Genomic DNA, 60,948 nt, shown 5'->3' on the forward strand with positions numbered 1-60,948 from the left:
CTCCGGGTGTCCCCTCCAGTTGACCAGATGACCTCCTCGCTTGCTTCCTGCTTCGACCCCTAGGGGTATCTCTGCCCTTCCCTCCTTTGTCTGGTGTGAAGGTTATTTCCTTCTCTGTAAGCCTTAAAACCCACTTACCTCCCCGACATTAAATGAAGCCTTGACACAACCCAGACTGACTCTGAATTTGTTAGCGTGCTTGGCCTCCCTTTTCTCTCCCCCCCCCCATTTTTGACCCTCAGGTAGTGCCTCTTTCGAGACCCTGGAATAACTGGACCTGCTGGACGGGTCAAGAAAGCATGACAAAGAACTCTCTTTTATAACTGGATCACTCCAGATTAACCCACCAGTGAATGAATGAGTTTACTAATCCATTAATTAACTTGTCAGCTAAAGTGTGGACTAATCCACTCATAAAGCTGACCCTCATGACACACTCACTTCTTAAAGTGCCGCCCGATCTCAATACTTCACCATGGTGCTCAGATTTCAACTTGAAATGAGGGGTTTTGGTAGAGAGGGTGGCATTCAAACTATAGCAACTGGACTCTCTGAGAATGCACTATTTCTCCCCATAGGTATTTCTCCCCATAGGTATTTCTCTCCATAGCCATCAGATCAGCTTATGGAGATACATGTGTGAAATTGTCAAACCAGTTAATTAACTCAGTGACACTGGTGTTCCCTCACTGAAAGAGAAGGATCCCTTTGCATTTCCTATCCCCAAGAAGCCATTAATTATCCATGGAAAGCAATTGGTAAGGCCTTCCTTGATGATAGAAGCTTTGCTGCAAATGTGTTCGGAAGAGCTGACCACTGATCCCAGGCCTCCAGCTGGTTGGGTGTACTTTCCCTGCTCAATGGTGTGGTTGCCTCCTCTAGCACTTCTGCTCATAGCCTCTGCAATATCCATAGTCCTTGTATGTTTCACATACGATTCTGCATATATATCTCTTTTACATATCTTGAGTGATTCAATTTCTGATATCTCACTTAAATATTATTTGTGACAAAGAAATCTAACTTCTTCTATTGCAACCAAGAGGAACTGGTGATGTTATTTGCTTCTCTAGAGACATAGACAAACTCCATAGTCCAGCCTGCCAATGAACTCAAGACCATCCTCCTACCTCAGACTCCTGAGTGCTGACTTACTGATAGGAGCTACCAGGACTAGATTTAGAGTATCTTAGTTGTCTCCTTTAGTGTTCCTTTCCAAAGAGCCTCCTACTGCTTTCCCTGTTAGAGTCCAAAATGACTCCCCTTCATTGAATAACCACCCAAAGTCCTAATGTTCAATACTGTAGAACTAGAGACGGTGTTCAATGTTCCAAATGTTTTCCACATCACACAAAATCTCCCCTCCCTTTCCCCTCTCCCTCCATCCCCTCTTTCACCAACCCTGCCTCTGCCTCTTCTTCCAGGCTATATCTTTCCACTGCACACCATAGTTCCAGCAGATCACTAGAGCAGAAGGAGCATTCCAGAGCTTTCTCACTGAGATCCACCAAGCGTCTGGCCTGCAGATTCACTCTACCAAACAGTGACTCTGGCATGAACTTTGACTCTCCATGACCCAACTGTCCCAGATTAAAACAAAAACAAAAACAAAGCCTTTTCCCTGGGAAATGGCATTCCTACATATACTTAATAACCTCAATGTGTATATTTAAATCAAGCTGCTGTGTATAACAATGAAACAGAGCAGCAAAGAACAAAAGTTTGTAAATGAGAATGAATTGACAGTTAAAAAAGGTCAAAGCAGAGAGGCCTTGGTGATCTGTCTACCTCCTTGAAGATTAAATACTTCCAGGACTCAGACAATGATGGGGAAAGAAAACTCTATGGACTCCGCTGTCTGCCACAAGTTTCCTAGCATACTTCTGAAAATAAGTCAGTGGATCCAGGCCATAGATGAATAAGATTGGAATAAATTCCCCGAAATCAAAAACCCCAAAGGACCTAATGGTGCCAGAGCCCAACCAGTATGCTGGATGCTTACAAGTCAGCAGCCAGTTTGCCCCTCCCTGCTGCAGACACCCTTAGCTCTGTGACACAGCTTTCTGGTGACCATGCCACCAAACATGCAGCCCAACCCACTTGTTCTGAGCCCAAAAATGCCTCAAGAAAAACAAACCACCACCCTAGAAAGTAATCATAGAGCCTTGCACTCGGGTTAACTCGCGCTAGCCAAGACCACTCTAACGGACTCACAGACCATGTCACCAGAAAGCTTTTGTTCTTAAGGCCAGAGTCACATACCCCAACTCAGTAAAAGTGATGAAGAGTTTGTCTAGAAGAATCCCCTAGAAGGCCATGCCAAACCATCCTAACAGGCCTGTAAGAAGCATTTCTAGGAATGGCTTGCTAAATATTCCATGTTTTGCTTTTCCTGTGTCTTATCTATGAGTACCATGTTGGTGTGGAATTAAAGACTAGTTTAAACCTGTTCTTCCAGGTCTGTTAAGCTTTAAGGCCACACTGAAACACACCCAGAACCCGTTCATCCTACCCGGCTCTCAGCACCTAGACAGATCCACGCCCATTTTTACAACCCCCCCTCCCCATGTCCTTCTTTGCTTACGTTAAAAGGAGACAAATCTTTTCTAAGTCCATCCAGCTGTGGAAAACCACATTCAAGTCCAAAGCCCTGAGCAGAAGCTTCTCAGGACTTGGAGGTAACCAACAGGAGCAAAGAGCCCCGCCTACACTGTTCTATTGTTCCTTCTGCTGCCAACCTTACATACGAGCAGCATTGTATAAAGTGGGGGGTTTCACCTTATACAATGTATAAAATGTATACAATTGCTCCAAGGTGTGGTTGAGCAGTTTTTGTTGTAGATGTGAGGTTGAGCACAGCCAGAAGCATCTGGAAGAGTCCAGAGCAGGGAGAGAAAGTAGCAGGCTAAACATGGCCAGTACACCAAGCAGGACCAGGAGAGGAGAGAAAGGGGGAGATGAGGACCAAGAGAGAGAGGAGAGGGAGAGAGAGAGAGAGAGAGAGAGACAGAGAGAGACAGAGAGAGAGAGAGAGAGGAGATCAAGGGGACCTAGAGAGCACACAGGCTGAGATGGCAGGGCTGTATAAGAATCAGAAGGCGGTGGCGGTGAGATGGGAAGCTTTCAGAATGGAGGCATTGGAGGCTGGTCCTGAGTTCAATTCCCGGCAACCACATGGTGGCTCACAACCATCTGTAATGTGATCTGATGCCCTCTTCTGGTGTGTCTGAACACAGCGACAGTGTACTCATATAAATAAATCTGAAAGAAAGGCAGACAGACAGACAGACAGACAGACAGAAAGAAAGAAAGAAAGAAAGAAAGAAAGAAAGAAAGAAAGAAAGAAAGAAAGAAAGAAAGAAAGAAAAGAAAGAAAGAAAGAAAAGAAAGATAGAAAGAAAGACAGACAGACAGAAAGAAAGAAAAAAGAAAGAAAAGAAAGACAGACAGAAAGAAAGAAAAAAGAAAGAAAAGAAAGACAGACAGAAAGAAAGACAGAAAGACAGACAGAAAGAAAAAAGAAAGAAAGAAAGAAAGAAAGAAAGAAAGAAAGAAAGAAAGAAAAGAAAGACAGAAAGAAAGACAGACAGACAGAAAGAAAGAAAAAAGAAAGAAAGAAAGGGAAGGAAGGAAGGAAGGAAGGAAGGAAGGAAGGAAGGAAGGAAGGAAGGAAGGAAGGAAGTGGAAATATTAAGGGTAAGGGTAGGGATGCGAGTTGACAGGGCCACTGGTGCAGTGGGAGCCGGAAGGCCAGCAGGTGTTTTGATATGTTAATTGGCACCACTGTTAGCCTCTTGTCTCCCATTTCTGTCAAGCCTCGCTGTGCTGGTTACTTTCCTGTCAATCTGACACAGCGTGAGCCATCTGAGAAGTAACAGAACTGAAGGAAAAAAATACCTCCATTAAGATTCCCTGTAGAATATATTTCTTAGTTAATTAAGGGGTTAATTCTTAATTAATTAATTCTTAATTAGCATGCGTGTGGGGATGCTCAGCTCACCGTGGATGAAGCCAGCCCTGAACAGATAGTCCTAGGTGGTGTAAGACTGCAAGCGGAGCAAACCAGGAGGCAGCTTACTCCATGGCTTCCCTCTCAGTCCCTGCCACGAGTTTCTGCCCTGACTTCACTTCAGGATGGACTGTATGATGAAACAAACCCTTTCCTCCCCAAGTTCTTTTTGGTCACGGTGTTTACCGCAGCAATAGAAGGTGAACCAGGACCCTCCCCTTACGCCCTTGCGCCCTTGTGCTATCATAATTTCCAGGAAGAACTTTTGCTGGTCTCTTCATTAGGAAAAGCTTGGGGACATCAATCCCTGCAGACAGATTAAAATCAAGGTTTCTAAAACTAGCAATGTGGTGTTTATTACGAGCACAAATGCTAACCTCAGTGAAATGTTGCTAGGCAGCAAGAACTGTGTGCAGGCTGACCAGTTGTCTGCAGGGGCCTGGGCCAGAGTCATCTGTTGATAGGTTCTTGTTAGAAGGTCAGTGAATCACAGAGAGGACTTTCTAAGAACAATGGCATGCCCAGGACCTCTTAATGGAAAATGCATCACTTCTCTGGGCCTGGTCCCCCCAGACTTCCCTCTTGCCACGCCTATAAAATGAGAGCATTTCTCAGCTGAAGGGAGCTCAGGCTGTTTAGCACTACATGAAAGAGAGACCGGGCTAGCTAGCCACAGTGAAGGAACTTGATATTGATGAACCTAGGAAGAGCCACAGGACCATAAAACAGATATTGTCTCCTCAAATGAAGGAAACGTCATCAGGAACCGCTATTTTGGGGAATAAGTGTGAATATTAAAAAAAAAAAGCATAAAATTGAGCACCACATCTGGGGTAGTGTGGAGGGAGGGAAGCAGAGGCTCGGGTGATCCCACCTGCTCAGATTGGCAACTGGTCCTCTTCTCCCCCCGTTCGGTCCTCTCCTGGTCCTGCTTGGTGTACTGGCCATGTTTAGCCTGCTACTTTCTCTCCCTGCTCTGGACTCTTCCAGATGCTTCTGGCTGTGCTCAACCTCACATCTACAACAGAAACTGCTCAACCACACCTTGGAGCAATTGTATACATTTTATACATTGTATAAGGTTAAACCCCCCACTTTATACAATGCTGCTAGTATGTAAGGTTGGCAGCAGAGGGAACAATGGAACAGTGTAGGCGGGGCTCTTTGCTCCTGTTGGTTACCTCCAAGTCCTGAGAAGCTTCTGCTCAGGGCTTTGGACTTGAATGTGGTTTTCCACAGCTGGATGGACTTAGAAAAGATTTGTCTTTTTAACGTAGGCAAAGAAGAACATGGAGGGGGGTGGGGGCTGTAAAAATGGGCGTGGATCTGTCTAGGCGCTGAGAGCCAGATAGGATGAACGGGTTCTGTGTGTGTTTCAGTGTGGCCTTAAAGCTCAACAGACCTGAAAGAACAGGTTTAAACTAGTCTTTAATTCCATGCCTTCACACAATGCCTTGTCCAGGGCTACACAAGAACCCCAAGGTCATTCAGGGTCATTCAGGAAAGGGTGAGCCCTTGTCCCACTGACAGGATTTGAGAGTAACAACCAACTCTTCTGCAGAGCTCATGAACAGTGCCCAGAGCTCATACTATCAACTTTCCTTTGGCTCTTTGCTTTATAAATGGTTTTTATTCTGCCTCTTCCTACCCCCTGGCTATGTCGCCTTTGTCAGGTGAGCATTCAGTGCACACTGTAGTAAAAAATTTTAAGTCCAAGTCCCCACATCTCTACCCACTGATTCACAACCTGTTGTTTGATGCTGCAACACTTTGGGAAAGGGAACGGGGACCACAGCACACTTTTTAGTCTTCCATCGTCCTCACCATTGCTGACGCAGACCCCTGGGCTCCTAAATCTCTCCAGCTGTGGGGCTTTTCAGTCTTCTTTCTTCTTGGCCACTGCTTCCCTGCACTGTCTTCTCCGGTTCCCCTGATTTATCTATGCTGCTCTGAGTCATTCTGTTCTGTGACCTCACGTCACACTGGTCTCTAACTTAAAATTTGTGCTCTCCTAGACCAAAGGCATCACCACAGTACCCACCACTCAGGGGAAGGAAGGAAGCTGTGCAGCCACACCTCTTTCTGTTCCTCCCTGTGGGGAAACCTTGCTAATTAAGGTTGCAGTCTTCCCTAACTGGTTAGTCCCTCTGAGCTCCACAGAAAATGGAGGCCTCCCTTGACCAGAGGGGCTTCCCCTTTTCTAACTTGTCTGTGGATCCAACTTCCCACACCCTTTACCAGGGGAAGGTTGAGTAGCCCTTGGCAGACCTACAAACTTCCTCTTTTTCCTCATAAGAACCGTCCCAGCAAGTACCTGGGATTCCTGGAATGCCTCTCCATACAAAAGAGGCTTTCAGAGAACTTTAAACTCTAGCCAATGGCTTTCAGTTACCCTGAAAATTCCTTCCCATTCTCCAAGATCCATATCTACCCCTGGTTCACCCCAAATAAAGTGTATGCAAACAAGCCCACCCCAAATAAACATAAGCGAGATGTTTCACAGAAGACTATCAGAGAAGGCCTTCATCTTTAGAGAAGCACCCCTCCTCCCAGCAGGACAGGAAGCCCACAGAACCCCACCCTTACCAGACTGTGCTTCATCCTTCAAGCCAGTGTGCAGGGGGCATCTGGACCCCCTAGAGACAGGAAACAGGATGAGGAAATCCAGCTGGACTGCCAAAAGGCATACCTTACCGTACTCCCCATATTCAGTTTACAACAGTTTACAAATTCGGCCTTCTTTAGTCCACCTCCTTTCTTACCTCTCCCTTTTTGGTATTTACACTATAGCACCTAGCTAGGAGGCATTAGAGTCTGCAGCCAGGTGAGCCAGTCCTTGTCCTTTTCAGCCATACCATGCTGGGGACTGGGTCCAAGCCCTCCCACACACCCCACACACCCCCACACCCACACACACACACACACACACACACACACCACCCCCGGAAGCTGGGACCTGTTAATGACCTTAACCCATGTTACCACCGAGGATCTTGGGGAAGTCCATGTCTGTATTGCAGCCTGAACCCATGTGGTTGTCTACAGGCCATACTGTCACCTGAACCCATGTTGACACCCGTGGTCCAGGAAGCTTCCAAGGGCTTGTCTGGGTCTGTGGTCCTACTGCAGCAGAGGACCATGTTCCAGGTCCGTGCTTTCAGAGTCTCCAGAAACTCTGAAAACCATTTAATCAGTTGGTCCATGCTCCAACTGATTAAAGAGCAAGGAGGCAGCGTTTGCTGTCATATCTGTGACTGCACATGCACAGTTGAGGGGGGACACGGAAGGCTCCTGTGACAACTCCTACTCCCCCTTAATGATGCCCCAGGAAACCCCAACAACAGCAACAAAAAGTAACTGCCTAGGTAGTAAACCATTGAAAACAACCCTTTAAAAGTATGACAGAGAGGCTGAAAAGATGGCTCAGCAGTTAAGAGCACTGACTGCTCTTCCTGAGGTCCTCAGTTCAATTCCCAGCAACCACATGGTGTGACTCACAACCATCTGTAATGAGATCTGATGCCCTCTTCTGGCGTGTCTGAAGAGAGTGACATTGTACTCTTTAAAATTTTAAATCTTTAAAAGAAAAAAAGATGACAGGGACGCTGGAGAATGGTCCCGGGACAGGAAGGACTCGCACTGTCTAAGGGGCAGGTCACTGAGAGTCCGACCATGCTTCAGTGAGTACGTAGATAGCACAAAGTGGGTTTGGCGTTCCTTCTTTCTTTTCTTCTTTCTTCCTTTCTTTCTTTTTCTTATTTTTATTGTTTACTTCTTTTGAGAGGAAGAGCACAATAGGGACAGACATGGAAAGATTGAGAAAAGATAATAATTGGGATACATGATGGGAAACTCCCAGAGAATGGATAAAAACATTATTGTGGGGGGGTGGGGGGCACCTAGCTGGTCTTCCTGATAATACAGAGAAAGAGCTTTATAAAAGCCCAGTGTCAGGTGTGGTAGCTCATGCCTATAATCCTGACACCGAGGAAGCTGAGGCAGGAGAAGTGCTGTGAATTCAAGATCAGCCTGGACTACAAAGTGAATTCTAAGCTATTGAATAGTGAGCTCTAGATCTTGTCTCTAAAACACCAAAAATAAAATAAAAGTACAAGCATTGTCACATTAAGATGAAAGTAAAACACTTAAGCCATCCAGGGAAGGTGGCTCCAGGGTTCCTCCTAGAACCAAGAACATCCTCTAGTGCTCAAATTTCTTACATACAATAACAACCTTACATAACCTATGTCCTCCTGTATTCTTCAAATTGTGTCTAGATTACTGTGATAATTAATAGGAGCATCAAGTCAACAGAATCTTGAGTTGTTGAGGAGACAAGCCTCTGGTCAAGTCAAGGAGAGAGGTTCTAGATTAAGTTAATTGAAGTGGGAAGACACACCCTGCAGGGGCCCGGCACTACTCCACAGCCTGCTGCCCATGATGGCCTGTCCCCTCCAACTGAGACAAAATAAACCCCTTCACTTTGCTTTTGTCACATTTTATCACAGCAACAGACAAGTAACAGTAACCGTTTACACTTGTTTACACTAATACAACAGACAAGTAACAGTAACTGTTTACACTAATACAACAGGCAAGTAACAGTAACTGTTTACAGTAATACAACAGACAAGTAACTGTAACTGTTTACACTAATACAACAGACAAGTAACTGTAACTGTTTACACTAATACAACAGACAAGTAACTGTAACTGTTTACAGTAATACAACAGAGAAGTAACTGTAACTGTTTACACTAATATAACAGACAAGTAACTGTAACTGTTTACAGTAATACAACAGACAAGTAACTGTAACTGTTTACACTAATACAACAGACAAGTAACTGTAACTGCTTTACTAATACAACAGACAAGTAACAGTAACTGTTTATAGTAATACAACAGACAAGTAACTGTAACTGTTTACACTAATACAACAGACAAGTAACAGTAACTGTTTACACTAATACAACAGACAAATAACTATAACTGTTTACACTAATACATTGTGGGAGTAGTTGTTAAACTACACCACTTAGAGAAAATGACAAGAACAGGTCTACATGTAGAGATGCAAGCCTGGCAGTGCTGTAAGCCCACAGCACTGTTTGCTATCCATTGCGCTGATGCACACTGCACAACCACAGGTATGGTATGCCAACTACAACCCCAAACGACTGTGAATACAAGCCTGGACTTCTCCGGTTAGACTCAGACCTCATTGGAAAGGAAATTTGCTGCTTGCCACATCTAGGGCCACCTTGTCCATGCAATGACCTAGCACCCACCTCTCCCCGAGTCTCTGCTGGTTCCTGAGAGTCATACACTTGCATAGTCTCTAGCCAAGTGTCTTCCTACCACCACCACCTTCCTCCCTGATCAATCACTGTTCTTATGTTGGAACGTCAGAGGCTGACATGTGTGCACATGTGTGTGGAGTCCAGAAGACAACCTTGATGCTTGCCACTTCATTTTTTTAATTAGGTATATTCTTTATTTACATTTCAAATGTTGTCCCCTTTCGTGGTTTCCCCCTCCCCCGAAATCCCATAAGCCATCTCCCCTTTCCCAATCAACCTCCAGTAGATCCAGCACCATTTGTTAAAAATGCTGTCTTTTTTCCACTGGATGTTTTTAGCTCCTTTATCAAATAATCAAGTGACTGTACGTGTGTGGGTTCTTTTCTGGGTCTTCAATGCTAGTCCATTGATCTTCCTGCCTGTCTCCATACCAATGCCAAACAATTTTTATTACTATTGCTCTGTAGTAAAGCTTGAGGTCAGGGATGGTGATTCCCCCAGGAGATCTTTTGTTGTGGAGAATAGTTTTTGCTATCCTGGGTTTTTTGTTATTCCAGATGAATTTGAGAATTGCTCTTTCTAGATCTATGAAAAATTGATTTGGGATTTTGATGGGGATTGCATTGAATCTGTGGATTGCTTTCGGCAAGATGGCCATTTTTACTATAGTAATCCTTCCAATCCATGAGCGTGGGAGATCTTTCCATCTTCTGAGATCTTCTTCGATTTCTTTCTTCAGAGGCTTGAAGTTCTTATCATACAGATCTTTCACTTGCTTCATTAGAGTCACACCTAGGAATGAAATATTATGGGGGACTATTGTGAAGGGTGTCATTTCCCTAAATTCTTTCTCAGCTTGTTTATCCTTTAAGTATAGGAAGGCTACTGATTTGAGTTAATTTTATATCTATCCACTTTGCTGATCCTACATCTGATAGAGGGCTGATATCCATGTATACAAAGAACTCAAGAAGTTAGACCCCAGAGAGTCAAATAACCCTATTAAAAAATGGGGTACAGAGCTAAACAGGGAATTCTCAACTGAGGAAACTCGAATGGATCTAAAGCACCTAAAGAAATGTTCAGCATCCTTAGTTATCAAGGAAATGCAAATCAAAACAAGCCTAAGATTCCACCTCACAGCAGCAAAATAACTAAGATGAAAAACTCAGGGGACAGCAGATGCTGAGAGGATGTAGGGAAAGAGGAACACTTCTCCACTGTTGATGGGATTGCAACCTGGTAAAACCACTCTGGAAATCAGTTTGGTGGTTCCTCAGAAAATTAGATATAGTACTGCCTGTGACCCAGCTATACCACTCCTGGGCATATACCCAGAAGGTGCTCCTACATGTAATAAGGACACATGCTCCACTGTGTTCATAGCTGCCTTATTTATAATAGCCAGAAGCTGGAAAGAACCCAGATGTCCCTCAACAGAGGAATGGATACAGAAATTGTGGAATATATACACAACGGAGTACTATTCAGCTATTAAAAACAATGAATTAATGAAATTCATAGGCAAATGGATGGAGCTAGAAAGTGTCATACTGAGTGAGGCAACCCAATCACAAAAGAACACACATGGTATGCACTCACTAATACTCAGATGTTAGCCCAAAAGCTCAAAATAAACAAGTTACAATTCACAGACCAAGGAAACCTCAAGAAGAAGGACTGAAGAGAGGGTGCTTTGGTTCCTCTGAGAAAGGGAACAAAATACTCACAGTAGCAATAAAGGAGACAAGGTGTGGGGCAGAGACTGAAGTAAAGGCCTCCCAGAGATTGTCCTACCTGGGAATTCATCCTATAAACAGTCACCAAACCCCGACACTACTATGGATGACAAGAAGTACATACTGAAGGGAGCATGCCATGGTTGTCTCTGGAGGCCCTGCCAGAGCCTTACAAATACAGAGGCAGATGCTAGCATTCAACCATTGGTCTGGGTGTGGGGTCCCCAATGGAGGAGTTGGAGGGTGGTCTGGAGGAGCTAAAGGGATTTACAACCCCACCGGAAAGAACAGTGATGTTGGCCACCCAGATGCCCCAGGACTCCCAGGGACTAAACCATCAACCAAGGGGTGCACATGATTTCAGTCAAAAATGTGGCATCAGTGGGGGGCGGCATATACTTGGAGGCAGGGGTTGGGAGTTTTCTGGGAGGGAGAAACCGGGAGAGGTTTTACCATTTGAAATGTAATGAAGATTATATTCAAATAAATAAATAAATAAATAAATAAATGAATAAATGAATAAATGAATAAATAAATAAATAAATAAATAAATAAATAAATAAATAAATAAATAAATAAATAAATAAATAAATAATAGGATCTGGGAAAAACACTGGCTGGTGGTCAGCTGCCTTGGGTATCCGGAGAAGTTACAGCAAGCAAACCACAGCGCCTGAGGCGACCTGCATGCTCTAAACTGAAAGGTGCCCGATGAGTGAGCAAAACAAGGCCACTTCATGAATTTCCCGCAGGCCTTTTGTCAAGTAACAGTTTCACAGGGCTGGTGGATTGGGATGTGTGAAGAGAGAAGCTAAAAATCCCTCAAAGTGAGAAAGCTTTTTCCAAGAAGTAGATTCAACCGTGTGGTGAGGGCGCCACCTGGTGGAGTTACACAGAATGAACAAAGATTGTCTGCCCAACGCTGAGTTCAGGCCTACTCTAAGATCAAGAATTGACAAATGGGACCTCATAAAATTACAAAGTTTCTGTAAGGCAAAGGACACCATCAAGAGGACAAATGGCAACCAACAAATTTGGAAAAGATCTTCACCAACCCTACATCTGACAGAGGGCTAATATCCAATATGTACAAAGAACTCAAGAAGTTAGACCCCAGAAAACCAAATAACCCTATTAAAAAATGGGGTACAGAGCTAAACAAAGAATTTTCACCTGAAGAACTTTGGATGGATGCGAAGCATCTTAAAAAATGTTCAAAATCATTAGTCATTAGGGAAATGCAAATCAAAACGACCCTGAGATACCACCTTACAACAGTCAGAATGGCTAAGATCAAAAACTCAGGAGAAAACAGGTTTTGGCAAGGATGTGGAGAAAGAGGAACACTCCTCCACTGCTGGTGGGGTTGCAAATTGGTACAACCACTCTGGAAATAAGTCTGGTGGTTCCTCAGAAAACTGGGCACCTCACTTCCGGAGGATCCTGCCATACCACTCCTGGGCATATACCCAGAGGATTCCCCAACATATAATAAGGATACGTGTTCCACTATGTTCATAGCAGCCCTATTTATAATAGCCAGAAGCTGGAAAGAACCCAGGTGTCTCTCAACGGAGGAATGGATACAAAATATGTGGTATATATACGCAATGGAGTATTATTCAGCCCTTAGAAACAATGAATTCATGAAATTCTTAGATAAATGGATGGAGCTGGAGAACATCATACTAAGTGAGGTAACCCAGTCTCAAAAGATCAGTCATGGTATGCACTCACTGATGAGCGGATGTTAGCCTAGAAACTTGGTGTCGGAGACCAAACTGTGGAAAAACAGACCCTCAACAGCTCTTGCCTTGAGATTCCACTGACCTTTAGGTTTACAGCTGAACCACCCCCTTCTTCACACAAAGCTGATCAACTGGTTCTCATCCTGGCCGAATACCTGGGGTTGTCTAGGCGGAACCAGCATTCCAGAAACTCTGCTGGATGCCACAGCCAGCATCTGTCCCGGATGACCTTTCCTCCTTCTGTGCTTTTAGCATCCCCCTCAGCCCTTCCCTACTTCCTCTTACGGTGGGTTCAAAACCAGGTGTTTTGCATTTCATTAAAGAGGCTTTGACAAGACCCCCCTTTTGCTTGGCCTCGCTCATCTTTCCCACCTGTTTCTCTCTTTCAGGCTTGGGTTCCCCTCGGCTCCCTGAATAACTAGGTCCCACGGATTGGGACAACTTGGAATACCCAAGACATAATCCATACATCAAATGATGTCCAAGAAGAATGGAGGAGTGGCCCCTGGTTCTGGAAAGGCTTAGTGCAGCAGTGTAGGGCAATACCAGAACAGGGAAGTGGGAAGGGGTAGATGGGGGAACAGGGGGAGGGAAGAGAGTTTATGGGACTTATGGGAGTGGGGAGCCAGGAAAGGGGAAATCATTTGAAATGTAAATAAAGAATATATCGAATAAAAAAAAAGAAGAACCCAATGTAGCTAAAACAAACTTGAATAACAAAAGAGCTGATGGGGATTTTACTATCCCCAGGTTCAAGTTGTACTTCAAAGCTTTAGTCATAAAAACAGCATGGTGTGGACACAGAAACAGACATGCCGATGCATGGAATCAAATCAAATCGTGGAATCAGATACAAATCCACGCCCCTCTGGACATTCATTTTCCTACTTTAAAAAAAGAGGGGCTTCTGGAAACACACATGGAGAAAAAACACAGCGTCTTCTACAAAGAGGGCTCATCCAGCTGGATTTCTGCATGTAGAAGCCTGCCAATAGATCAATACTTACCATCCTGCACAAAACTCAACTCCAAATGAATCAAAAACCTCAACAGAAAACCAGAACCGGGCAGTAGTGGTGCACACCTGTAATCCCAGCACTCTGGGAGGCAGAGGCAGGCGGATTTCTGAGTTCGAGGGCAGCCTGGTCTACAGAGTGAGCGCCAGGACAGCCAGGGCTACACAGAGAAACCCTGTCTTGAAAAACTCAAATTCAAAAAGCCAAACAAACAAACAAAAAAAAAAAAAACCAGATACACTGGACCTGATAGTATAAGACCCCCCAAAACCAAGGGTGCCCCAGCACCCCATGCCTTGGAAGGCAACACCCAAATCACTCTCGAGAAACAGTCTCGATGCAATAGCAAGAGGATTTTTTTATTCCAGAATTCTGGGTTCCACAGCCATACACCGCGCAGGGGTAGAAGACTGTGGACCCTGAGTGCAGAATTGTGACAGCTTTTATAAGTTTACAACAAAGCCCGTGAATCATAAACCAATTATTCCTTAGCATCGAGAGCCCGCGTAGTGTGAACCAATCGATTTGTACCACTCTATAGTTTTTTAAGCCGATCAGTTTAAATTATCAGAGCCCGCTCTCTGTGAACCAATTAGTTTCCTATTTTCTTGGAGGTCTATAGCTGCGTGAACTCCTGGATGTGGGTAATGGTGTAAGCAGTTTACAGAAGCAAGATAAGCAAATAATTAGCTCATTTCCAGTTACCTTATGGGGCCAGGATCACCTATTTAAGGCCTTTTTGCCTAGCTCTTAACGGGTGGGCTCTGGACCTTTTACCCAGTTTCTAACAAAGAGCACAAAGAGTGGGCTCTGAAATGTGAAGTGTTTGGGGCTCCTTAGAAGGCTGGAGTTAGAGCTTCTTTGGAGCAAGATAGCATTTTAAACTTCTGACTTCTTGGGGTCATTAGAGTTAGGCTGTATTATTTTCTATCCTTTCAATAGAAGAGAAAATGGGGAATAGCTTTGAACTCATTGGCACAAGAAAAAAACTCTTTAAACAGAAGACAACTAGCACAGAAACTAAGGTCAACAACGAATACATGGGACCTCGTGAAACTGAGAAGCCTCTGCGTTGCAAAGCACATCGGCATTCAGACAAGGTGTCAGCCTATAGAATGTAAAAAGATTCTGCCACCAACTATACATCTAACAGAGGATTAATATCCAAAATATATAAAGAACTTTAAAAAAAAACTAAGTATCAAGAAAACAAACCAATTTTAAAATGGGGCATCTAAACAGAGAATTCTCAAGAGAAAATTCAAAATGCCTGACAAACACTTAAATGTTCACCATTCCTTAGCCACTAGGAAATGCAAATCAAATTACTCTGAGATTTCAACATACACTTGTCAGAATGGTTAAGATCAATAAAAGCAGTGGCAGCTCATGCTGGCAAAGATGTGGAGGAAGGGGAACACTTATCCACTGCTGGTGGGAGTGAAAACTTGTACACTCACTGTGGAAATCAGTGTGGCAGTTCCTCCGAAAGACGGGAGTAGATCTACGTTAGCCATGTTCAGGCGTCACTGTTACTCTATTGATCGTTGCCAGCAATTTGGAACGGGGTTTTGGGGGGAGCTAGATATCCCTCAACAAGAATGGATAAAGAAACTGTGGTACATTTACACAATGGCGTATTACTTAGCTCTTAAAACAAAGACAACATTTGTAGGTAAGTTGATGGAACTAGAATAAATCATGTCAAGTGAGGTAACCTAGACCCAGAGAGACAAGTATTGTATGTATTCACTTATATGTGGATATCAGTTATTAAGTCAGTGATAACCAAGCTATGGGCTGAAGAGCAGCGGGTAGGTGTAAGGTAAGGAAAGAGAAAGAATGTATAGTTATGAGTGAATGAATGAACTGGAATGGGAGAATAAAGAGAAGAGGAAGATGAGGGAGGGAATAGAACGAGAGGCAGATAAATAAAGGCATTTGAGAGGTAATATGGAAAACCAATGCAATAGAAACTTCCTAAACTATATGCATATATGAAGGGGATCTAGATAAGATCACCAAGCTATGGGGAGACAGTCTCGACTGACTATCTCTTATCACCAAATGAATCTTCCAATACTAGGATTGGGTTACATCTAATTGAGTTGTTGGCCAAGAAGTTTCATGGGAACCCCAAAAACAACCCAGGCTATTACTGAAACTACAGGTTGTTCTCTACAAAACTGAAGGCAAGGCCCCATTGCTGAAGGCAATACCTATACAACTCGTTGCCTATGGAGAAGTTGAGGAGGTGCCCACAAGGAGCCTTCACTCCTGCATCCTAGCATCTTTGGTATTCTAGCAGAAGAGAAACATAGGCACCAAGCCAGCCACAAACCTTTGATCTACAATCGTGTCTTACCCGCAACATATGTAGGGCAACGGTGGCACAAGGTTTATGGGAGTAACCAACCAATGTATGATTTGACTTAAGACATACACTGTGACATGGGACCCATACCCAACACTGCTTGGATGCAACAATCAGAGACTAGATTGCGTAGAGACCTAGGTTAAAATCAAATGCTATTATTAAGGGGGAAATGGAACAATGAAATTACTCCTAATGACATTCTGCTATATTGATAGATTTGTGTCCTGCTCAGTTATCATCAGAGAAAGTTCCTCCTGCAGCAGATAGTGAGCAAGACGGGACAGAGACCCACAACCAGACAATATGAGAGTAACCTTGGCATGCTAGCCCTAAGTGAGATAGATGTCTCTATCATATCTTCCCCTTGGGGCTCAGTAAACTCTCAGAGGAAGAAGCAGAAAGATGTAAGAGCCAGAAGGGACAGAGGACACTGAGAACACAATCTGAATCAACAGGGCCTTTACCCATGAACTCACAGACACTGAAGCAACAGCCACAGTATACACCAGATGGGATCCTAGAGCCGAAAGGATAAAGACCCGGGCCCCATCTGAAACCCAGCAGCCCTCTCTAATTGATACCCACTTCGCAAATAAAAATGAAAATCGTTTCCTCGGAGGGAGTCTCACTGGGGAAACAAACCTCTCTTAAGGGTAGGCCACGTGGCCAGCAGTAGACAGCCGATACAAAACAACTCCAAAGCATCTTGGGAAGATCCTTGTCTCATAATGTCCTGTTTAGGGCTTTTCCTCTTTTTTTTTTTTTTTTTTATTTTATGTTGTTTTGTTTTGTTTTTTGTTTTGTTTTTAATTTTTGTCTTCCCTCACTCAGGTCCTTTGCATATATACTATGGTTTCCCGTTTATTGTTTTTGGGTTTTTTTCTTATTGTTTTTGGTTTTTTTGAGGCAGTGTTTCTGTGTAGCCCTGGTTGTCCTGCAACTCATGTAGACTAGCTGGCTTTGAACTCGGAGATCTGCTTTACTCTGCCTCCTGTGCTAGGATTAAAAGTTGTGCCACCACACCTGGCCAGTTTAGTGACTTTATGACATTCTGAGCATGCGGACAAGGGCATCTACGTCTTTCTTACGCTTTTTTTTTTTCTTGTGGAGAGCTCTTTTCCTCCTGTCTTGTGTTTTGTCCTATTCTGATGTTAGTTTTTGTTTTATCTTATTATATTTTATTACTATCCCTTAAAGGTCTCTCTCTCTTTTTTTTCTAATGAACAACAGAAAAGGATTAGATCCAGCTGGGAAGGGGAGTGGGGAGGGCTTAGGACAGGGAGAAGAAGAGAAAACCTATTTTTCTATTGCGACTACAGCAAATTCTACAAATTTAGTGGCTTAAAACAACACATTTTTTAAAAGTCCTATTGTTCTGTAGAATAGAAATTCAAAATAAATGGCGCTGGGCTAAAATCCAAGAGATGGCAGGAGGTGTTGGTTCTTCTGCAGGATAAGGGTTCCGAAGAATCTTTCCAGTTACTTGAGACCTCCATGTTCCACAGCTCACAGCCCTCCCACCTTCAGAATCCTTCTGGCCATTCTCTGGCCACACTTCAGACTCTCACGTCAGCTTGGATAGGTTCTCTTCCCTTAAGGATTCCATTGCTTAGATACGGTCCATCTCCCCAAACCCAGAAGAATAATCCCACCTAAAGACTTATAGTCATACCTGCAAATCTCCTTTACCACAAAAACATATTATATTCTCAGATTCCAGAGATTTCCATGTTGTCGAGGCTCAGGCAAAGATACGATGCCCTGAGATGGCGCTTGGATCCACTATCAGGCCTGAGAAGTTGCTCGGGATCCAAGTTACTTGGACCTTGTCTGGTTTCTCTCCGGAGCAACAGGGAGAGGCTGTGGAATTCACTTATCTGACCAAGGGAAGAAGTGAAATTGTCTTAAGAACCTCTCCCTAAGCATCTCATCAAATAACCAGGGAAGATTAACTACCAGGGGCAGAGACTAGCCAGCTGCACACCTCCTGCCCAGACAGCTTTTCCAGTCTTTCCTCTCTAGCAGGCGGGTGAACGCCACCACAGAGCTGTACCTCCAGCCTCCCTTCCTGTCCTCTCCTCTTCGGAGGACAATTCCTGGCGATTGCTTAAGAGCTTTTATCTACCCACCAGGCCAACCTTTGTTCCTCCTGCGCATTCCTTTCCCTACCTCTCCCACAGCTTGCTGACAACACCCGCCAGAGGATTCCAAGCCTCTCCCTAGCCAAGTCTCCTTTCTTCTCTATAGCTGGGGAATTGTGAAAGACAAGACCATCAGATCCTTTCGAGGAGACTAATCCTTTGTTCTGGTTTTGCCCAGTCATACCCTCTCTTGTCTGTCCCTTGCAGCAACTCGGGACAGCCATAGTGGGTTTGGTTACTAAGACACTTAAAGGCATCTGCTCAGGCTCTTCCACAGCAGACACCATCCAGATTAAGTCTGGATTCCAGGCCTCGTTATCTCCGAAAAGGAATGCGCCAGAAACAATCCCTGTGTTACCTACTGATACCACCTAGCCAAATCTGTAACCCCACCCTGTAACCTTTCAGAACAGGATTTCTAACAACAAATCTTTTTTTTTTTAAAAGATTTATTTATTTATTATATGTAAGTACACTGTAGCTGCCCTCAGATGCACCAGGAGAGGGCATCAGATCTTGTTACGGATGTTTGTAAGCCACCATGCCGTTGCTGGGATGTGATCTTAGAACTTCCCAAGGACCAGTCAGTGCTCTTAACCGCTGAGCCATCTCACCAGCCCAGAAAAGGATTTCTGAAAGCCCAAACGTAGGTTAACCCCAAACACATAAATCCAAGATGGTTGTCAGAGTGGCCGCCAAACAACCTATGGCGTCATTATATGATTTTCATACTTTGTGACAGGCAGTGGACATCTGTATGAAAAGTGCCATTGTAGAAACTGTTCGCTGTTATTATTTCCTGCCTAACTGTGCTTCCTTAAAACTGCTTAGACATGTCAGGGCAGCGGCAGTGCACAGCTTTAACGTGTCAGCAGGCAGATCTCTGCCTTACAGGCCAGCCTGGTCTACAGAACATGCTTCAGGACAGCCAGGGCTACAGAGAGACCCATCTGAGCAGCACTGAGTGGGTGAAAGCAACACTTGCTGCTGTGACATGAGGAGCCAGCTGTCACACAGAACTCTGGTTGTCAAAGACTCAATCAGCAACTTTTGAGAACTGTCCTAGAGAGAAAAACAAAATTCCCACTCATTTGCTTTGAGAGCTAAGAGGAGGGAAGGGCAGGGGCTGCTGACCTGGCTTCAGCGGAAAGATCTAGACAAAGCAGGGGCAAAGAATGCTAATAGAACACTCTGCTCCAAAGCCAGGACCCGGCTTCTGCCTGTAGCCCCAGCATTCAAGGACAGAAGTAGGAAGTCTGAGATGTTGAGGCCATCCTGGGCTAAATAGTGGACTCCAGTATTCAAAATATTACCAGCCTCAAAATACCACCCTGCCCTCCCCAAAATGCTCTTTACTCAAAACTTGTGTTAAATAATTTACCATGTGTGCAGTGGCTATTCCTGATTGTCAACGTGGCTATATCTGGAATGTACTCTGACCTGGATCTTGACTTGGAGATCTTAAGGCATAGTGGCTATGAATCCCACTATGCCTTAAAGATTAAAGAAGATTAAAACAGGGATATCTCGGGCTAGAGAGAGTTAAGAGCACTAACTGCTCTTCCAAAAGTCCTGAGTTCAAATCCCAGCAACCACATGGTGGCTCACAACCATCCATAATGAGATCTGATGCCCTCTTCTGGGGTGTCTGAAGATAGCTACAGTGTACTTAGATATAATAAATAAATAAATCTTTAAAAAAAAAAAAGACAGTATCTCTGAGTTCAAGATCATCTGGGACAAAGCAAGTCCCAGATCCAGGCATGGTGGCACATACTTTTAATCTGGGACACACCTTCTGCTGGACACTTACTTAATGACATTGGAAGGAGGTAGATTCACTCTCCTTCGCCTGCTTGCCTTGTGGGACTGAGCAACTGCTAGATCCTTGGACTTCCATTCACAGCTGCTGCTGACCATTGTTGGGGAGTTGGACTATAGACCGTAAGTCATCAACAAATTCCCTTACTATATAGAGACTGCCCATACATCCTGTGACTCTAGAGAACCCTGACTAATACAATGTGTAAACTCCAAAATAGTAAATAGTAACCGTTCAGTAAATGAATTGGAGCAAGTTGATCAGAGGGATTTGTTTGGCTTCCCTGATGGATGCCCACTTTAGTGTGGACTCTACTGTCCTCTCCTGGAGAAAACAACAATTAAGCCTTACTTGTGGTTGTGCACATGGACATCTAAGGCCAGTTTCCCTGTGAGAGCGAGCTAGAATGGGCAGGTGGCTCCGGAGGGAGGAGAAGCAAAATGGAAACAGAAAGGTTGCAGTGCATATTTCTTAAAACAGGAAGAACAACTTCTATGGCCCATTTAAACTTGAATAATAATTCCTCCAAAACATCAAACTCGGTCTATAAAGCACTAGATGTGAACGCATAAGGATCTGAGTTGAGATGTCCAGAATCCACACAAAAGCTGGTGTGGCTGTATGCTCTAATCACTGTGCTGGACAGGCACAGATGGCGCTGGGGCTTGCTGGCTGGACAGTCTACCGAATCTGTGTGCACCTAAATGTGAACTTCTGGCCTCCACATACGTGTGCACACACAGGAACATGCAACTCTACACGTATACTAGGAAGAATGTCTACCAAGCATTATTCATGAGCAGACAAGGAAAGGGCAGGTGCTCAGACTTGGGAGCCAAGCTGGTCTGAGTTCCGTAAGGCTCTGCTATTTGTTGTATGAGACGTGACTATGTGAAATCAAGCTGGTCATTTAACATCTCGGTCTCCGTTTTTCATCTGCAAAATGCATCTGCATCGTGCCAAACCCAGTGGGAAGAAGTGAGAGACACTTTAAGAGTACCACAGATCATGACGCTCCTGTTGAGGAAGGTAGTTAAGGAAAATTATGAAAATGAAGAGGAATCTTAGTTAAGAAATGGTTGAAAGTCAGCACAATAATGGGGATAGAATTTAGATGTTTGTAGGAGTGGATAGGTAAATGGGAAGAAACGTGAGGAAACTGTTGTCATTGAATGTTTACAAGTGTGTGTGTGTGTGTGTGTGTGTGTGTGTGTGTGTGTGTGTGTGTGTATGCTCAAATTTATCAGTACACACTCAAAACTTACACACTCCAATTATAAAAAAAAGAAGGTAAAGAAGAGAGAAGGGAAGGAGACAGTGAAAGGAAAACACTTGGGAAGCTAAGTGGGTGGGGAAATCTTAGCTCCCGAGTCAGGACAATGACCTCAGCTCTCTAACTGCCCCACCACACCCTTCTAAGTGTCCTTGCGCCATCTGTGGGTTCTGGAACCTAAGGAAGAGAGAGCCTCGTGCAGGCTCTCTCTATGACAACCTTTCTGCTGGCACAGCTATGAGCAGCCAGAGGAAAGCAGGTGAACCCGTGACTCAGGGAAGGGGAAATCAATGGAGAGAGAAGAGAGCCCCTTAATAAAACAGAGATTCCTAGCTGGGCCGTGGTGGCGCATGCCTTTAATGCTAGCACTTGGGAGGCAGAGACAGGTGGATCTCTGAGTTCGAGGCCAGCCTGGTCTACAGAGTGAGTTCCAGGACAGCCAGGGCTACACAGAGAAACCCTGTCTCGAAAAAACAACAACAAAAAAAAAATCAGAGATTCCTGAAATGTTCTTGAGAAACAAAATCTGGTAGAGAGAATGAAATCAGATTCCATGCCTCCAGTTCAGCAATGAGCAATAATCCTGCAGGTAAGTACCATTACTTTAGAAAGTCATAAAAAAAAAAGTATATTTGGAAGTTGAAGAGCAGAGAAGGGGCCAGCAAAGATACTCAATGTCTATGTACCATTAAAGAAAAACAGAGTACATAAAATTGTTGTCAAGAAAAAAACTGGGCAATCGCTAAAACACAATAACTTTTCTGTAATGTAATAATAGTAGCAGATAAGAATGTGTAAACAGAGGATGGGATGCGTAAGCCAGAAAGAGTGGCTCAAAAACTTGCAAACTTAAAGGCATTTTTACTTATATACATGCGTGTGCATTTTTATATATTATAGGTATGCATGCAGGTGCCCATGGAGGTCAGAAGCAGGTGCTTGATCCCTTGGAACTGAACTTATAGGTTGTTGTGAGTTGTGAGCTGCCCAGGGTAGGTAGGTACTGGGAACTGAACTTGGGTCCTTGGGAAGAACAGCAAGCACTCATTAAATGCTGACTGATTTCTCCAGCCCCAAACTGTTCAAGTTTAATATGTGCCCGTTGGTAGAATAGCGACACACTCCTGTTATAGGGGTAACTAACTGCTCTCTGGTTGGATGTTAGGCCTGCTCCTCAAGACAGGATTTCATATATGCTATCCATACATAGTCATACGTGTTATCCATGCAGCCCAGTCAAAAACCCACGACTGAAGAGGTCTCAGACCCTACGTGAGAACCTACTACTACTGCATAGTTAAATTGATTTAATCAGAGGAAACTTCTTTTTGTAGTAAGTGGAGGTGAATATCAAGTTCATAAGATGCTAAGAATAATAGGCTGTTGAGTTCTCAGCCCTAAACAATGCATCTACACCACGTTCTTAAGACTCAGAATCGTCTTGGAAGAGAGGCGGAAAGAGTGTAAGATCTGCAACAGGGAGAAGAGTTGGGGCATATTCTCTTCTAAGCATGACGTGAGCGTAGCAGTCATGACTCACAGCAACTGTATTTACTGGCACGAGGCCTACACAAGACTGCCCCGGCCAACAGTCAACTCTCTATAGCGGAGGGTCTCTTGGGGCTCTATCACTTACTGTTAAACTACTGGCAGCTAACAGATTCTAGAGGGGGAGGCATACTATCTAATTGCATACTGAATGGTGAGCCCACCAGCATTCAAACCCATGTTCACACAGATAGCCCTCATTGAACTCAGTCAGAAACAAAACAAAACAAATATAAAGCAATGAGATTTATAAGAAACTGGGACTTGCAGGGCTGGCAGTGATATAGAGTGGTAGAAAGTAATCAGCGTGTCCTATATAAATATATGAAATTGTCAAGAAACAAAAGCTATTAATAAAAAACTGTTATAGCTTTCATGTATTAGATATTGTTTTAACTATAGTCATGCATTATTCAATAATTACAGTCTATCAATCTATTATGAAGAAAGAACCATTTGCTATTTCCTGGTTGTATAAACATGAACTCAGATAGAGCCTAGCCTGGTGGTGCAGGTCTATTGTCCTAGCTTCATGGGAAGGAGGCAGAAGGATCCTAAGTTCAAGTGGTGTGTGGGATATAGAAAAAACTCAAGATCAACCTGGGCAACTGAAACAAAACAAAAAGTAAAAAGCCAGGGCTGGAGGTGCAGCTAAGTCCAAGAACACTGCCAGGCACATAAATCCCAGAGGTGTGACCCAACAGACACCTAGGCTACACTGCAAAGTCTTCTTTGTTCCCAAGCCACCAATGTGCAGAGCTCATTTCTGTAGCTGAATACTAGAGGCAATTATAGAACAATTCAAGTAACTCCAAAGTAAGTGGTCAAGCACTTGAGTAAATATATCCAAATAAAGAAACTATGCAACAGCAGGATAGTATGAAACCGCAGTGGCACCCCAGGCGGGACACGCCCCTTGATGGAACCTGCAGGACCAGCAGCTGCTCTGGGAGTCAGGGACTGGGTGGGGGAGGGAATAGAAAAGATTTTACCATCAGCTGCTGCAGACTTGACAAGCACCGTACACATGGGCTGTGCTACATTTATTTTTTAATTATGTTTAATAATGAACACATTTAGGTCACTCTAACATCTTTTAAAAGCTTCAAATTTTTCTAGTTGTTTGTCTGTTTTTACTATTTTATAAAAGAATACTTGACTTAAACCCAAATGCACTGTATAACTCTAAAAAAATATTTTTTTCTAGTTGACCATAGTCATGCACAACTGTGAACATAGCACTCAGAAGGCTGAGACAGGAAAAATTGCTGAGATCAGGTAAGCCTAGGATACTTAGAAAAATCACTTATAACATGCCTCAAAAATAAACCCACTAAAATATTTTGTCTTTATGCATTATTTAAACTTGTTGCTACTTTTAAATTTAAATTTTTATTTTTAAACTTTATAAAATTAAAAATGACACAAATATACACATTAGCCAGATCTGTACAAGGCCTGGATTGCTGTCTTCTACCCTTTTCTCTGGAAGTTTTCTAGAGGTAAAAGCTTGTATGGTAAAAGCTGTGGTCGCCCCTACAGTAACAATGCCTGGGTTCCTCTGAATTCATCCTAAAGGACCTACCTGGAGCTGTTTTCAATCTATCAAATAAGGGCTGCAGATGTGTCTAAACTGTTTGAGTGCCTGCCTAGAATGCACAAAACTAGGGGTCCCACCCCAGCACCAACATAAAGAGAGTGTCCAAACATGCCTGTATTCCCAGCCTTCACTCTGGAGGTGAAGGAAGGAGGGTCAGAAAGTCAAGATCACCCTCTATTATATAGTGGGTTCAAAGCCAGCGTGTCTTAAATGTGTATGCGTGTGCACACGTGTGTGTGTGTGTGTGTGTGTGTGTGTGTCCACACACACACAAGGAAGCATGATAAAAAGTATATGTGGGGCTGGAGAGATAGCTCAGTGTTTAAAAGCACTGGCTGCTCTTCCAGAGAACCTGACTTCTATTTCCAGCAACAAGAAAATGGTTTGCAACCTTCTATAGCTCCAGTTTCAGGGAACCTGGTGTTCTCTGACCTCCAAGGGCATCAAACACACATGTAGTGCACAGATGTACAAGAAGGCAAAATATTCACACACAAAAAAACGAAACAAATAAATCTTAAAAAGGTCAATGTGGTAAGTACAAAAGCCCATTAACACGGTTGTTCACATAACTCTGCTCACTTTGATTATGACTGGCATAGCAGGTTTATATACAGCAGTGTCTCCACAGACAAGTGAGGGTGGTGTGTGATTGGAACTAAGACAGATCAGGATCTCTGGGAGACAGGAATATCTGAGATTCATTATAATCTCATGGGATCACTCAACCCATCATTGACTAAAACATCTTTATGCAGGAGACTCTATAGTGACTCAAGCTGGAGGTTAAGTCTGAACAGACCTTGATCATTCTCCTGCCTCTGCTAACTCTGTGTTCTTCATTCTCAGGAACAGGAATAAAAGGAGGAGGAAAAGGGAGGGAGCCAGAGGAGACAAAGGTGAAGGAGGGCAGGGAAGAGGAAAGGGAGGGAGCAAGGAGGGGAGGAAGGAAGAGTTAGAAAAAGGCAGGGACAGGAAAGTCACAGCTGTGTCCCTGAGGTGGTGGTGCAGGGCTTGCCTGTCTTCACCAAAGGCTCTTCAGTGAGGCCCCTTCCCTGACTCTCTGAAAGCTATCCCAAAACGTTACACAAGCAGAATGTTAGGTTTCAGACCCTGGACAGGTGGCTGAGCTGCCTAACTTCAGCCCAGGGTGTCTCTCTCTCTCTCTCTCTCTCTCTCTCTCTCTCTCTCTCTCTCTCTCTCTCTCTCTCTCTTTCTCTCTCTCTCTCCTTCCTGCCTGTCTCCTTCTCCTTTCTCCCTCTCTGCATTTCTGTCTCCCTGCATGTGTCATCATTGTCCTGTGTGTGTGCATGTGTGTGTGTGTGTGTGTGTGTGTGTGTGTGTCCATTTCCCTGTCTGCATGGGGATTTCTCTGGCCCCATTCCTTGGGACCAGTGAACCAGTAGCCGAGAACTACCCCCTTTTCTACTCTCAATTCAGCTTGAATCGGCTTATTTTGTTGGCAAAGGAAACCTGTTACAGAGGAGCTTCAGAAAGCCAGGCCTGCCCCAGCTGACGCTGTGCCACAGAGATGTGAAAGGACACGTCCAGGTCGCATAGACCGGCAGGTCAGGTAGGACAGGAAGCTGTGCGAATCAGTGAGCTTTCTTACTGCTGTGACTCACACCTTCAAGGACAGCTGAAGGCTCCTGGCGTTAGAGGGTTCCAGCCCACAGCTAATGGCCCTACATAGCTGGACAGAATGTTAGGATGGCCCGTGGTAGAGGTCCTATTCACCTAATGGTGGACATGAAGCAGTGGAACAAGTAAAAGTCACTACTTGACATCCCCCTAAAAGACGCCCACCCTGTGACAAACTTCTTCCAACGAGGCCAAACTTTACAGTTTTCAGAGCCTTCTAAAAACAGCACCACCAACTAGGGACCAAGCATTCCGTCAAAGCCTTTGGGGGTGGGGGCGTCTCACTCATCTTCCAACCTCACACTTTGTTTACTCCTACGCGAGTTACTTAACAGCAGTTTCTCTCCTAATCCTCCAGCATAACTGGACAGCTGTCTGGTGGAGCTCCTCCCACAGTCTAGAGAGTGTTCCTCTGATATACAATGTCTTAGTTTGGGTTTTATTGCTGTGAAGAGACACCATGACCAAGGCAACTCTTATAAAGGCAAACGTTTAATGGGGGCTGGCTTACAGTTTCAGAGGTTCAGTCCATCATCATGGTGAGAAGCGTGGCAGGATGCAGGCAGACATGACACTGGCGGACCTAAGAGTTCTATATCTTGACTTGAAGGTAGCCAGGAGGAGACTCTGGATCACACTGGGTAGAGCTTGATTGAGCACAAGACCTCAAATCCCACCTCTACAGCCACACGCTTCCTCCAACCAGGCCACACCTACTCCAACAAGGCTATACCTCCTAATATCGTCACTTCCCATGGGCTGAGCATATTCAAACTGCACACACAAGGTGGTAGGGTGAACACAGGAGGCCTGGGTTTGTATAATCTACAAAGGTCCTGGAGATGGTCCATGAAGCTCTGCCTACACAGGTACAACTAACAAATTCTAAGATCCTTAACATTTCCTGTGTGCGCCGTCCACGGCCACGGTCATACTGGCCCTTCTTTGTGTCACTGTAAGAGGACCTGCACATGAGAGTGCCAAGGTGCAGTCTTTCTCTGATAGTCACTCTTCAGCTCAGGCCTTATTGGGGGAATGTATCCCATAAGACGACACACAGGGAGAGAATAGTCTTCAATCACCCCCGTCTCAGCTCGCTGATGTAATGGACTGCTCTACCGTGGCAGCATGCTGGGGCTCGGAGGCCACCGTAACAAGACCTTTTAGAAGGCATACGCCATGTTAATCCTCCCTTCTTGGTCTTGGGTTCCTCCCCCTAGGAATTTCCCTGTCTCTTCCATTCCACTCTCCCTACCGTCATCCCCCATGTTGTGTTTTGAATAGAAATAGCCTCCATATTCCTGTGTTTGAATGTTTGGCCCACAGGGCATGCACTATTAGGAGGGGTGGCCTTGTAGGAGGAGGTGTGGCCTTGTTGGAGGAACTGTGTCACAGTCTCCTGTTTCCTGTGGATCAAGAAGAACTCTCAGCTCCTCCAGCACCATGTCTGCCTGCACACTGTCATGCTTCCTGTTGTAATGAAAATGGACTGAACCTCTGAAACTGTAAGTGAGCCCCAATTAAATGTTGTCCTTTATAAGAGTTGCCATGGTCATGGGGTCTCTTCACAGCAATAAAAGCCTAACTTAGACAGTATTTCTCTCACTTCTCCTGTACCGTCTGCCTCTCAATGAGATGGGAAAGTGCCACACTTTAGTACTGGGCACTAAAGCCTTTTGGTTGGTCTCCATGGAGACTGTCCAACACTCCTGTAGTACTTTGAAGTTCCCCTAGCTTCTCTGTTTGACTGTCCTTGGGCGTTCTCCATGTCGCCTCCTTTCAGGAGGAGAAAACTACCTCTCAGATCACGTGCTGCTTGGAACAGCTGCTGCTATTACAGAAAAGTCCTTGAGTCTCACGTTCACTGGATTGTCATGGTCATTTTTTGAATATCATCATGACCTGCCAATGTTTGATGCGTACCTTACAGTCTTTTCATGTTCCTTACAGGGCTGCTGCTAAAGACTAAGTTTATCCTTGATAACTTCTAGTGAATTCTCCCTTTGTTTTGAAACACACATTAACAGTTTCTTTAACAAGTTCAACTTCTTTTTAAATTTTGTTTTACTCTTTGTTCCTTTTTGTTTATTTATATATGTATTTATTTATTTTATGCGAGTACACTGTAGCTGTCTTCAGACACACCAGAAGAGGACATTAGATCGCATTGCAAATGGTTGTGAGCCACCATGTGGCTGCTGGGAATTGAGCTCAGGACCTCTGGAAGAGCAGTCAGTGCTCTTAACCACTGAGCCATCTCTCCGGCCCCGCAAGCTTAACTTTTATTATAAACCCCACCCACATGAGAAACATGTCATAGGCACTAAATGATACAAGTCTATCTGGTTCTACAGTTCAAAAAGCCTACGTTAAAGCTAAACTCCCCAAAACACATCCACTCATCGGTTGTTCTTTGTCCTAGTGACACAGATTCACTGAGAGTTAGCCGAAATGTGTTCTATTGAATCAGAGTTTGTCCTGGAGCTATCCAACTCCCAGGGAAGGACTTAGTAATCTGGGGCTCACTCCAGATCAAGGATGAACACCCCTTTCAGAAATCAGGGCACCTCCACAGCATTCTCCCTCCAGCTCCACCTCTGCTGCCATCCCCACCAGCCCTGAGCATGCGTGCTTCCCTGTACATGAATGGCACATACTAACTTGAGTTATATGTTTATAAATTCTATTCTGTTTGCTCCAATAAATGAGCCGCTATGAGTCCCCTATTTCCCAAACTGGAGACTCCATCATCGAATAACCATTTCAAAAATGGAGCCAAATGTCACGTGACTTACAACACCCACTATATTTTCCCACACTCTCTCTCTCCTGCCACGAACCATCTGGTTCATCATGTCTGAACTGGCTAATTGACTTACTCATTGACATGTGTGAACAATGAACGCCTTGTTCTGCTCCTGCTATTAGGAAACATATGTTTGGGAGAAATTTCAAGAGTTTCTTTTTGCTTCATGAAGCGAACCCTTGAGTCTAATGCAACGTTGTTTATTTGAGGTTTTTTGTTTGTTTGGTTGGTTGGTTTTTGTTTTTTTCTGTACTTTAACCACTTTTATTTATAAGAATTTAGGAGGTTTGGGAAAGACAGAAACATACATGAGAAATCATCAGAACAGACATGACTCAAACCTGGGAGAGCTGCTTATTTCTTTTTGATTGGATGATGAAGAAGACCAGAAGGCCTCACTCATTTAATGAAGGTAAAATAATTTTAGCACATAAAATAAGCAAAAAACCACACATATGGAAGCTGGACTGGAAAAACTAAGGGGAAAACATATCACAGGACACAGGTCAAATTTTAAGACAAGCTGGTAATATGTTAAACCAAGAAGGAAGGAGGGCTGGCCATTTGTGCTCCCGGTGTTCCGGGCACACGGTTCAGTACTGCAGGAAGTGAGTCACCGCTTGCAGGACTTGTCATAACCCAGTTAATGAGCTTCACCCTGGCCTGGCAGGAAGTGGCACTGTCCTCCCACAAAAAGGGGGCCACCATGGTGTCACAGCACATTGGGAGAGTGGTGGGTTGCACTTACAGGTGATTACAGGCAAACTATCAAAAGGAGGGAGGAGAGGAAAGTGAGACCCATGGAATCTGTGGTGACCTGGTCCCCTGGGACACTGCCATTCGAGCCTCATGGGGTCACCTGGAACAAGGCCCAGATCTCGCCATCTGCAGCTACTCCTCAATGCCGGGGTCGTCGCTGCTCTCACCCAATGGAAACTCCTTTGTGGGCTTCTGAACTGTGTACATCTGGGTCTCTACGGAGCATTCCTGATTCAGAATTGCCTGGAGCAAGAGGTAAGTATAGAGATTACTGCACATCATAGGCCAACCTGCTTCTTGTCCACCCTAGCATATCCAAGCTTAGTGCTACTTAGAACAACTCGAGATGTGAGGTTCTGCTTCATGTGTAGGCTCTGGCCTTCCAAGGTACCTAGGCATACCAAGCCTAGTCAGGACAAACATCTGATGTGCTTGTTCTTGAACCCTAGCATCAGTAGGGGCAAGGCATAGCAAAATAACTGACCCAAATGGGCACTCCTCTCTATAGACCTTCCTGCCTACTTCCGTTCTTTAGCAGCTATGAGCTATGGATGCAGCTTCTACATCCATCCTGAATCAATGAGGCACCTAGGGATGCTGGGATCTTCATGCTCCTGGGAGAGCAAAGTATATTAACTAAGTCATAAAATGAGCAGAATCTTCTACCTGGAGACTAATTTTTAACTTTATTGTTTCTTGTTTGTTTTGACTTTTTGGTGTTTGGTTGGTTGGTTGGTTTGGTTTGGAGGGGGGTTGGTTATTTTTGTTTTTTGTTTTTGTTTTTTTTTTTTTTCGAGACAGGGTTTCTCTGTGTAGGCCTGGCTGTCCTGGAACTCACTATGTAGACCAGGCTGGCCTCGAACTCAGAAATCCACCTGCCTCTGCCTCCCAAGTGCTGGGATTAAAGGTGTGCACCACCACCACCCATAATGTTTAGACAAGGCCTGAGCTGAGAGATGGCTCTACAGGAGTAGGGACGTACCCTGCAAGCATAAGGACTGAGCTTGAACCCCCAGTACCCATAGGAAAGACTGTTTTGTTCATGGTCATGTGCCTGTAATTCTAGAACTGGTGGGTAGAGACAGGCAGGTCTTGGGAGCTCAGTGGACATCCAGCCCAGACTAAAGGGCAAACCTCTAGTACACAGATAGACTCTGTCTCCACATAGTAAGGCAGAGTATAATAAGAGGTCAACATTCTCCTTTATACACTGTCTTGTATGCACCATACACAAAAGTATGAAAATATTCTCATTTTTCTTTTTGTTTTTTGTTTAGTTTAGTTTAGTTTTGATTTTTTATGAGTAGTTTTGATTCATGGCAGGCTGATCTTTAATTCGATATGTAGCTGGCGATTACATTGGGCTTCTATCCTACTCTGTGTCCCAAATGCTGGGATTTCAGAAGTGTGTCACCATGCCTGCTCCTCGCGTCCCTTCTTTACTGAAGATCCAGATAATAGGGGACTTGGTTGGTTAGAGAAAGAAGGGAGAGTGAAGGGTAGAAGAAAAGGGTAAGTGTGTTCAGCAGAACAGTAAGGCTACAAACCATAGAAATGAGCAGCAGAGAGGAAATGGGCTCAAGGTGAAGGGTCAGGGGAACCACAGGGAGGGACAGACATGTATTCTGGTCACTATGCCAGTGCCTTACAAGCTTCTCCTCCTTAGCTGGCGGGTTCTGCAGGAAGCAGCAGAGAGGGGCATAGATGATGTTGATGGTACCAATGACGACCATGAGCCAAGGGAAACCGATGACCTGTACAATAACACCCCCAGTGGATGGGCCTGTGGAAAAATAAATCAAATTCCAAGTGTGTGTTGAATCAGTCACCTGAACAACACTATCCTAGGGAAAGTGGGTAACCACAGAGGCTGAGACAGATTCAAGTATCTTCAGATCCCTAAGAGAATGAGGCCTCGGGTCCCACATCCAGGTAGACTACAATGGAGAGGGGAGACTGGATCACTCAGGCCTGGGAGCTCTCATCTAACCCAAGCAACATACCAATGGCAAAGCCCACACAAAAAGCCACATCAGCGATGGCGTAGACACTCCCATACACAGAGGTGTGGCGTAAGTCCACCAGGTATCCCATGATGGGCATCAGAGAGGAATCCACCATGCCTGTGGCCAAAACAAGCAGGATTCTGTTAGTCGGCCTACCCATAGCATCTCCCTCCACTCTGCCCCCACTTAGTCTACTCTCTGGGCCTGCTTTCTCCACTCTTAGCACCAACAGAAGACCAGGCAGGAACCATGAGCCCATTCTGCACATCTGCCAGCTTCTCTCCCACCCCTGCCGTTCCACCTGCTTCTTCTGATGGGAAAATGGGGAGGAAAGGAACCTGACTCAGAGAACATTTTCACAGGTGTCTTTTTTACTTTGAGGGCACTGCTTACCTATGGCAAAGCCAAGACCTGCATTGGGGCCAATGAGACCAAAAATATTGTGAGCCAGAGGTACCTGGAATGAGAAGGAAGATGAGTTCCTCAGAATGCCACTAGGCTGGGAAGAGCAGGGTGCAGAGTCTTCCTCATGGCATGCATTTGTGACATCTGCCACACGCTTTAGCTCTGACTTCTCATACCTTCTTTTGAAGAACAATCTTGCTTCCACTTCAATCACATGAAAACTGGGCTGGTATTACCCAACGTTATGAAACCAACTAGCAGGGAGATCAAGTTCTAATGTCAGACTCAACTGCATCATATCGTAGCAAGGGTCCTTTCCTATTCATGAACTATTGTCCACCTCACACTCTCTACCGTTCTACATTCTGCTGTGTCCATTCATCACTGTATGCTGCCAAACATCGTTGGCACTATCAAGCTTGCTTGTAATTTATTTTACAGTACTGAGGATTGAACATAGGACCTTGTAAGGCTAGGGATCCCGAAACTTTCTTTTATTTCTTTTGGGGTGCTGTCTCACTGAGTTGTCCAAACTAGACTTGAACTCACTCTGTAGTCCAGGCAAGCCCTGAATCCCTATCCCTGATCCTCCTATCTTAGTCTCCTGGAGTAGCTGGAATTAAAGACATGCACCGCCAAATTTGCACCCAAGGGTTTTATTTGAAACTTGGCAGCCATTTTAGCAAACACACACACACACACACACACACACACACACAAATAAAGCCAACATTTAACAGCTCAACAACCAGAGAGATTAATAGCATCATCTGGTTGCCACAAGAGCAAGCAATGGCATACACGCACCCCTTACTGAAAGCTGGCCTTCCCTTTTAAGCGGTGGCCCTATTGCCCATCACACAGCCATTAAAAGGTTTAGCATGCCGTTCCGCATTGGCAGCTCATTCTTACGGAGAAATGCCTCAGTTGGTGTTCACGTTTATAACTGGCAGGGCTGACTTACTGAGAGCTATTCATGTGTCCTCTCTATTCTGCAGTCTATGTGGATTACCTCAAACGCCCTGTGAGATGCAAGCCAAGTCCTCATGAGAGAATACTGAGCAGACAAGTGGTGTGAGTAGCTCAGGGCCACACAAATGGCCAGTGGTAAAGCTGGAAAATAGAGCTTTGAGCTCCTGCCCATCACCAGGGGCTTCAGCTCCAGCTGGGTACAGCGCTCAGAGCCTCATGCCTCTCTTCACATCCCTTTAGCCAGGAGCCAAATGGACAGGTGGTCTCCACTAAGGGCAGGTGACAGTAATGGCCTAGAAGTACAAAGGACTCTTCAAGATGGAAATCCCCGCTTTCATTCTTCTATTAAATTTTCTGTTTCTAGAGACGGAGTCATAAATGGCTCATACCCAGGTGGCTTGTGGGGATTGTCACAATGAGTTATAAAACACCATTGGCTGGCTAGCTGCAGAAGGAGATCCCATCATGCTTCAACTCACATGTTTACGCATGGCCTCACACCTCTAGGTGTCCCCACCCACTGCCCTCTTCCTCTCCTGTTACACTTCCTTTTGATGGCATGCCACTTCCGTTGGCAGCATAGTTTCTGATCATGTAGAAATTTCTACTATGTCATTTCCTTCAAATGATCTTAACTTGTCTAGTGTTCTTCCTTTATCAACTGGGTCTTGTACTTACACAGAGCAAGCTGATACCTACAGCTACCATTCCAAGAAGGGAGCACAGCCACCTGGAAGAAAAGAGGCATTGTCACACACTATCTCCAGAAAGATGGCCATTACCTGCCACCTTGGCCAGTGCTAAATACCCTAATTCAAGTAACCCCTTAGATTTGGGAAGGAACTGCATCTCTACGGGACCAGATTAAATCCCTTTCTGTCTGGATCTTTTTCTTGACCACATCTTCACCCTGAACTCATAGCTCTTATGCAGTGTTGGGTGTACTACACTGAGACATATGCTTATTATATCCCTTAGAACTGAAGGCTGCTGCTTCCAAAGGCAGTATTCTTGGAATATGCTCTTGGACTTGATTATTGGTGTTTGCCAGTTCAGGTTGCTTCCTTTTTGTAGTTGTTATTTATTATTATTATTAATGTGTGCGTGAGAGAGAGTATTGGGAGGGATTTATGTGAGATGAGGTGCACCAGAGTGTGCATGTGGAGGTCAGAGGACAGCTTTGTATAGTCAGTTCTCTCCTTCCACCTCTATGTAGGTTCTAGAAGTTAAACTCCAGCCACTAGGCAAGTGCCTTTGTCCACTGATCCATCTCTTCAGCCCAGTTCAAACTCTACCTACTCATAACATTTGTGGTCTTACAAAACCTTCTCAAAACCCACATGAACATATACAATTCCTCCTCATCTCTACCTCCTATGGCAGTACTTTTTAATGTATTTTTTAAAGCTTTGTACTGAGTTAAAGGTAAAATGAGAACCAAAGCCATTTCATCATTGTAGTTGGGGAAAAGCATAGAGATTCATAGTTCTTGCCTCCCTGAACTCAAACCCCTTGTGCATGCTCCTGCCTAGAATTCCTAGGGTTTCATGGAATGGAGTTTGGCAATGGTTGCTCCAAAATACATACTGCTTTGTTTTGCTTGGTTTGATTTTATAGCTATTAGCTATTGGGGTGACATTCCCTCTTTAACTGGGAAGGATGGCCTATCCCTTAGTAGCCATTGTCTCTTCCAAAGTGACTAGTTAAGGACGATCCATTCTCTGTACTGCCCTTACCACCTACCCACTGCCCTCTGCATGGCAGTTTTCACCACTGTGTCCCTAAACTATCCCAAGTCTAAGGGCCCAAAGGTCACTGTTAAGTGATAGTTTAATCATTCTTCCAGTTTCCCAGGCTACATACCGACCCATCTTGTTGGCCAACACACCGAAAAGGTTCGTGCCAATGAGGTAGGCCACACTGGCAGGTAAGAAAGCCAGACCTGTGGAAGGACACAGAAGCTCACCTTAGGAGGTGCTCGACTTCATCTAAAGCACCTTATTTCCTACAGTTGAGCAAAGTACTCCTGACACCCCTAGGTCTCCAAGCCACTCTGTTGTGTGTTTTAGAGATCTCTGTGCAACTCGCAGGCAGAGGTGTCAGGGCCCCATCCCTGCTCTCCTCAGTAACAAGGCTCTCTTCAGCCTCAGTACACCTCACATGCTCTCTGCTCCCACGTGGACTTTCAGAAAAGGGGACTCAGTAAGCCACTGGCATGTAAAAGATTCACTTGGTTATCAGCACAAGAGTATGGGCTTCCTGGGAAGTCAAAATCTAACTTGCTTATTATGATCTGTGCCCTTGTCACTTTGCCCATGGTCCTAGGTAAGCCTTTGATTCCCACATGTGGACAGAGCAAAGCTGCTACTGTATCTTTCTGGCGAACAGTAGGGAACAAGTTGGGCAGAGACTGTGAAAGCTTTTCATTAACTTCTGTCGTGGCCACATGCCTTTGTGACAACAGACTGAGATGATCTGAAACATGGATGCTGGATCATACAGTTTAGGTTCAGTATATGATTGGTCACTTGTTAACTATGAGACCTTAGAAATTTTACTTATTTCTGAGTTCTTCCTTCCTCACCTTCCCATTCTTTCCTTCTTTCCTTCTTTCTTGTTTTCTTTCTGATGAGCTTTTATTATATGTCAGATATTCTTAAGACCAGTAATTGAACAGTAAGTAAGATAAACACAGAGGAGCCAGAGAGATGCCTCCATGGTTAAGAACACCAGCTGTTCTTCCAGAGGATCCAGGTTTGATTGCTAGCACCTACATGTCTATAACTCCAGTTTCTTGGGCGCCAGATATGCATATGGTCCAAAACACCCGTACACATGAAATATATAGTAAAATATTTTGAAAGGTAAACATAGAAGCAAATACAGTACACGTCTGTAATCCTAGTAGTAGGGAGGCTGTGGGAACCACAAGGAAAATGTAGCCTGCTCTATCAAAGCATTAAACAAGATAACAAAGCACTATTTTAATGGAAAATTGTAAAAAAAAAAAAAAACATAAAAAATGTAATATAATCTGGGCATGGTCACACATACCTGTAATCCCTGTGTCCTGGAGGTAGAGGCAGACATTCATTCTCAATCTCAGTTGCATTGTGAGTTTGAAGCTAGTCTGAGCTATTTGAGCTAGCCTGAGCTACGTGAGACTCTGCTGAAGGTTGGGGCAGGTCTTTTGATCTTTGGAAGGGTTTGCCTAGGAGCATACTTAGGTGGCTCCGATTGGCCCCAAAAACTGTTCTGAGAGTGAGATGCTATGAGGATGGAGTGGGACCCTGAATCATACACGCTATGACCATCCACCAGAGTTCATTAGAACCAGCCCTATGTAATTTGATCCAATCACCTCCCAAACTGTGTAAGTTTATAAAGTTAGCCCACCTTTGGTATTTTGTTATAAGAGTAAAATCAACTAACACAGGGAGATGATGGTTGTGAGTCACCAAGAATATACTACTTAGGCTCTCAGCCCTCACCATAAAGGTTCCTTGGTGTAGCAGATGGAGGCTATTACAAAGAACCGCAACTGGTCAAAACACAGAGTAAGTGACTAAAGTGTCCTTTGCCAAACGGACCAAGGAGCACAACCCTACACCCAGAGCTCAGGGAACACTGTGGAGACCATAAAAAGCCTAAGGACAGGGAGACTGCTCCTGCAGTGCATTCTCGTCGTGACAGGAAGCTGCACCCATGAAATCTCAATAATATGGTTATGTGCACAAAGCCACGCCGGTCAGCATTCCAATGTACATGGGGGAGTGGCTCACAGGCTCTACCCCCACCCCCATCCCCACTCCCATCCCCACCCCCATCCCCACCCCATCCCCATCCTCACCCCCAGTTGAAGAACTAGAGGTGTCAGAAGGAAGGAGAATCAATTTTCTTCAGGGTCTCCCATTTTTTTAAAATTTCCATGCCCAAGCAGTCTGGGCTACACCTGTGAGTATGTGGAGTACACTATTGGACTCAGAAGGACACACATACACACACACATACACACATAAACACACTCACACACAATAATAATTAAAGACAAGGCCATCAATTTAGAGGGAGGATAGGGCAACATAGGAAGATCTGGAGAGGGAGAGGGGCTGTCGATAGTGACAATACGTTGTGCTTATACACTTAAAAATGTTCATGGAAAACAAAAACTAATAAAACATAAAAAATAAGAACACCCTGCATATTGAGCATTTTACCCTGGCTTGTCACAGATGAAGTGCCCTGTGAGCACTTGCCTTGATTATTGTCGTGACCTGTGATGGTCAGGGACCTCAGGCATCTCACTCCAAGGCCAGATAGTCCCCCTACCCAAGGCCACCAGAGTGGCCGACTGGCTCTGGCCTGAGGGGCTGCTTGGAATCAGCATTGAGAGTTTCTCTGGGTCTCACTAGCCCTACCCTGTACCACTTTGGACATCAACAAAACAATATAACCCAATAGAAATTATGATTACTCTGATCCTAAGCCCAAAGTAAACAGTTAGCCAGGACCTGGCCAGTGGCTTGTTTGCTTTTCATATTGTCTTCTCTGCAGCAGAAGAGAAACATGTCCTCCTGTGTTTGCCCACCTTATCTGCTAGAGTGGCAATCTGTTTCAAACTGTACCAGTTCATTTGTTCATAACTGCTTTTGAACGTTTAGAGGTAATAACTTCTGAATGGTTTAGCTGATGCACAGAAAGAGAAAGCTCGCTGGCGTAGCTACCCGGCTCCTTGACATCCTTGTAAATTGTATGAAATTTCCTAAATGAAGCTTCCTCAAACATACACGTGTTCCATAGCAGCTGACTCAAGCTTGTATTTCACCAGTGCTTTGTGTTCCGTGCTCATCAACATCCACACACTTCTCACAGCCTGCGTGCAGGGGTGGGTCACACATGACCATGACTGCCAGACACATTAATTACCAATTTAGTAAATCCTATAATCCATGCTCTTCAGTAACCTCCCTGAAGTAAGTACAAAGACCAAAACAACACCAAAAGATATCTTCATTTTTACAAACGAAGACGGAAATCTAGGTGTGGTCATGCACACCTGTAATCCCAGCATTCAAGAAGTTTGAACCAAAAGGATTTTGAAGTCAAGACCAGTGTAACCATTGTAACAAGATCTTGTCTAAATAAATACGAAGATGGAAATCTAGGTGTGGTCATGCACACCTGTAATCCCAGCATTCAAGAAGTTTGAACCAAAAGGATTTTGAAGTCAAGACCAGTGTAACCATTGTAACAAGATCTTGTCTAAATAAATATAAGAAAAAAGTACAGTTCTCCAACATGATAATTGATGTAAATTCAAACTGGGGTCCATCTCTTTCCAAAGCCAGTTCTGTCTTCTGTACTTGGCAGCAGAACCCAGGGTCCATTGGCCATGTGGTACTTGGTCTGTCTCAGACCACACATCACTCTCAAGGGTTTGCTGTTGTTTGTTACCTGTTCCTTCCTGCTATCTGGAGAAGAGTTTTTCGTGGCCAGTACTTTTCCAAGGGTGATTGGTGAGGGGTATGGGGTATACCCTTGTCCCCTGGAAACTCATTAGAAGCATCACTTGTTCCATGGGATGTGTAGGCACATGCTAGGAAGCCTCAGGTGCTAGCACTTGGGAGATGGAAGCGAGAGGATGAGGAGTTCAAGGCTAGGCTCATCTACATATTCAAGCCAAGGACAGACCAGGCTATATGAAACCCAGTTTCAACAACAAAACAAAACCAAAAAGCAAAATTAAAAAAGGAGGAGCCAGGCGGTGGTGGCGCACACCTGTAATCCCAACACTCTGGGAGGCAGAGGCAGGCGGATTTCTGAGTTCGAGGCCAGCCTGGTCTACAAAGTGAGTTCCAGGACAGCCAGGGCTACATAGAGAAACCCTGTTTCGAAAAAAACAAATCCAAAAAACAAAAACAAAAACAAAAATCAAAAAGGAGGATGTATAGCCCAGACTGGCCTTGAAGTAAGAGTCCTCTTCCCTCTGCTTCTTTCAGCAAATCTTACCGACATAGGCTAACAACCAGGAGTGGGGATGTCTCTGACTCTTTTGTCTGCTCTGGGGACCCTTTTCCTCCTCCTGGTTTAGCCCACCCTGCCTTGATATGAGGGTTTGTACCTAGTCTTATTGGAACTTGTTATTCAGTGTTCACTCGACACCCCAGCAGACCTGTTCTGAAGGGAAATGGAAGAGTGGGTGTGGGGGGGAGGGAATTATGGGGGTGGGGAACTGGGACAAGAAAAGAAAGGAGACACTGTACTTGGAATGCATTAAACACAAAAAATGAACTAAAGGAAGGAGGGAGGGAAGGAGTGGGGTGGATTTAACCTGTTTTTACTGGCTTGCTGAGAATCACAAGTTCTCTGAGCGTGTGGCATCATCATTAGAGAATTACATTAGAATGTGTAGAGTTTAGAGGTGCAGGCAGTGCTGAAGACCATGGTATAAGATGCTGGGACACGGTAACCAACTGACTTGTAACTGGTAAGCGAGGCTGCTAACTGGGTTGCTGGGGGAGGGCTGCTCCAGGCTGTAGTATACTCACTGGTACCAGAAGCCAGAGTGGCCAGAAGCCTCCGAAGAGATGTTATCTGCACGGAACACTGCCTAACTCAGTTAATTGTCTTAGTCAAAGGCAGTTACAGCCTATGAAATTCAATTTGAGTTAAGTGTACAGCTGGAACCCTGCTTAGAATTGGTCCCTTCAAATTAGATTCTGTGTTTTTTATGATACATTGAGCTATATCCGGTTCTTATCAGCTTCCCCTCTGGCACTGCACGCCTCTCCTGCCTTGCAGTGACTGAACCATTTGCACGTAGCCTCTCCTGCCCTGCTGTCCTCAGGTTTCCTGGAAGAGGCCCAGGCCTTCTCTCTAAGCTCACTCAAAGTCACACATGGAGGCCCCCAGCCTACGTAGACAGAAGAGGCTGGGATCCTCTATTTTCGACCTAGATGGAGTTTGCGCACCCTTTATAGACAATAAGCAGGGGTGTGATGAGAGTGTGGTTGTTTTTATCCTGCAGAGTATTCAGGCTCGGAGTACCTTAGGCTGTTCATTCCTGCAATAGCTCTTTGAAGTAGCTTTTCCATGTTCATTTTAGATCAAAGTCAAGTGGTGCTCAACTGTGAAACCAAATTACTTTAAAATAGTCTAACACAAAGTCATGGGGAAACTTTCCTAGGCACTAAGGCTTATTTAGGGTTTATAACTCAGGGCTTACTAGATAAGAGAACAGGCAGGGATGTAGCTTGGTGATAGAACATTTGCCCAGTTTGCATGAGGGCCCTGGGATTTACCCTAGAAATAGGAAAAGAAAGAAAGAAGGAAAGAAGGAAAGAAAGAAAGAAAGAAAGAAAGAAAGAAAGAAAGAAAGAAAGAAAGAAAGAAAGAAAGAAAGAAAGGAAGGAAGGAAGGAAGGAAGGAAGGAAGGAAGGAAGGAAGGAAGGAAGGAAGGAAGGAAGGAAGGAAGGAAAGGAAAGAAGGAAAGAAAGGAAGGAAGGAAGGAACAAAGGAAGGAAGGAAGGAACGAAGGAAGAAAGGAAGGAAGGAAGGAAGGAAGGAAGGAAGGAAGGAAGGAAGGAAGGAAGGAAGGAAGGAACAAAGGAATGAAGGAACGAAGGAACGAAGGAAGCCAGGCAGTGATGGCGCACGCCTTTAATCCCAGCACTTGGGAGGCAGAGGGAGGCGGATTTCTGAGTTCGAGCCCAGCTTGATCTACAGAGTGAGTTCCAGGACAGCCAGGGCTACTCAGAGAAACCCTGTCTCGGAAAAAAAAAAAAGAAAAGAAAAGAAAAGAAAAGGAGAGAGAGAAAGAGAGAGAGAGAGAGAGAGAGAGAGAGAGAGAGAGAGAGAGAGAGAGAGAGAGAACACATACAGCCTGTGCTCAATTGCGGTTAAACGGAGCTGATAGTCTCAGGCTCATCTACGTCACTGGCTGGAATAACAAGGTATAAATGTTGGGTTTACTCTTTTATATAAATAAGTGACTACCACTCTTTAAAAACTGATGCTCAGAAAGCATGGTAGTCAATCTCAGCAATTATTGGATCTGGAATCACCTAGGAGATCGCCTCTGGCAATCCGTGAGGGCCTTCGCAGAGGGGTTTAAATGCGAAGGGAAGACCCACACTGAATGTAAGCAGCACCATGCCTTGGGCTGGGGCTTCAGACAAAATAAAAGGGATTTTAAAGGAGAATTCAAGATGGGTGCAGGCATCTCCTGCTGTCTGCTACATGGGCTCTCTAAAACTGAGGTGTTCCAGTGGCTGTAAGCCTGCCCCACCAAGGTAGGCTATTTCCTCTCAAACCATGCGTAAACGAAATCCATCCTTGTTACATTGAGTATTTAGTCACAAGAATGAGAAAAGTAATATAGAAAGATTACGTTGTTCGCAGAAATGTATATTGCCAGTTAATGCTAGAAAACAAAACAAAACAAAACAAAACAAGGCCTTTGGCTGGAAATACTAAATGATTTAACATTAGAACTAGATCTGCTGCCTCTCCATTGCCGGCCATCATTCACAAGGTGATTTGGACTCAGTTCATGGGTGTGGGTGTGTGGATGAGCCTATGGGGAGTGTACAGCCTCTGAGAGGTTGACAACCGGGACTTAATGGTTGTTGATTACCTTCAAAAAGGCCCACAGCACCTGCCTGGTGTCTGAGCTTCTCTGGGGACCCAGCTCACTTACCCCAGCTGCCACTCAGGGGAACACATGGTCTGCATCATCCAGATAGGTAGTGTGGGCTCTAGTATGGCGACTCCCATGTTGGCCAGGCAGATGGAACCTGAGAGACAGTTCTGTGAGCCAGTGTGGCTGCCTGAGCCTGACTCCCACAGAGAGGGAGGGCACGGCCAGCTTACCTGCTGCTACCAGGATGTAAGGGTCTTTGAGAAGCGTCAAAAGTGGAGTCCCCATGGCACTCTGAGAAAAATGAAGAACATGAACCTTTATTTTTAGAGTTTACAACACTCCTGTTTTCACAAGATCTGAGATAGGACCTTAGACATCAGTGGTTCCTTTGCTGTAGAGACCAGGAAACTCAGGTCTAGGGAAAGGAAGTGACCTGTCTAGTGTCTCTGCTGGGGCCAGAGCCCATTTTGTGTACAAGTCCTGAGGGAATGAGAGCAGCACACCGTGTATTGGCTCTGATTCCCACAATGAGTGGAAGCAGGCCCCGGCTGTCAGTGGGTGTCCAGGCCTGTCCACCATCTGTCTCTGGAAATATCATTTGCCCCAACAGGCAGAGCACATAACCTCAAGATAAGTGCAGATGTGCAACGGAAGAAAACTCCTCAAACAAGGTCTTCCTTTCCTCCCTTCTGAGCTACGCAGTGCCACTGGGGACCATGCGTAGGTTAAAATACTGATCCTAGTGACCAGTCCTGATTGCCCCTCTCTCATGACATCACCAGCTCCACCTGGGTGCCCATACACAAATCAGCATCCTTCTCATCTCCAGAGTTCTCCATCTTACCTGTTCTTCATGATCAAGTTCAAATTCGACCTTTCCCCCAGTGTTTCCTGACTTGGTAGTTGGAAGCAAAGAATATTTCTCTAGTGTGCAGTATACTCTATCACATATGAGATTATCGTGTCTGGATATGATAACCACATATGATGAGAAAGTAACAATGGATACATATAGAGGTGCCAAAACCAAACTTATAATTCCCTCACCGTATAGGTAAATCAAAGCAAAGAAACGGATATAGTTCAAATAGTTCAAGTGGAGGCTTTGTGCCACTAACCTGTGTGCACTGTCTCTGTCATGGAAACAGTCCCTGCACACACTGCAGTGTAGGGCGATGAGGTGGAGGATGAGACCTCTCAAGGCATTCTGTGCACTGACATTCTACCAACCAAGCTACATCCAGCCTTTGAGTTTTTAAAAATTATTTATACATTCTCTACTTTCCTACTGTCCCGGGCTAGTCTCTTTGTTGTGTATTCAGTAGGACTGCCATACAGGACATTCAGTAAAATACAGGTAGAACCATCCTGTTGAATATTCCAGGCCTGGGCGGGAAGTTACCCTAATGGTGCTGGGACCATACACCTTCCAGGCCTGAGAGTCTGAAAGCAGGCTTCTGGTGCTTTTGTCTAAGGAGTTTGGGGTGGGTGGTTATTCCTACTCCCAGACACCTTGACAGCTGACTGCAAGACGTGTCCATCACGGAGGGGAAATGGTACTCAGAGAGCATCAACGGTATCACAGTCCCAAATTCTTTCAGGAGCATTCTGCATCTGTAAAATGAGGCTGAAAATAGTCATTCCCTGGGATTTGTAAGACAAACCACAGATGGTGTGCTAGACAGAGCTCCTGAAACATAAAATGCCAAGAACTTTTATATGTGACTTGAATTACTTTTCAAATACCTTGATCTGCTAAGCCTTTGAGTCAAACTTTCCTACCGTACACATGTCCTCATTTTTCCTTCTGTTTTTGTTTTTGTTTTTTTTTTTTTTTGCACAATTTCTTCATAGTGTTTTTTGTTTGTTTGTTTGTTTGAGATAGGTTTTCCTCTGTATAACAGAGCCCTGGCTCTCCTCGAACCTGCTCTTAGACCAGGCTGGCCTCGAACTCACCTGACTCTGCCTGCCAAGTACTGGGGTTAAAGACATGAGCCCACCAGGTCTTCTTTAACAAAGGATACCTATTTTCTTTCTTTCTTTCTTTTTTTTAAAGATGTATTTCCTGGGCAGTGGTGGTGCATGCCTGTAATCCCAGCACTCTGGGAGGCAGAGGCAGGCGGATTTCTGAGTTCAAGGCCAGCCTGGTCTACAAAGTGAGTTCCAGGACAGCCAAGGCTATACAGAGTAACCCTGTCTCAAAAAAAAAAAAAAAAAAAAACCAAATCCAAAAAAAAAACCAAATCCAAAAAAAAAAAAAAGATTTATCTATCTATCTATCTATCTATCTATCTATCTATCTATCTATCTATCTATCTAATGTGTATGAGTACACTGTAGCTGTTCTGATGGTTGTGAGCCACGGTTGCTGGGAATTTTGAATTCAGGACCTCTGCTCGCTCTGGTCGGCCCTCTTGCTATTATTATATATAAGTACACTGTAGTTGTCGTCAGACACACCAGAAGATGACGTTTACATGGTCGGATGGTTGTGAGCCACCATGTGGGTGCCGGGATTTGAACTCAGGACCTTTGGAAGAGCAGTCAGTGCTCTTACCCGCTGAGCTACCTCTCCAACCCCAGCATACCTATTTTCATTTTGCACACTCTACCTCCTTCGCTCTTGTAGCCTTGCTTGGGGTTCATTTTTACTTATACTGTATAGATATTGTCACATGACCATGTACACATGGGTGGATGGCTTTCTTCACCATCAAATTTTTTAAAGTTTTCCTGTATTTGTTAATATCATAATTAGTGTTTAAATTGACTATCATAGCCTTGCAGCTGATATACTAACAATTGCTTAACTGTTTTGCCCATGGCTAGAAAGATATTTTTTTATCAGCATTTCATACTTCAGTATAAAACTGCCATAAACAACTTTGTTTTGTTCAGGGAATTTCACTGTATACCCCAGACTTCCTGAAACCCGTGATCCTCCTGTCCCAGCTTCTTTAGTGCTGAGTTACAGTGACCTACCACACTCATTCTGCTATCTTTGCTGAAATAGAACCTCTAACTCCTTTAAAATGATTTTCTTGAAATAAGTCCCGCATGTTAGGAATAAGAACAAGAAACTGATCTTTTCTATAGCCCTTAATAAATAGTGCATATACATGTTCTGAATTTTGAAACTTTCCATCTTGAAAGTTATTTTTAAATTACTATAATGGTAGCTGTAGGCAAAGCTCAGTGGTTAAGAGCATTCACTCTTTTGCACGACCTGGGTTCAATTCCCAGCACTACTTGGTGGCTTACAACCATCTGTGACTCCAGTCCAAAGGTTCCAGTGCCCTCTGTTGGCTTCTGCAGGTGTCAGGTGCGCGCGCGCGCGCGCGCGAGCACACACACACACACACACACACACAGAAAACATACGTACATGTAAAATGAAATCTAAAAAATTATAATAGAATAAAATTAAATGTTTTATAAGAATTAAAATGTAATATTAATGTACTATGTGTACTTTTAAGTAAAAAAAAATGGTATACTCCTCTTAAAACACTGGAGGAAAAACATCAAGTAGGATGTAAAGACTAATAAAGTAAGCATGATGGAACTGTAAGCCTAAGCTGTAATGTGCCACAAATTACCCAGGCCTACCTTCAAAAATATCCCACTAATAAATTAGTTCTCAACTTCTGTTTCTTATTTATTTATTTATTTATTTATTTATTTATTTATTTATCTCGGTTTTCCAAGACAGGATTTCTCTGTGTAGCCCTCACTGTCCTGAAACTCATTCTGTAGATCTGTAAAACAAGCTAAACTCAAACCTGCCCCTGCCCCTGCCCCGCCCTCCTGCCCCCCTCCCCCCCACTCTGTCCCTGCCTCCCAGGAGCAGAGGATTAAAGGCTTGCACCACCAGCACTCAACCTGCCCTCAATTTTCTATTCAGAGTTTCAGAGTATATGTGTGTGTGTGTGTGTGTGTGTGTGTGTGTGTATCTTGAATAAGAAGAGGAGGAAGAGAAAGGGAGGGGGAAGAAAGAAAAAAGAAAAGAATTAGAAAGGGTATATGGGAGGCTTTGGAGGGAGGAAAGAGAAGGGGAAATGATGTCTCTATATTATAATCTCAAAAATAAAATAATTGTAAGCCCTGTTAAACAAACAAACAAACAAAGCAAGTGGGAACTAAGTGCTGTCACAAGGCTATACTCCTACAACTCAGGAGGCTGAGGCAGGAGGATTACCGGATAGATAGATCTACAGTATGGGGTCCTGACCCACAAGAATCCAAAATAAATAAATAACGCAGGAAAAGAAGAGAACAACGTGGAGGACAGAGTGCAGGCCCGCAGGCTTGCAAACGCCCGCGCCAGGGCAGTTTTCCCCTGTGGTGACTCCGGGGAAAGCACTTCCTTAGCCTCGGATCCTTCCCTTGGCCACTTTTCCGGGGCTTCACGGGGCACCGGGCCGCACGGGCACGCCTTGCTTTAAGCTCTGCTGCATTCTAGACATTTTCTTCATTGCCCTTCCCCCTACTGCCGAGGGGCTGGGGCTGACGCTTCCCTCTTCCCTCTTTATCTCAGTTACCTAGGCTGGCCTCAGTTTGCTTTACTTTTAGGTATAGCTTCCTTCTCTGCGAAAGCGTTCCCACTCTTAGCTTCTTAATCTCTTTTGATTCCCTAGTCATCCTGGATTCTTCCCCACCCCCACCCCCACCCCCACCCCTGCTCAGACAGTCACCTGGTCACCACTGTTATTCAGTCCACCCCTCCCCCCACCCTACTCCACCCTCCTCACACTACAGTCTGCCCTGTTTGAACTCTCTCCCACGTTTAAAGAGGGGAATTGCTCTCATTTTTGTCTATACATTTCTTCTTTCCACCTTTTTAACGATCATTAATTCCAGGATTTTAAGTTTTCATCTTCGGAAGACTACTTTGTTGTCCTCAGTTCTTCCTTGTCCTTGGCTTAAAAAGGACATTTCAGAATCAGGCATTTTGGTAGTGCTTATAATCCTGGAGCTCAGGAGGTAAAGGAAGGAGGGAAAGGAGTTGAAGGTCACCCTCTGCAGCACAGTGAGTTAATGGCCCAGCCTGGGCTACATGAGACTGGGTCTCTGACTCTGGTTTGGTCTTCTTTAGTTTCCCAGTCCTTGGAAACATCATGCCTTTTGCCTTAGTTTGCGGACCATTCTTAGAGGCAAACAGTGAGGGAAATAAAGACAGTCTCTGGATGCCTTTCTCCACTGCTTTACTTTTGTTCTTTAAGATTTCTTCCTAAGTCAAGGAAAACTTCTTTATAGTCGTCCCACCGGCCCCCAGGCCCCAGGCTCATCATCCACAGTCTGTCTTTTCTGTCAGCGTTGTAGAGGATCCCGCCTCCAAGCTCTTCCTATATAGATCCTCCTCCAGCTCAGACACACCCTTGGGGTCCATTTCTTCTCTACTCCTGTTGTTTGAGTCCCTTGTCCTTTGACTTCAGGGTTCAGCCATTCGGAGGGGACCTGGTCTGGGAACGGTGGACACACTCGTTCCTTTTCCAGCTGACACCACTGCTTCTGTCACAGGAAAAGTGCTTGCTCCCGTAACTCAGAGCTGGGCCCATCCCCCCATAATGCCGTGCTTGGAGTCAGATAAGCACCAGCTCTGGCAATTATTAACTATGGCTGAATGGTGTTCGAAGGGGGGTATCCGCTCCTGGAGAAGTGTGTTGGGAGGTCTCCGCCACCTTCTTCGTCCTTTAGAAAACGGTTCTTTCTACAGCCCCATTTCCATCTTTGTCCAATACCAAGGCAGACTCCTTTGCTACCCTAAGTGTAGGCCTGCCTGGAATCTAAATCTGGGGTTCACTTTTCTGACTTCCCCTTTCCCCTGGGCTCAGCCATGCTATTTATCCCAGAATGGTGGAGTTTCGTGACCACTTACCTCAGGAGACACTTTCGAAGGCCATAGGATGCAACACTGGAGAGCTGAGGAAAAAGGGAAATGGGTCAGTTCTGTTTATTTACTGGTTACCTAGGGTTCTAATGGCCACATAGCTACCACCTTGACTTCCTCGGTGTCTTTCTTTTTTTCCTAGAATGGAGCAGTCCTTGACCCACCTAAGCATGTCAAGGCAGACACCGTGGCATAATGCACTTCCAACCTGAGCCAAGCTGTCTGGAGCCGCCAGCACTGACCTACCTCCATCCAGAAGCGCCAGGAAGGCCAAGATGAGAAACGGTGAGGACTTGCCCACAAATTCATACATCACACTTCCGAAAGGTGCGCCCACTGAAAGGAAACGCAGCACAGACACCTGCTATGAGGTTCTTCCACCGCACCTGCTGAGCCTGTACTGAAGGCCTTTGGGAGCTAAGCTCTACTGAGGCTGGGGCTCAGGGGTCAAGAAGATTCAGTCTCTGTCCTGAAGGACGAAGGCCTTTCTAGTAAATGAAAATTAGCAGGGCAGGGTCAGGGAGGTAATATGACTCGTCATTGAAATGTGGCAAAAAGCTCAGCAGTAAATGGTCTTGTGCACAAAATACTGTGTTACACTAGTGAAATGAGTCAGAAAGGCCAGGAGGTGGCAGATTCTTTGCCAAGTCTGTCGCAGCTGGGGTGATGTGTAGGAGTGAGCCTGAAGGGTCCGAAAGTGGGTGGTGGCTGATGTGAATGGAACATGAATGTTTTGAGGGGATACATGAAGATGAAGGTGGTTGAGGCAACATTAATCAAGGTTGTCCAGATGAGGTATCTACTGGGCCTTGTTGATTACTGAGAAACATGATACTTCTTAGCAGAGAAGAAACCCCATCTGTTGTAGGCTCTAAAAGATTCTTTGGGTGGTATATGCCATGAAGGAAGGAGAGGGTATGAAAGAGAACCAGTAGGAGGCTAGTGCCATGTTCCAACCAAGAAAGAGAGAAGAGCCAACTTGAAGGGACTCTAAGGGAAGGAGCATGCTCATCTTCTGAGGGTGACTGTGATGAGGTACGACACACAGCCGACAGACGGTGGGTATCAGTATGACTACTAACAAACAACAAGGCTTTCTTCCCTCTCTTTTCTACCATGGTGGCTGGTAGGGCACAGGTCAGAGAATGAAGAGACCTGGGTCTTCCCTCGGCAATCTTGATGAAGCCTGTAACCTCTGTGCCATCTGTGCCAGCATTGTGCTTGACGTGGGAAGCGCTCAGCACAGGAAAGTTTGTTCAATGAGTCAATGTGACGCCTATGCCTCCAGGAAAACCTAAGCATGTTGTTTGGAGCCGGGGCTTCTGAGTATAGAAAATCTGAGTCCTTATTCCTGGCTCTCCAATTACTTTTGATAGCTCCTAAGTGGTTCTTATTCTTATCTTGTCCCTGGGGACAGCCACTCACCCTTCACAAATTGGTAATGAGGATTAAAAGAGATTACTTCTGTGAAATCAGAAGGGACACTGGCAAAGGACCAGCTCTCCTGGGGAAAGCACCAGCCTTGTGTGAAAGTAGAAGGGACGGGGCAGTGGTCACCAACGTGAGGCCATTCACTCTCTCAGACAGATTGGCCTTCAGGATGTCCCCAGGCCCTCCTGCATTTTGTAGCTTCTTAAGGAGAAAGAAATGTCACTTTCCCTAGTGATTGTTCTGAAGGAGTGAACTCATTTGGGGGCCAGGAAGGCATGGAAAATACTTGTGTTCCACCACAAGAAGTACCTGCCTCCTGGAGCCATCTTTACAGGATGTGCAACACCCCACCTCCTGAGCTCAGGTCTTTGTCTAGCTGCTACTTACCCAGAAGCCCCAAAGCCAGGCCCCCCAAAGCAATTCCCATGGCTCTTCCTCTCTCGTAGTTGTCAGTGTAGACACTGGCCAGCATCCCAAGCCCTGAATAGAAAATAACTGTGTGAGTTGGCATATGGGACGTTGCTAATTGCTTCCCACAACCCTTGGTACCAACCCTGGAATACCTTGAGTGATGATCTCTACTGGATATTTCATTTGAGCAATTTTATAAGACTTAGCTCATAGTGTATCACAAATACTGTCCTCCACAGTTGCCTCTCAGTCCTTGCCTACATACAGCTTATTATTTTGGTGCTGACATTGTTAATATTGTTGAAAATGAGAAGCCTTCAAGGAAGGGTAATATAATAATGCTATTGTCTAGTTAGTTCATGTTTCGTAGGGTTTTGTCATTTCCTTACACACCTCCCTGCATCAGGAGGTCACAGACCAGGAGGTCAGGGGAAGGAAGACATATGAGTAGACCGTTGTATTCAGTGTGGTACTCAAAGAGGAACATGAAAATACTAGGCACCCGAGAGGGAGCATGGGCTGGCTCTATCTAGCAAGTATACCATCAGGCCATTCAGCTGTGTGAGAGGCATCACACAGCAGCCTCCTGGGATACTGTGACATTTTTTGCCTATCAATACTGAGAAAACTCTGATGACATTACCGAAATAACAATTCCTATTAAGTTAAAAGCAATGCAAAGGAAGGGCCACGAGGAGGCAGTAGACAGAATCCTGACCATAGCTCATTCTTCCTTGAGCCGACTGTACCTGAGTAACATAGAGGTTAGTCTAGGCCAGAAACTATGGGCCCTGCCCTCCAGTCTACAATCAGCTCACTCCAGAATCACAGTTGCTGCCTCCACGCGTGACAGTCTCCTCAATCTCTTCATATAAATTCTATGTAGTACCTGAAGTGGTGGTAAGAGGTGTGTGTGTGTGTGTGTGTGTGTGTGTGTGTGTGTGTGTGTTGCAGTATTACCTGCAACAGATGAAAATGAAGATCCAATGCCTTGGAGAGTTCGGGCCACAAATAGCAGGGCATAGGTGCCAGAGAAAGCAAACACTGGGGAAGAGAAGAGGCAGAATGATCCCGGTTGGGGTGAAGAGACACACTTTCCTCAGACACTAGCCGGCTGCTTGGGCTTCTGCAAATAGCCCCACCCCCACCCATCTGTAAGGAACCCTAATTCTACTTGTAGCAGGGGGCTCCTTGGGAAGAGGAAGCATCAGTGAGAGTGAGGGTGGATAAAAGGGGGAATTACGGAGGAGGGTGACCATGGTCAAAAATGCATAATATCATACATGACATGCAAACAAAACCCATTGTTAGGTATGTTAATTAGGTTAATTGTCACATTTAGATTTGGTGGTCAACTTAACATAGCCCAGAGTCTTCTGGGAAGAGCTGACCTCAGATGAAGCACTGCCTACACCAGATTGGCCTGTGGACGTGTCTATGAGACATTTTCTTACTTGTTAATCGATACAGGAGGACCCAGCCCAACATAGGCAGTGCCATTCCTAGGCAGATGGTCCAGGACGGTACAAGAAAGGTAGCTAAGCCAGCTATTAGGAGCAAGCTAGTAAGCATCTTTTTTTCATGATCTCCATGTCAGTTTCTGCCTCTGGGTTCCTGCCTTGGCTTTTCCCAACCATGGACTATACTCTGTAAGCCCAACAAATCCTTTTTTTCATCAAGTTGCTTTTGGTAAAAACATTTCATCACAACAGGAAACAAAATAGGATATTAATAAAACTATATTTTTAAAAGGATGATTTTCCAGGCCAGAGAGATAGCTCAGTGGGTGAAAGCGCTTGCCAACAAGCCTGCAGCATGGGTTCAATCCCTGGAACTGCATGGTAGGGGAGACTCGGCTCCTGCAAGCCATCCTCTGTGGCATACATATAGAGTAAAATACATACATACATACATACAACATGCATACATACAAACATACATACACATACACACATACATACAAACATACACGCATACACATACATACATACACACATACATATACACACATACATACACACATACATGCATGCATGCATACATACACATACATACACACATACATACACACATATATACATGTATGCATATATACATACACATACATACACACATACATACATATACACACATACATACATACACACATGCATGCACACGCATACATACATACATACATATATACATACATACATCAAAAATTCCTTTAAGAATACAAACAAGAGGGGGAGGAGGAAGAGACGGAGGAGAAGGGGAGGAGGAGGAGGTCAGCTCCTTTAGCAAAGCTGATCAGATTCCAGCGATGATGTCATTCTGGGCAGAGATGAGTCACTATTTATTACATAGACCTTAAGCATACATGATGAGCTAAGACCCATTATTTCACAGAATTAACATATTTAGGGGCTGGAAAGATGGTTCAGCAGTTAAGCACATCTTCCAGAGGACTCAGGTTCAATTTCCACCACCCACATGGCACCTTACAGCAGTCTAACTCCAGTTCTAGGGAATCTGACACCTTCACACAGAAATACAGTAAGCAAAATACCAATGCACATAAAGATAAATAAATTTAAATGTTTTAAATAATTAACATTTAACTATAACGGTTGGGATTTTTGAAATGATAGATGTGCTGCTGTGCTGGACTGGCTGCAGATGTGAAGAAGGGAAAGCACATTCAACTCATGGTCTTGATGACACACCACCCTCTAGACTAGCACAAATGCCACTGGGAGGCAAACTAGAGAGCACTGTCTCAAACTAAATTACAGGTTGCGGAGGTTGTGTTGGTAGACCCAGACATCCCTCATCCTTGAGGAAAAAAAATCCTTCTCAAAATGTCTGAACCAGACACACTTTAATCTTCCTAACCACTCATTACAGGTGACTTTGGTTGTTTTTTATGAGCTTAGTTGCAGCCCAACATGACCATTGTCTCCCAAAAGCACACAGTCTTGGTCCCTCCTTTTTTTTTTTTTTTTTTTTTTTTTTTTTGGCCTGTAATGCCCATTCTCGGACTTTCTAATATCTAGTAAGCTCAAACCCCACCACTTTTATTATCTCAAAGAAGGGAGTGGACAATTTGTTTTGCATTACCTGAAACTCTTTTAGTTTCAGAACTGAAAGTCACATTGTACAAAACCTCAATCATGGAAAAATCAGGACACTATTAGAAAAAACAATAGGGGCTGGAGAGATAGCTCAGCAGTTAGGAGCACTGACTGCTCTTCCAGAGGTCCTGGGTTCAATCCCCAGCAACCACATGGTGGCTCACAACCATCTGTAATGGGATCTGATGTCCTCTTCTGGTGTGTCTGAAAACAGCCACAGTGTACTTACATATATAAAATAAATAAATAAATCTTTAAAAAAAAAAAGAAAAAAATCATTTTCTTTTTCCTTTTTAGAAATTGATATGGAACATTATTTGTTAGATTAACAGTTCCCAGAGAAGGGTGATGGGCAGCAGCAACCTCGTCTTAGTAATTTTGCTTTTTTAAGACAAGGCTCCTTGGAGCATGGTGGGCTAGCCTTGGACTCATTATAGCCAAGGATGACAGTGATCTTCTAATCATCCTGCTTCTAGCTCCCAAGTGCTAGGATTACAGGCCTGTGCCAGCACAACCAGTTCTTGCTTATTATTTGATTTGAACCCTAAGGTTTACACAGGCTATCTGAGCACCCAACTATGTTTTCTTTTGTACAGAATTAGACTAACTCAGTAGAACAACACTAATGACATTATAGAGACCATAATTGTTATTTAACACACGCAGTGAGGGAAATGGAAAAGCTTTTAATCTACTGTTTTTTGGCACAGGAGCAGGCCAGAATTTTACACTAAATAACTTGGGTTGCAGATAACACTTCTATGGTCACAATTCCCAATTATGCAATCACCACACCCTCCTCTACACACATGGATTATATTTCATTCTTTATATGTGTTCCAGAAATTTTTTAAATGAATTTATAAATCATGTCGGATGACTGTGATCCCTAATTTGCTCTCTAAAACAAGCTGAACTTATAGAAGACTAATGAACACTGCTAATCTGAACTTCCTAATTTTCTTTTCTTATTAGTAAATTTTATTCTTCTACAACATCATACTTGTCTGCTCTGGTCTCCTACCACCCTCTCCCATTTTCCTCCCAACCCCACCAGCCCTGCACCCACCATAGGTCCCTTGCCTTCATTAACCGGTTGTGGTTTTGTTTAGTGCCCCACAGAGTCTGATGAAGATCTTCTCTGTGAAGCACTGGAGCCTGGTGACGTCATTTTCTTTCATTTGGTTATAATTGCACAAGTGTAGTTCCCATTGACCCATCTCAAACTCTTACATCCATAAATGCAACTATTTCTTGTTGAACTCTGCACTGGATCAGTTTTTACTTTGGGAAGTAAGAAAAGCTGAGAAGGCAGATGTGAGATAGAAAACTAAGAAAAGAAATCAAAAGGGAGAAGCTGTGTGATTTGGAGTGCAGAATCAGCAGAGGAACCAATGGTGGGTCCACAGGTGCCTTCCTTACATTGATCCCCTAAAGTGGACATCCCCGAGGAAGCTGAGACAATACTCAGGCTCCAACATCAAACTTATTCATCTCACTATATTGATTCCACCTCCATTTTATTTGTCAAGTTGCCATACTTTCTGGTTTCTGTAGCAAATTTACTTTCCTAAGGTATGACCTTTAAAGCCCTTAGCTGGGAAAAACACCAGGCTTTTGGGACTTTTCTAGTTACTATGATACAACATCCGTTTTTATTGTTAGTCACCCTTTGCATAGCATACCAAAAAAAATATTATCTCCTAAAAGATGGAAGGCTTTCAGTCAGTAAGCTTGCTCAAGAGGTTAGTTACACACACACACACACACACACACACACACACACACACACACACACCTACCTCCCCCAAACAAGTAAATGTACACACACACAGCCCTCATGATTTTCACTGAATTAAGAATGTTTTCCTATAGGAGATGAGACCGATTGCAGTTAGAAGATGTGGTTACTGACACTATCCCAGTTCCTCTTCCAGTGACTGAGTCATTCAGTCACTGTCCCAGCTGGCTCGTTCTCTGGGTAACTCAACCCTGCTCTGACACTACATTTACAGGATAGAATCAAAGATTCTTAGTGAAGGAAAGCAAATGACTTACTTAGTGTGGAGAGAAACATGATCATAAAGCCGACAAACATGGGGATGTGATAGCCAATCCTAAAATGAAAGTGAACAAAGAAAGATAGCATTGCAACAGGCATTCAGATACTTGGACAGTAGTTTGTTTGTTGTTTGTTTGTTTGTTGAGACGGGGTTTCTCTGTGTAGCCCTGGCTGTCCTAGAACTCACTCTGTAGACCAGGCTGGCTTCAGACTCAGAAATCCACCTGCCTCTGCCTCCCAAGTGCTGGGATTAAAGGCGTGCACCACCACCGCCTGGCTTGGACAGTACTTTTTAATCTGAGTGGGAACAAAGATGGGGTTAATTTGAGAGCATGCTTTTAATATATGAATGCATGCTTATAAATAAACCAACATGCAAATCTACCCACAGACAAGGCCCAAAGTATTCTTCCTAGAAAAGGCATCTCTCAAAACCTTGGGATCGATCATCCTGGATGACATTTCTAGGAAGCCAGAGAGCGCTGCATTCGGTGTGCCCTGTGCTCTCCAGTATCCACTCAAGCCGTGCTCACCAATGGCCAGCTGTTCCCTGCTTCTGCTCTCAGCAGCACTATCCACATCACTAAGAACCTGTGAAGTCTGCAACACTTTACCTATAGCCTGTTAGCCTCTGAGATAAAAAGCATCCACACTGCTGTCTCCTCCAGGGTACCAGAGCATTTCTTTTCTCTTCTAACTACCAATATCACTGACCTATGTGAAGCCTGGGCCTCTGTACGAAGCCTGGGTCTGTACTTTGTGGATGGGACACTTTGGTGCTTGAATAAGAATTTCCTCCACAGGCTCATATACTTGAACACTTAGTTACCAGGGAGTGGGACTTTGAAAGGATTAGAAGAATTAAGAGGTATGGCTTTAATGGAGCAAATATGTCACTGGGGGTGGGGTCTGAGGATTCAAAACCCCGTGCCAACTCGAGTCATTCTCTCTCGCTCTCTCTCTCTCTCTCTCTCTCTCTCTCTGCTTATAGATCAGGATGTAGTTTTCAGCCACTGCTCCGGTATCTATGAGCATGCCACCACACTTCCTGCCATGAGGATAATGTACTAACCTTCGGAAACTGTAAGCAAGCCCCAAGTTTAAATGCTTGGTCACGGCGTCTCCTCCCAGCAATAGAGCAGTGACTGAGACAGAAATTGTAGCTACTGAGTTACCTGTTAGTAAGAGGTCCCACAAAGGGGTTGACCAGGAGTTGCATCAAAGCCTTTGAAGCAAATAGAATCCCAATCCGGACGTTTTCTTCTTCCAAGAACTCTATCCCTTGCAAGCAGTTGTTTTGAGGTACTGAGGCAGCTTTGGTGACTGGAGGAGGGAGGGTACCATTTATCCATGCTACACGGAAGGGTACATGCTCTTCTACAGTCATGGTGGTGTTGTCAAAGAAGGAGAACATGGTAGAGAAGGCAGGGGAGGTGAGAGCTTGCTGGGAGCTTGCAGAAGGACCCCTATGCAGAGAAGCGTTGATGTCTTTGAACTCTGTCGCATACAGGAAGGTAGGCACAATGGGCACTGAAAATCAATGATGATGTGTGAGGGGAGTCAAGGACAGAGGTCCTTTTTCCATTACACAGTGCAAAGGAATTACTCTAAGGTCCAATTTTATGTAGGAAGTGACATTATTTAACGCCTAATGAAGATGACACCTGCCCAAATCATCCTCTTAGCTAAAGGGCCAAATTCTATCCATTATTAAGTTAGTTTTCACGAATTTGTGTCATCCTTACTGGTTAATCTATCTACTTGTATAATGTATAACCTGGGCATCAATACTGATATATTCTGTAATGCTTTTTCAAGATGGGGAAAAAATGGGGGAAAAATAGAGTAACCCAATGTACATACTCTATAGACACATATTCACCACTAGAATGTACACATTCCAGCTGTTACAACAAAGAGATTCTGCCTTTTGTAGAAGAGACAGAACCTACCAGGATGCATTGATGTCAAGACTTAATAATCTCTATGGTGGAGTGGAGTGTGTGTATCTTTGATGCAAAGATTCCATATTTGCTATGTCAGTGTTTGTGAGAGTTTTCTGAATATAACTCTAACTATAGAACCCCAAGAAATGAGGATTGACTATATTGGATTCTCTACTTGTCACAAGAAGCCTCCCTCTTCTTTAAAACATATATTTCACCCAGGAGGGACAACATGCTAGAACATAGTCATACACTTCTGTAATGTAATATAAAATTGATGAAGTATCAGCCAGACCATCATGTGAGCCAATGAACTACAAACAAGGCGGGGCTTGGTAAGGACTTAGCTGTCCTGTGTTTGCCAAGAAGAGGCTGGAAGAGCACCACAGAGAAGTGAGGCTCACTGCCCAGGTGACTCTAGCAAACATAATGGGGAAACATGTCATCCTGGCTTAGGTCTTCTCTCCCTGCCAGGCGCGTATGAACTTGTGTTGTTTAGAACTCTGGAGTCATTCGTCTCAAGTCTGACAACCTCCAGAACCTTCTGCCTGCAGTTCCCACCAACCCTCAACAACCTCCATGCCTTTTCCAGATGAAAAGCTTCACACGTTCTGCTCCTCGACGGAATCCAGCAGGGTACACGCTGCCTGCTGTGACCCACAGCACAAAAAGCCCCAAACGTACCCACCACGGTGAGTAGCATGTTGTCCAGGAGCAGAGCCACAAACACCACCACCAACACCAGCTTCCGGGACTGTCTCCCTTCCTCCAGCAACCGCCGAGGAGCCCCCAGAACCACCTGCAACATGGCAAGGGCTGCAGGAGGCTGGGCTGGGTAGGGAGCGGGATGGTGGGGGCCTCCGCCTCTGGGTGCTTAGGAAGGCCCCTTGGCAGATGTGTTCTTCTGTCACCTTTACAGGAGAAAGGGACGACTGCCTGGTCTATCGAAGCTCACTGTTCAAAGGAAGAGTGTGAAGGGTTGTAAGTTGCTCAAGAGTTTGACTTTTCCTTGCCTCTTTGTTCATTTCCTATATAATCTCAATAATTCAACATTTCCCACAATGCCTTCCAGAGAAATCTTGCTGTCCAGAGATTTAGGTCTGAAATTATACCTACTGCACTAAACAGACTCTACATATGAACGGCCTTCTTGTTTCTCAACTATCAGAAACCAGTCTCTCATCTGAATGGCGCAGACATCTCCCGAGCTACACTTCTCTCTTCCATTCTAAGTCGTAGATAGTTTTAATTTTAAAATATTGTTGTAAAAGGCACCGTCTTAAGTCAAGCATGGTGGTGCACACCATAATCCCAGCACTTAGTGGGTGAAGCCAAGAGGAGCGTAAGTTTAGGGCCTCAGTTGTACCACATAGAGATCCAGGTCACAGCTACGCAGCAAGACCTTGTCTCAAAGATCAAGTAAATACAAATAAAGGCAAGTTTATGATTATGCAAAAAAAGTTTTAAGTTTATCACCACTCAAAAAGTATAGTGTAGGAAACTGTAGCATGCAAAAATATATGTCCCACTGCCTGTCCACTGACAAGCACTAAGCAAAAACAGAACAGTTAAAAAAAAATCAAAGACTCAGAAGCTGGAGAGATTTGTCCTGGGTCTCACAATTGATGTCACATGGAGCTAAAAATCCCAAGCTTCTTAACTTGTATATTTACACTCTATTTTTTCTGTGGATATACAATGTCCTGGTTTTGTATCTAAGCTAGAGAACCCTGTTCAGAGAGGTACGCTGCTGTGTAATAAGACATTAACTCTCACAGTGAGTTTCCCTAGTACACTGCCATATCTGTACTTTCACATTTAGGAACCTGTATTACAATCATGTCACAGTTGCTCTTCTAACCTCAGGGAATCATAATTTCTGAGAAAATTTCATTTGCTTTTTATGACACTTCTATTACAGTGCCAACAATACCAATCATCTAACATTAAAGTGATTTACTATCATAAAATATATGATACGTCCGTGATGCTGTATTCATGGCTTGGCATGTGCATGTAATGTGACACACTACAGCTTCCACAATGAGGTTTTTTTTTTCCCTTGGTTGGGTGGTTGTTGCCAGGGCATAGGGCAGGTATGAGGGGACAGGGAGATGTGTGGCATTGGAGTGCGTGATATAAAATTCACAAAAAAGCAATAAAAATTTTTTTTAAAAAATTTTGTTTTTAGCGTGCTTATTTTTAAGCCTAGAAAGACTCACACTCGAGTGCTGGGTACTCACAATCAGGGACTTTGCTCTTAACCTGGCTTGTCATATTCATATAATTCTATGATGAGCCAGTTTCATAATACATGCAGTAATTAATTTTGAATGGTTATCTCTAGGATTAAACATCAGCCTCCAATAGTAGACGTACCCCAGGCATTGAGCTAGAGTCTTCTAAGCCCGAAGAATATCCTCCATGCTACAGTTCAAGGAGCAAGTTTTCAAGTGAAACCAATTCCTGGATGGCTCTGAACCAGGAACCACATATCAGTGATCCGAGACCCTTCCTTTCTTTGTATAATAAGAAATTTCAAACTGGGCTGGAGAGATAGCTCAGTGGTTAAGAGCACTGACTGCTCTTCCAGAGGTCCTGAGTTCAATTCCCAGCAACCACATGGTGGCTCACAACCATTTGTAATGGAATCCGATGCCCTCCCTGAAGACAGCTACAGTGTACTCATATAAATAAAAATAAATAAATCTTTTAAAAAAAATTTCAAACTACAAACTTACTTAAGACACATAAAAATCAAAGTAAGAAATGACTAAAAAGAAAGCAGCAAAAATGAAAAGTTGTTAAACAGAGTAAAATAAGTAGAGTGAGACTAAACATAAAATAAACAATATAAACATAACACAATAAACATGCAATAAACAAAATAAACATGAAATAAAACAATAAAAGTGAAACAAGAAATCTGTCAAACCATTCACAGTAAACTCAGCAGTCAAAACCCTCTAACAAGAAGCAGAAATTTGAAACAATATTCGGCAAAACCAGAACGGGGAAGTGGGAAGGGGCGGGTGGGAGGACAGGGGAAGAGAAGGGGGCTTACGGGACTTTCGGGAAGTGGGGGGGCTAGAAAAGGGGAAATCATTTGAAATGTAAATAAATTATATCGAATAAAAAAAATTAAAAAAAAAAAGAAGCAGAAATTTTAAGGAAGAACTAAACTCATCCAGAAAGAAAAAATATCTTACCTTACAGCTCATCTTGCTGTGAGGCACTCCGAAAGGAACTGGCAGCTGTTGGCAAGACAGTGGAGATTCTGTTCTCTGAAAGTGGTTGGCCTGATGGATTTATTGCTGCCTGTTATCTGAGGATGTGTGTGTGTGTGTGTGTGTTTGCGCAAGCGCGCCCATGTGTGCGCACACTTTGTCCACAAAGATTTAATTGGACCTTCCAACAGGTTTCATTTAGACCCTTAGCTCTCTACGTCAGAGGCAGATGGGGCCAGGGCTGGAGAGGCCAGAGCTCAGAGTGTATTTTTCCTAAGCAAAGAGGCTCTGGACTGTGCTGGTTTTCATCTGTGCTTCTCTATCACACTACTCTTTGAACTCTTGCTTAGATCTGGATGTGAACTAGGAAGCCAGGTAGAACCAGGGTGCATCTACTTCCCTTTGCTTTTTAAAGATGCTTCTTGTGCTCCAATTCTTCCCTTAAGAGTAATAAATTGTGAGATATTTATATAAAGAAAAAATAAGTGCTTACTGTTCTCTAGCCATAAAGCCTAATATCTAGGGCTGGCGAGATGACCACACACACAGTGTAAAGACCCGAGTTGGATTCCTAGTACCCACAACAAAAAGGTGACAGTGCAACCTGTAATCACAGCATGGAAAGGATGGCGACAGGTCTCCTGGGACTTTCTGGCCAGCCGGTATAACTGAAGCAGCAAGCGTCAAGGTTTAGTAAGAGACTGTCTCAAAAAACATGGAGACAAATTGAGGAAGACACCCAACATTGACTTCTGGCCTCCACACATATGTGCACACACTTGCATTTGCATCTGTACCCACGCATGCATTTGCACATGAACATGTAGAAGCACACCTACATATACATAAATCAAACATCTGTGGTCTACATACAGGCACAGACTTTTCACTGTGTCCCCTCATCCTCATCCTACCTCAGTGCTGTGCACAAAATAGCCTCTTATAAATCGTTATTATGGGGTGACTGGATAGACAGCTACAGGACAGACAACACCTCATTGAGGGATATTCAGAGGCACCATAGGTCTGTAATGCATGAAGCATCTTCAGGGAGACATTGAA

The 60,948-nt window shown here is 44.3% G+C and overlaps 1 protein-coding gene across 1 annotated transcript; it reads right to left on the bottom strand.

The window, feature by feature from the left end:
- Nucleotides 1–29,529: 29,529 nt before the first annotated feature.
- Slc18a1 (solute carrier family 18 member A1) lies at nt 29,530–59,978 on the bottom strand. Its single transcript, XM_052162170.1, is given in 16 exon segments — nt 29,530–30,025; nt 31,432–31,565; nt 31,786–31,905; nt 32,182–32,245; nt 33,844–33,895; nt 35,029–35,126; nt 41,860–41,960; nt 42,037–42,097; nt 47,685–47,728; nt 47,943–48,032; nt 49,515–49,607; nt 50,499–50,582; nt 54,710–54,768; nt 55,889–56,243; nt 57,344–57,613; nt 59,869–59,978. Coding segments are annotated over 15 exon segments (1,590 nt in total). The 5' UTR covers nt 57,468–57,613; nt 59,869–59,978; the 3' UTR covers nt 29,530–29,914.
- Nucleotides 59,979–60,948: the final 970 nt, after the last annotated feature.

This window comes from Apodemus sylvaticus, chromosome 18, assembly GCF_947179515.1.
Source record: "Apodemus sylvaticus chromosome 18, mApoSyl1.1, whole genome shotgun sequence".
NCBI lineage: Eukaryota > Metazoa > Chordata > Mammalia > Rodentia > Muridae > Apodemus > Apodemus sylvaticus.